A 72089-nucleotide genomic window follows, 5' to 3' on the forward strand; every position below is an offset into this window, starting at 1 on the left:
ATTTATAGAACCACTTGTGTGGGCTTCAAGCTAAAAAGCCCACTTAAGTGTATTTTGGCCCATATCTTATAATATGCCCAAAATCACTTAAGTATTTGGTACCTTACCATATTTCTTCTCCCACTTAAGTGCACCGTACCTTACGGTGTTCCTTAGTTACTCTATCTCTCATCAATCCGTCCTTTGTGTGTGACCCTATAGGTTTTCGCGGCGTTGGCAATTATATCAAATCACGCATTTAACATAATAAACAGTGAGCGGTATCTAGCAACACATCACTGCTACCCAAGTCACGAAAATATCATGTGATCTGACAAAACCTCCTATGATAATAATTATGTGTATAATTACCCCTTTGCCCTTATGTCTATATTGAACACAAGGTATAGACCTTGTCACCCTTGTCCAGTTCAATATTGGGCCCATAGACATTTATCGTGTTACGCAGGATGGGCAAATTCCATCTAGGACACTCATGTCCCTCAGCATGCGTTGTGGAGTACCCATCAACTGTCTTTATGGTTATCCAGTTACGGACAACGTTGGATCAGCAATAAAGCACTCGACTCTACATCTAGGATCCATAGTGGTTTCAGGTCGAAGAGTGGTATACACTATTATCACCATGAGAATAACTTATGACACTTTGCATAACTTTCTATATAGTATTCTCATAGCGGGTCAATCCGGTATAAATATTACTCCTAATATTCATACCTATGTTTAAGACTTGATAACTCTTTATCCATGATCCATGAGATGTGATCATCAGTCTACAAAGATAATAGTCTTAATGCTTTAATGTTATCCCACTTCACACTAAAGCTCGGCTACGGATACTTTAAGAATAATGTCCTTATGTTTAATGTGTTATCATGATTAAGTCACACTTAATACATTAAATGGACTATCTATTCCAGGGACTTTATTAATCAACCATAATAAAGAAAATGCCTTTAAATAATTCGATACAAGTACCAAAAGTATTGGCTTCTAGGGCTTACACCAACAATGGACCCTTCATGAATCAACATTATGTGATAGGCTAGCCATCTTATAACGAGATCTACGAATAGGTCTACTCTATAGGGAGTCTTCATGTTAGGCATGCAAGGAGTGACCCTTGTGGACTAACACTACACATCTTCTAATTTTAAACTATATGTTCTCTCTTCTTTTTCCAAAACTTGGGTGTAGAGTTTTACTCATGATAAAGACAAAGAAAAAAAGGAAAGTAAATAAGAAAACAAAGAATAAGAAAACAATTAAATAAAGGAAATATTTATTGCATGGTTAACTAAGTTAGGCTTGACTCTCTCTTGCATGGAGCATATTTCTCAGCAAAGTCTCTATCTATCGTACCTTGAAAAATATGATCCTTTGCGAAGTGCATCGCACGCTCACGGAAAAATGTTTGAACAGAGTCACCACCAAACTTTATTTAATCCAATGAAGGAAAATGGAAATATCGATAAAACCTTTGAAAAGAACATGGTCGTCGCAACCATATTTGTGTTCGGGAGTCGGTTACACAAGGGGAAGGTATTAACATCTCTCACGTCCGTTGCACTCAACGGGAACCTTTTAGTTAGATTTACGATTTGAATGTTAGCTTATATCATCTATTTTCTTTGAATTATTAAAAGATAAAAGAGAAAAAGAAAGGGGTTGCAAAAACGTTTTTTATTAATGTGCCTGACAAGATTGTGGGTCTTGCTCCTACGTATCTCCGGCTACGATGGAGAACTCATGGCATACGTAGTTATGGTTAGAAAAATGTTTGTTTGTTGGTCTATTTTAGCAAAATCTATTTTGTGTCAATCGACAGAAGAACATTGCTTGCTACCTAAAACAGGCGAGGGGCGGGCGTTTGCATCACGTTGAATTGATTTCTACATATCAACATTCACGGGAAAAAGTGACGTATCTTAACTCACATATGTGGATCAAGCGTTGTTTTGTATCGTCTCGAGATGAAATATCTTTCATTTTGAAAAAGGTTTTTGAGGATCGCATGGTGGCGAGAAAAAGAGTTTGATTGTTTGAATTTGTTTTAGGTGAATGACAACCGCTCGACGAGAACGAGACATAAGCCTCAGTGAAGCTAGGGGAAATATACCCGAACACATCGCACGCTCGAACATACAACAGAGTTGCTATCGAACTTTATTTATTCCCGAAGGAAAGGGAAAACATCGATAAAACCCAAGGGAAATAGAAAATGGATAAGGAAGTTAGTTATGCAAGTGGAGGGTATAAGCACCCCTCACATCCGTTGTACTCAACGAGAACCGTTTCGATTGTTCTTTGCTCAGATGGGTGTTACATCTAAAGATTACTTGCAAAAGGATAAGGAAAAAGAAAATAATAAATAAAGTGCTCAATGAGGATTAGGTCCCTCATGCCTCTGTATCCTTATAATGCAATAAGGAATTCAAAGCTCCGTAGTTTATAAAACTAATGGTGGGAGATGAAAGAAGAGTGATAAAGGTATGGTTTGAACCAAAGGATAGTGTGTCCTGAACCCATAGGGTATGTATATTTGAACCCAAAAGGAAAGCTAGCATATGGCCAAAAAAGAAAGGTATTTGCCTATATAAGGACTTACATGAACATGAAAGGAAGTGTATGTCTATACAAGACATGCAACTCTTGGATCAAATATGGGCATTGGTTATTGGCCCAAAAATATGTATGGAGCTCAAAGAAATAATGTATTTGGCTCAAAGAGAGAGTATACCACATGGGATGAATGAAGGTAAAAGATATTAAATAAAGTTAGTGGATAGTGAATAATGGAATATGAATGGTAGGATAGAGAGAAATAATCAGGGTAGGAGGAATTGAAAGATTAGGTAAAAATGACATAAGGTATAATTTGGAACCAAAGGATAAAGGTGTAGTTGGAATTTGTAAAGGGGATGAAATTGTTGGTGTAAGCCCTAGAGGCCAATACTTTTGGTACTTGTATCGAATAATAAAAAGGCATTTTCTTTATTATGGTTGATTAATAAAGTCCCTAGAATAGATAGTCCGTTTAATGTATTAAGTGTGACTTAATCATGAGAACACATTACACATAAGGGCACTATTCTTAAAGTATCCATAGTCGAGCTTTAGTGTGAAGTGGGATAACATTAAAGCATTAAGACTATTATCTTTGTAGACTGATGATCACATCTCATGGATCATGGATAAAGAGTTATCAAGTCTTAAACATAGGTATGAATATTAGGAGTAATATTTATACCGGATTGACCCGCTATGAGAATACTATATAGAATGTTATGCAAAGTGTCATAAGTTATTCTCATGGTGATAATGGTGTATACCACTCTTCGACCTGAAACCACTATGGATCCTAGATGTAGAGTCGAGTGCTTTATTGCTGATCCAACGTTGTCCGTAACTGGATAACCATAAAGACAGTTGATGGGTACTCCACGAAGCATGCTGAGGGACATGAGTGACCTAGATGGAATTTGCCCATCCTGCATAACAGGATAAATGTCTATGGGCCCAATATTGAACTGGACAAGGATGACACGGTCTATGCCTTGTGTTCAATATAGACATAAGGGCAAAAGGGTAATTATATACATAATTATTATCACAGATGGTTTTGTCAGATCACATGACATTTTCGTGTCTCGGGTAGCAGTGATGTGTTGCTAGATACCGCTCACTGTTTATTATGGTAAATGCGTGATTTAATATAATTGCCAACGTCACGAAAACCTACAGGGTCACACACAAAGGACGGATTGATGAGAGATAGAGTAACTAAGGAATACCGTAAGGTACGGTGCCCTTAAGTGAATTATAGAACATCGTAAGGTACGGTGTACTTGAGTAGAATACGAAATATGGTAAGGTACCATGGGCTTAAGTGATTTTGGGCATATTATAAGATATGGGCCAAAATACACTTAAGTGGGCCTTTTAGCTTGAAGCCCACACAAGTGGTTCTATAAATAGAACCCTTGTGCAGAAGCATTAATAGCGGTTGCATTATTTTCGTTTTTTCTCACTCTCTCTCTCACTCAAAGCCTTCATTCGTACCAGCTAGCACTGAGATTGAAGGAACCCGTTCGTGTGGACTGAGTAGAGACGTTGTCATCGTTCAACATTTGTGATCGCTTCGTGGATCTGCATCAAAAGTTTTGATCGTCACAAGAGATCTGCACCAAAGGTTTCAATCGTCGGAAGAGGTAAATATTCTATCACTGATCATGACCATTCGTAAGGATATCTAAAGGAGAAAATTTTAATTTCCGCTGCGTTTTGGACCGCAATTCTCCTTCAGTGGTATCAGAGCCACTTACGAAACCATGACTCGGATAGCTATTTATTTTCTGTATTAATATGATTAAAAGACAGAATGAATCAATTAATTAAACGGGTAATTAAATTTGGCATCATGAGTGTACGAGTTGGATGATTGATGTTGACTATGCTTCGGTACCAACATTAGTATGGTGAAGCAGCGATACATCGATCGTCCATAGGTTACGCAATTGAGACCGATCAGCTTATATATGATATAAGTAATCCTAATGCAAAGTACGGTATATGTGATATACCGTTTCTGTTTCGTTCATTCAAACACTAAGTGGTTGTTTTCCTTTGAGCGATCAATGGTCATTTGCTTCGAAATCCGACATTAGTATGGTGAAGCAATGACCTGTTGATCAATCATACTGAATCAATAATCGAGGTGTGTTTGACGGTCTGAAATTGGCGCATTAGGGTTGGTGACGGCGCAAGGGTTGTGCCGTCAAGGAGTTGTGAATTTAGGGTTTTTGGAACAGGTCTGTAGACTGTTTCAAAGTTCTGTTATTTTGGATGCGTAACGGTCGTAACAAGACGCGTGACGTTCGTAACAGACCCATGACGGTCGTAACAAGGACGTGACGGTCGTCACATGCTCACAGATCCAAAATTGTAGGCGTTTCTGTTTTGGCCCCGTGACGGTCGTAACATATGCCTGTGACGGTCGTAACATGCTTGTGACCTGTGACGGTCGTAACATGCTTGTGACGGTCGTCACACTCACAGGGTCAGAATTCTTGGGGTTTCTGTTTTGTGACTACGCAAGGGTTGTGTTCATGCAAAACAATGTCCATTTCAAATGAATTGTTCATTAAAATTTTGGACAGGGGTGCTGCCCCTCCAACCCCCGGCTAACTCTGCGTAGTGTGATCGGTCGCCGAAATTTAATTTGGTTTTAATTAATTAAAGGAATTAAAATTAATAATAATAATGTGTTTGTTATTATTGCCTTGTGGTGATCAGTTATGGCCTTAGTCTTCCTTCATTTTGTTTTGGGTTTTTAAATACGACCTGCGTGTCGTGCCTCTCCTTTTGATCTCTTAATGTAACTTCTTTTCTCATCTCAAACCCTCGTATCTAAAACGAGTTTCTTCTGTAATGTAATGAAGAAAGAAAAGAAGACAATGTTATGAAGAAAGAGAGGAATTCAATATCAAAGGAGGACAACCTTGAAGATCTTGCTTGGAGAAGCTTAGAGAAGAATTCAATATCAAAGGAGGATAACCTTGAAGATCTTGCTTGGAGAAGCTTAGATTGTTATTAGGTTAGCTTAGGTTCTCTCATTGGCTTGGGAGAACAATTGCGCTAGGGGCCATAACTGTTTCATTGTGTATGTATATTGATGCATGTGTATGTATGTTGATGCATGAGAATATGTGTTGATGCATGTGAGAGACGATTTGTATGATAAATAAGCAGGTGAGATCATAAAATTGCAATTCCCTCAAATTAAATATTAAGTTTATGCTTTCCAAGTTTTAACACTCATCAAGACTAGTAATGGATAATGTAGGTTTCGCCTACGCGAGGTGCATGATCTATATATTAGTAAGGTGCGATGGGATAATTGTAATATCCAACTGTTAAAACAATGGGTCAAACTTAACTAAACAAATTATGAGAATATTATATGTTTGCTTTCCAAGTTTTAGCACTCATCAAGACTGGTATCGAATAATGTAGGTTTCGCCTACGCGAGGTGCATGTTTTGTATTAGTCAAGGTGCGATGGGATAATTGTAATATCCAACTGCTAAAACGATGAGTCAAACTTAATTATAATTTTCTTATATATGTTTAGAAGCAAGAGTTGGGAATAATCCATATGATGGATTGGAATAAGGAGTTATTCACCCAACTGAAATTTTCGAGAGTTGTATGAGATACAACTGGAAGGAGTTCCTACCTAAATAACCTAGTTTTGTGTAATCCGCCTACGCGGACTTAGAACGAAGTGAAATATGGATCTCGACCCACTAGAAAATCTTCCAACGGGATTTTCCGAATCAAATGATGAGGGTCATTTGTTTTGAGTAAAATAGTGGGAGCATATTTTGATTAAAGGCCTAATTAAATATGTCAATGATACTTATATTTTCTTAATCCTTATGTAGATAACCATGACAACAAACACCTCTAACAACATCTTGCGATCAATCCTTGACAAGGAAAAATTGTCTGGGACAAATTTCCTGGATTGGCACCGAAACCTGAGGATTGTCCTCAAACATGATAAAAAGCTGTATGTCTTGGAGACACCTGTTCCTGAAGAGGAACCTCCTAGTTCTGCACCTAAGGCAGAAAGAGATGCTTATAAGAAGCATGTCGATGATGCCAATGAAACTGCTTGTCTCATGCTGGCTACCATGAACTCAGAATTGCAAAAGCAACATGAGAACATGTCAGCGTTCGATATGATCGAACACCTGAAGATGCTCTATCAAGAGCAAGCAAGGCATGAGAGGTTTGAAGTTTCAAAAGCCCTTTTTCAAAGCAAGTTAGCTGAGGGAGCCCCTGTAGGTCCCCATGTACTCAATATGATTGGGTATGTGGAAAACCTTGATAGATTGGGTTTTCCCCTCGAAAAGGAACTTGCGACTGATTTGATCTTGCAATCGTTGCCAGATAGTTTCAGTCAATTCGTCCTAAATTTCAATATGATTGATATGGATAAATCTCTTCCTGAACTGCTCGCCATGTTAAGAACTGCCGAGCAGAATCTGAAGTCAAAAGGGAAGTCCATTCTGATGATCGGAAATGGAAAGAGACAGAACAAAAGGCCCACCAAGCAGGGTGATAAAGGGAAAGGCAAGGAAGTTGTCAAACCCAGACCCACTGTTGCTGCTTTAAAGCCTAGTGGAGGCATAGCAAAAGAAGGCACCTGCTTCCATTGCGGTAAGACCGGACACTGGAAGAGGAACTGCCCAAAGTACCTGGAAGATAAGAAGAATGGAGTAGAGACTTCAACTTCAGGTAATTTTGTTATTAACTTATCTACTTCTGCATCATGGGTATTAGATATTGGATGCGGTTCTCACATTTGTACAAATGTGCAGGGGCTGAAAGGGAGTAGAGATTTGGCAAAAGGTGAAGTTGACCTACGAGTTGGCAATGGAGCAAAGGTTGCTACTTTAGCCGTAGGATCTTATGTATTGACTTTACCTAGTGGTTTTATAATTCAGTTAGAGAACTGTTATTATGTACCTGCAATTAGCAGGAATATTAATTCCATTTCTTGTTTGGACAAGTTTAGTTTTTCATTTATAATAAAGAACAATTGTTGCTCAATTTATTTGAATGATATATTCTATGCTACTGCACAAATGAGCAATGGACTATATGTCCTTGATCTCGAAATGCCTATTAATAACATTAATACTAAAAGGGTGAAACCTAACGAGTTAAAACCAACTAGGTAAGAATATTAAAACTCTTCGATCAGATCGAGGTGGTGAGTATTTAAGCCTAGAGTTTGACGACCATCTGAAAGAGTGTGGGATCCTATCCCAACTTACTCCTCCTGGAACACCCCAATGGAATGGTGTATCTGAGAGAAGAAATCGAACCCTGTTAGACATGGTCCGATCCATGATGAGTCACGCCGATCTTCCAAACTCCTTTTGGGGACATGCACTATTGACAGCAACTTTCACACTTAACCATGTTCCATCCAAAAAGGTTGAGAAGACACCATATGAGATATGGAGTGGTAAGAAACCACATATGTCTTACATAAAGATTTGGGGTTGCGAGATTTATGTGAAACGACAAATTTCAACTAAGCTTGAGCCCAAATTTGACAAATGCTTATTTGTGGGGTATCCTAAAGAAACAAGAGGGTATTCCTTCTACAATCCTTCTGAGGGCAAAATGTTTGTCGCTCAAACTGGAGTTTTCCTAGAAAAGGATTTTATTTCCAAAGGAACCAGTGGGAGGAAAGTAGAGCTTGAAGAAATTCAAGAATCACAAAGCATCGACACACCTATGGAGGAATTGGAGCAGGAAACACAAGTAGTTGTGTAAGAGCAACCTGCTCAAGTAGAACAAGACCAGCGTATGTCAGGCAGGATACGTCACCTACCTGAGATATATGGATCAAGGTGATGTATTACTCATGGATCAAGATGAGCCTGTGACCTACTCATGGAATCTTCGTTTTGATGAAATAGTAAAACAATATGGATTCATCAAGAACGAAGATGAGCCTTGTGTCTACAAGAAGGTTAGTGGGAGCATGATCGTATTCCTGGTATTATATGTAGATGACATATTACTCATTGGAAACGATATCCCTACCCTGCAACAAGTAAAGTCTTGGGTGGGGAAATACTTTTCTATGAAGGACCTAGGTGAAGCAGCCTATATATATTAGGAATCAGAATCTATAGAGATAGATCATAAAATGCTTGGCCTAAGTCAGAGTACATAGACAAGGTGCTGAAACGCTTTAATATGAATGATTCCAATGGTTATGTGTTTTGCTGAAATGGTGGCGTTGTGAGCTTGAAAAGTTCAAAGCAAGATACAGTTGCTGATTCTACAACCGAGGCCGAGTGTATTGCTGCCTCAAATGCAGAAAAGGGAGTTGTTTGGATCAAAAGTTCATTAGTGAACTTAGCATAGTCCCTAGCATTGTGGATCCCATTGGTCTCTATTATGATAACAATGGTGCTATCGCACAAGCTAAGAAGCCTAGATCTCACCGACGATCCAAACACATACTTAGGCGTTATCATCTCATTCGAGAGATAATAGATAGAGGAGATGTGAAAATATGTAATATACCTACACTTGACAATATAGTTGACCCACTGACAAAGCCTCTTGCGCAGCAGAAGCATGATGGCCATACTAGATCAATGGGCATACGGGGTATGCCTGATTGGCTCTAGTGCTAGTGGGAGATTGTTGGTGTAAGCCCTAGAGGCCAATACTTTTGGTACTTGTATCGAATAATAAAAATGTATTTTCTTTATTATGGTTGATTAATAAAGTCCCTAGAATAGATATTCCCTTTAATGTATTAAGTGTGACTTAATCATGAGAACACATTAAACATAAGGGCATTATTCTTAAAGTATCCGTAGTCGAGCTTTAGTGTGAAGTGGGATAACATTAAAGCATTAAGACTATTATGTTTGTAGACTGATGATCACATCTCATGGATCATGGATAAAGAGTTATCAAGTATTAAACATAGGTATGAATATTAGGAGTAATATTTATACCGGATTGACCCGCTATGAGAATACTATATAGAATGTTATGCAACGTGTCATAAGTTATTCTCAGGGTGATAATGGTGTATACCACTCTTCGACCTGAAACCACTATGGATCCTAGATGTAGAGTCGAGTGCTTTATTGCTGATCCAACGTTGTCTGTAACTGGATAACCATAAAGACAGTTGATGGGTACTCCACGAAGCATGCTGAGGGACATGAGTGACCTAGATGGAATTTGCCCATCCTGCATAACAGGATAAATGTCTATGGGCTCAATATTGAACTGGACAAGGATGACACGGTCTATGCCTTGTGTTCAATATAGACATAAGGGCAAAAGGGTAATTATACACATGATTATTATCACAGATGGTTTTGTCAGATCACATGACATTTTCGTGTCTTGGGTAGCAGTGATGTGTTGCTAGATACCGCTCACTGTTTATTATGTTAAATGCGTGATTTAATATAATTGCCAACGTCACGAAAACCTACAGGGTCACACACAAAGGACGGATTGATGAGAGATAGAGTAACTAAGGAATACCGTAAGGTACGGTGCCCTTAAGTGAATTATAGAACATCGTAAGGTACGGTGTACTTGAGTAGAATACGAAATATGGTAAGGTACCATGGGCTTAAGTGATTTTGGGCATATTATAAGATATGGGCCAAAATACACTTAAGTGGGTCTTTTAGCTTGAAGCTCATACAAGTGGTTCTATAAATAGAACCCTTGTGCAGAAGCATTAATAGCGGTTGCATTATTTTCGTTTTTTCTCACTCTCTCTCTCACTCAAAGCCTTCATTCGTACCAGCTAGCACTGAGATTGAAGGAACTCGTTCGTGTGGACTGAGTAGAGACGTTGTCATCGTTCAACGTTCGTGATCGCTTCGTGGATCTGCATCAAAAGTTTTGATCGTCACAAGAGATCTGCACCAAAGGTTTCAATCGTCGGAAGAGGTAAATATTCTATCACTGATCATGACCATTCGTAAGGATCTCTAAAGGAGAAAATTTTAATTTCCGCTGCGTTTTGGACCGCAATTCTCCTTCAGAAATTTGCACCACATAGGAAAGTAGGCATATTGGCCGAAAAGAAGAAGAAATAAAATGTTTGGCATCAAGATAAACAACTCTTTATGCAAATGTAGGCATTGTTTATTGGCCCAAAGGGTAAGTATGGAATCTTGAAGGAATATGGTATTTGGTTCAGAGAAAGACAATATGTCACTGAGATGGATGGTTATGATTGAAAATAGATTATGGATCACGAAAGATATGAATGGATCCCTAAGGAAGAAGATAGAATAATTATGATTGGCTCATCAAGGGTTCTAAGTCTTGTGCCTACGTATTCTCATTGTGCAATGAGAAAGTCAGAGTTTCGTAGTTCATGGAATTAATGCGGAACAAGGACAGAAATATTAATTTGATAATAAGTGATGAAAAGTATAACTTGCACCAAAATACAATGGTAGCATTGGAACCCATAAAGGTAAATGAACTTTGAACCAAAGAGTAAACATGCATATTGGCCAAAAAAGAAAGGAATGAAGTGTTTGGCATCAAGACAAACATATTTTGGTTCATAATATGGGCACTGGTTATTTGCCCAAAAAGGATATGTATATGACCCAAAGGAATATGGTGTTTGGTCCAAGGAAATATTATATCACTGTGGGGGAGCAGACTATCTGAAACCAAAATAAAATGGTATGTTGAATCCATGAAGGAATAAATTCTAAATAGAAGAGTAAATAGGCATATTGGCCAAAAAAGAAAGGAATGAAATGTTTGTTGACAATACAAAAAACTCTTGATTTAAAGGTGGGCATTAGTTATTGGCCCACAAAAGGATATGTATAGAATCCAAATGGATAAGGTATTTTATTCCAAGAAAGATAATTCAACATTGTTGAGAAATGAGAAGTGATATTCCAGGATATTGGACAAAGGGGCAAGGGAGACAATAAGAGTACCCTAAGGTAGAAGAATATCTTGGAGTTGATTGTAATTATGAAATTTATTTTACGAGTTTAACCATTAGTACTTAGAGGAAGTCGGGTGTCGAACCATCGGCTAAGTACGACCGACAATCAGAGTATTTGTGAGTTGAGAGGACAACTTCATCCTAACCACTCTTTAACTCTTAGAGTAACGATTTGGACTCATGTTTATAGATTAAGTGTTTTAAACAGAAGTCAAGCATCGAGGCCCCAAGCTATGTACGACCAACAACCCAAGTACTTGAATGTTGTGCACAAGTACGTACACCCCATTTTTCATCCAAGTTTTACTATGAAAATGATTTGATGAGTGGGAATCGATCAAGGATAGAATGAGATAAGAATAGAATGAATTGCATGAGAATCGGATAAAGATAGGATATGGAATGGAGAAAGAGATACTTGAAATTGGATCAAGCACTCGCGTTGCATTTGATTTGATTTAATTTGGAAAATACTTGACATTGGATCAAGTGTGTTTTTTATTCTTTTGAAAAAGATTTATTTATCATTTAATTTTATCTTTTTAATTAGCATGCAATGAAAGCGATAAAAGAAAGATGAATTTAGACTATTACACTTTCATGGGAGAGGGGGACATATAACCCACCATGAGGGGATGATATACCATACAATACAAAGATAGAAATGGGATCATACAAGTTACAAACCAAGTACCATGCATAAAACAATCAACTGGCATGGTACCCCTAAGTATTAACAAACAATACAAATGTAAATGGAAGGTAAAATACAATGGTGATGATAAAGGACATAGAGATCAAACTTAAAGTCAAATTATCTAAACAATCACACAAGGTAATGAAGTTAGAATGAGATCAAACAAGGTTAAACAAGTAATCCAAGTTCAACCCATAGACTCTTCATAGAAAATCAATAAGGAATGGACATTAATCACACGTGTATGATAAGAAAAGGTACCTAAACAAGTCAACCACGATAAATTGAAATGGCATTTTCAATTTCCACAAGATAACCCTAACCCAAATGAAAAAATTAAATGGATATTAAAGTGAGTACTGAATTCAATGATCAAAATTACCTAAACATGAATTAGGAATCAAATGGACCATTAAATTAAATGTACTCAACACGGACAATCATGCCAATAGTAAAAACTCTCAATTAAAATATGAGTAAAAAATTAACAAAAATTCTAGAGAAGATTAATCAGAAAAATGACCAAATTAAATCCTATTTTTCATGATAAAAACATTCTAATTATAATAGCATTCATGGCAAAAATAATAGCACAAAAAATATTATAAAAAATGTGTAAAAAGATCAAGAAAAGCACAAGAAATAAAGGGGTTCAGAAACTGAAACAAGGTTGTAATGCAATTTGGGCGCATGGGTCTTGTAAGCCAAAGCCCAATTAAAATGTAATGCAGCTTGGGGGGTGCACTGGCCAAAAACAAAGTGTATAGCAGTAATTTTGGTCCAAAGCCCATTACAAGGCCTAAAACAGAACTAACAATCAAAGGCCAAAAACGAAATGGATAAGGATATTAATGAGGTGAAGTGTGAGTCAATAGAGTTTGCATGGTCAGTTAAACGGGTATGATTAAATTGCCATGAATGCACGCGTGAGCACATGAATTGACGGTCAGATGAATAATGCACATGGGAAAAAATAATCAAAAGGGCAAACAGAACACAACGAGTAACCAACACATTCTCGCTCCTTCTCACTCAGTCATTATCTTTGTCGTGCCGGAGGCTCCCTCAGTGGCAGAGATTCCCCATAAATCCCAATTTTCAATGCCAATCTCTCTCTCTCAACCTCTACTTACCGAAGCCAAAAATTGTTTCCTCCAATTTCTACACACTCAACCAAATCGAGCAATTTTGGCCAAGAACACTAAATCCTATAACTTAAATTAAATCACAACCAAGCCTCAAATTGTTCCAAAACCAAAGGGTACCACTCTCCTACCTCTAAACAATCACTTGGTAACGAAAATTGGAAAGAAAAAGATGAAATTTAGAAGACCTTATCGGAGCAGATCGGAGATGAAGACGAAAACGGAAACTGGGTGTGCTGTAATCCTTTTCTATTCTGCTTCTTCTCTCTTCTTTGGTCTTCTTCTTATCTCTTCTTCATATGTTATTGCTATTCTTCTAGTGAGGATGATTGAGAGTGAATAGTAGTGATTGTTGAAAAATTTATGATTGCTCTGATTGCGTCAATTTTTGTGACTGGAATGAATAGGTGATGATTGTTCTGTGTGATTCTGTGTGTGATTGATTGTGTGAGTGATTAATCTTATGATTGTGTGATTCTATGATTGAGAGAGTATAAAGAGGGATTCAATGATAAAATGATTGGTTAAGTGATTGAGTGTGTGATTGTGTGAACTTTTCCACCTCCTTAATAATGAATGATGAAGATCATTTATAGGGAAAATGAGTCTTAATAGAGTTTCTTTAATTATGTTCAGTTCTGAATGTGCACGTTAGTTGAGTCAACTAACTCTGTTAGGCTTCAGAATTTGTACCCAAATTTAGTTTGCTATAACAGTTTGTTAGGGTATTTTGTTTGTTGTTATTATTTATTTTATTATGATAGTTGTTGAATGATTAGTTAGTTACAATTTTGTTAGATTTTAGTTAGTTAGTTGTTGTTATGGCATGATTTCTGTTAGGTTATGATTCAGTTAGTTGGTGGGATTAATGAGTGAATATATTAGTAACTGTTATAAGAATACTGTTATGTTATATGTTGAGTTGTTACGACTGAACTCTATTAAGTATTTTTCACCCTTGAATTTCCCTGCTGCTGTTATACCCTATTATTGTTATGCTTGATTATGAATTTTCGTGCCATTTTCGTGGACATATCTGCTATGGGCCTTCTCATTGTTGGGTTGCAACTTGTTGTGAATTCATGGTTGTTTATGTTGAGTTATGTGTTGGATATGAATGGCTTGCATTCCCTGATGTTTAACATGTTATGTTGCTGCTAAAGGTGAAATGTTATGATGTTTTGTTGTTTGAAATGTGTGGAAATATGAATGCATAGCCTGATGTTATATGATATATGAATGTTTGTTATTTCTAATGTGATGAATTTTTTATGTATGGACTGTTGTATGAGCTGCTATGAGGCTATGAATTTGTTGTCATGGATGTACATGAAGAATGGTTGTTAATGTGAATCAAATAATGCCATGCTTGTTTGGTAATGATGCTATGAATTTTGGGTCATGTGTGGTATGTTTTAATGGTGTTAATGATTCATCATTGCTTAGAATATTTTGCAGGGCTGAAACATGTGTGCTTGCATTGCATTGACCATGATTGAAGCTTGGCATGGAGGTTCATGATGGGAACTTAAAGAAATCCAAAGGTTACCTGTTCATGAAGAAATGTGCTTGGTTATGGAATCAAATGGAAAGAAATAAAGAGAATGAAGAATCAAGGGTCATTAGGGTTAGGGATGTGGAAATTAGGTTAGTTGACTCTTTAGTCAACTGGTTAACCAAAAAATCAACAATTGACCAAAAGTCAATTGTAGGTCAAACTTTGATTTTTTTTTGTAATTTTTATATGGAACTTTGTAAATAGTGATTATATTATAAAATAGACAATATTTTGAATGAGATGGTCTTTTATGATTCAAAGAAACAAAGCCTTATTTTCAAATTATCGTTTTTCCTCCCAAATCCATGTCTTGAATCATCTTTGAAATGTAACCTCTGAATGAATCATGGACATGAACAAATGAGTTAGGAATGAACAAATGAGTTAGGAATGGACATGAACAAATGAGTTAGGAATGACCAAATGAGTTAGGAATGAGAACTATGAAATTTAGGAAAATGGGTTTTGAATTAGGGCTATGAAAATGGACTAGGAATGAAAGCTAGAACAGTTGAATCAATAGACTATGGTGACACGTGAACCAATGGACTAATCATAAGTGTCGTGACTCAAGAACAAGTAGACTATGAATGCACCATGAATCAAAGGTTAATTGAATAAGATTTCATAATGAACTGTGAGCTAATATATCAAGAGTGCACTATGAAACATGAAATCAATGGACTAGGAGTGTATGATAGATCATGAGCCAATGAACTATGAAGCATGGATCAATGGACTTGAATTGCAAATAGAATGCATCATGACTTGAATGAAATCTTGAGTAAGACTTGAATGACATTGCCTTGGATCAACATGAATCATCAAGCAAGTATGCATGTAAACCAAATGGTTAACTTGTTGAATAATTCCCATGAACAATAGAAAACTTGATGATTGATGATGCATACCATAATGGTCAAGAACTATCTTCTAATTAAATTGGGTTTGAAACAAACACAAGGTGAAAAGTTAAGCCAACAAGGCACACTAAAACCATGGCTTCCTGATTAGGGTTTCATGGTGTACACAATCTAATCAAGGTCTTCAAACCAAGCATGCGGCTTCACAGATGAATTCCTGACACATGGGCCCGTGATTAGGGTTTACCCCCATGATGAACACATGAAGATCCATACCATATTTCTAGGGTTTTAATCGCAAAAAAAAAAACCCTAGCTTTTGCAATCCATAAGTTTTGAGATTGTGCTGGTCATTAACAAGTGTTAGCATAAATAAATGATGCATATAAAGGGGTATGAATGAATACAGATGAATCTTAAGTCAAAGGTTGGATGAAAATATAAAAAGGGGAGGGAAAATTTTGGGGTATGACAATTGACCCTGTTTAATCATCTTAAACTTGAATGCGCGAATTGTGAAAGCTTTTCAAGTATTCGAGGTAGAAGAGAATCAAATACAAGAATATCCAAAAGAAATACAATTAAAAATGATTATAAGGTAAGTGCATATGGAATGGAATGGTAGTTTGACTTTTATAGGTTCATCTGCTAGGGATTGGATTGAAACATTTTATGGGGAAATATATCAATTACAAAGGAGGAACGTGATATGCATGCCATATGTAATGTATGATTCATTTTTATGATGTATGAATGCTTATGTGGCCATATGGGTGACATCCACAAGGTAGAGTTCCTTGTGTAGGATAGACTTCAACTCGTCACTGACTATACCAAAGAAATTGTATTATGAGAATGCTTTGTGTTACCACCACTGCTGGGGATTTCCTATGATCCTGCTGGGGGAAAAGATGTATGATCTAACCAGGCATTCATCAATACGCTTCCAGGTATTAAGAAAATACTTTAGACTACCGCCCTCCCTTTAGGATTCTTCGGGTAATTAAAGCAATGCCTAAAGCTTTCTTTTTAATGTAGCTTTTATTATTCTCAAAGTTTTTATAACATTATGTGATTAAAATAAACCATTTATTTTGCAAACAAAATGCGGGAGAAGTAAAAAGCAATTGATGAAAAAGAAATGAATTTTATTGATTATGAATATCTGTACAAACAATATGTGTACAAGGGTGCAAAAATCCTTAAAGAGGAAATGGCATAAATTGAAAAATAAAGAAAATGGAAATGGGAAATATTTTTTGTATTTTTCCATTGATTACAATAGCGGTTGTTATCCACATTAAGACCTAGGTTCCAACACTTCGCTTTGGTTGACGATGATTGGATCGATATGTGGCTGTCTGAGATCTAGCTATAATGAGATAGACTCAAGGATTATAGCCAAATGCCTTTATCCCTAACTTATTTCCTGGATATTTTTTATTTATTTTCGTCCATCGGGATGCTCATTTTTGTCTAAGCCTCCCTTTCAGGGTTTTAACTTAGCGATCTTTATATTTTTTTAGTTGATCCCTAACTTTTGCATGGACATTTCATTTTTTGGTCCATCGGGATACCCCTTCTTGCCTAGATTGTCCTTGCGGACGTTAATCTAGCAGGCTTTTTATTCACTTTTTTTAGGCATAATGATTTTTGACTTTACCGGAATTCACCGACAATGGAAAATCTTCCCCATCCATAGTGGTGAGGATCATAGCTCAACCTGAGAAGGCCTTTTTGACAATAAAAGGTCCTTCATAATTGGGAGTACATTTTCCTTGTGGATCCGAGTGTATATCAAAATATCTCTTGAGTACGAGTTCCCCTTCATGATATACACGAGGGAGAAACTTTTTATCAAAAGCTCGGTTGAGGCGTCTCTTGTACAGCTGACCATGGCAAACAGACGTCAAATGATTCTCTTCAATTAGATTCAGCTGGTCATATCGAGATTGAACCCATTCGACTTCGTCAAGGTCAACTTCCATGATAACTCTAAGCGAAGGAATCTCAACCTCAATTGGCAAAACAACCTCCATCCCATACACCAATGAGAATGGCGTTGCCCTAGTGGAAGTGTGAACCGAAGTCATGTAGCCATGCAAAGCGAATGGTAGTATCCTATGCCAATCCTTGTAAGTTCTGACCATTTTTTGGACAATCTTTTTTATATTCTTGTTCGCTGCTTCTACGGTGTCGTTTATCTTGGGCCGATATGATGAAGAGCTATAATGCTCGATCTTAAATTCTTCGCATAACTCACTCATCATTTTATTATTGAGATTATTGGCATTATCAGTGATGATCTTGCTAGGAATACCGTAACGGCAGATTATCTCTTTCTTAATGAACCGGGTAGCCACTTGTCGAGTGACATTAGCATACAAAGCAGCTTCGACCCATTAGTAAAGTAATCAATGACAACTAGAATGAATCAATGACAGTTGGAAGCTTTCGGCTCTATCATCCCAATCATATCAATACCCCGTATAGAGAAGGGCCATGGAGAAGTCAAAACATTCAACGGAGTTGGTGGCACATAAATCTTGTCATCGTATATCTGACACTTGTGACATCTTCTAATTAAGTTGCAACAATCGACCTCCATTATTATCCAGTAATAACCAGATCGAAGGATCTTCTTGGCCATGGCAGGTCTTTTTGCATGTACACCCTCGCAGCCTTCATGTATGGGTTTTATGATTGTGCTCGCTTCGTGTCTATCCATGCATATGAGCAGCATAATATCATAATTCCTTTTATATAGCACATCACCATTCAAGAAAAACTTGAAGCAGAGTTTTCTAAGAGCTTTCTTATCAATAATGGATATACCCTCGGGATATTCCTGTTTTTCCAGATATGTATTTATGTCATAGAACCAAGGTCTATCATCAGAATCTTCCTCGAGTACTAGACAATGTGATGGTTCATCTAGGTGGTCAATATGGATAGAAGGTGTTTCATTCTAACATTTGACCTTAAACATGGATGCTAATGTACCTAGAGCATCTGCCAACTGATTTTCCTCCCTTGGAATATGATGAAAATAAATTTCATCAAAGTAGGGAATCAACTTTATAATATCCTCTTTGTAAGGAATCAATTTACTATCCCAAGTCTCCCAATCACCCTTAACCCGAATGATTACCATAGCAGAATCTCTGTACACTTCAAGAATTTTGATTCTTAAGTCAATGGTCGCCTCTATATTGGTAGTATGGGAAACCATGTATTGTCTCAAGTGTCGATCAGCCCAAGCCAAAGCATAATAAGTCTTCCTTAAGAGTGAGTATCTGCTTGTGTCATCATGTTGACCCAAAACAAATAATATATTGCATGTTCTTTTCTGCTTGTGTCATCATGTTGACCCAAAACACAACCCATAGATTCATCGAGTACCGAGATATACATAATAAGAGACCTACCTGGAACAGGTGGTATGAGGATTAGTGGTTCTTGCAAATACTTTTTATCTTATCAAATTCCACTTGACAATCATTATCCCACACAATCGACTGATTTTTTCTCAATAATTTGAAGATTGGTTCACAAGTAGTCGTTAAATGTGACATGAATCTGGAGATGTGATTAAGCCGACCAAGGAAACCTCATACTTCTTTTTCTATTTGGGAAGGTGGAATATCTTGGATAACTTGAACTTTATCGGGATCAATCTCAATGCCTTTCTGACTTAGTATGAAACCCAATAATTTACCAGATTGGACTCCAAAAGTGCACTTTGTTGGATTCAAACGCAACTTGAACTTTTAGAGCCTGGCAAATAATTTCCTCAAGTGTTCCAAATGATCATCTTCAGTTTTGGACTTGGCAATCATATCATCCACATAAACCTCAATCTCTTTGTGAATCATGTCGTGAAAGAGGGTTACCATGGCACGTTGATATGTTTCCCATGCACTCTTCAAGTCGAAAGGCATAACTTTATAGTAGTAAGTTCCCAAAGGAGTGATAAAATTTGTCTTCTCCATATCATCTCTAAATATCTTTATTTGATTATACCCTGAGAAACCGTCCATGAAGGAAAAGGTGAAGAACTGAGTTGTATTGTCAACCAAAACATCAATATGATGCAAAGGGAAATCATCCGTTGGACTCTCTTTATTGAGGTCTCTATAATCTACACACATTAAGACTTTCCCGTATTTCTTCAGAACATGAACAATATTGGCGGCCCATTGAGGATACTCAGAAATAACTAAAAAGCCAACATTAAACTGCTTCTTAATCTCTTCTCTGATTTTAAGTGCCATGCCAGGTCTGGTCCTTCTGATCTTCTGCTTGACTAGAGGACATTTAGGCTTGAGTGGTAAGTGATGTTCCACAATATTGGTGTCCAACCCTGGCACATCTTGATAAGACCAAGAAAATACGTCAACATATTCATGAAGTAACTTAACCAACTCGGAGTGTACATGCTCGGCAACAGATGCTCTGATCTTCACCTCTTTTATGTCTTCTACAGAACCCAAGTTAATGACTTCATCTGGATATTTATATGGATAAATCTCTTTCTCCTCGTGCTCAAGGATCCTTTCTAGATCAGCCGGTAATTCACAATCTTCCTCATCGTCATCTTCAGCTTGGCCGATTGGAAGTCCAGGCTTGCAGTAGATTCTTGTTGAGTTGTTATCAATGGATTTATTTGCTTTGCTTGTTATGAGCTTATTTTAGTATGATTTTTTTGAGAAAGTGGAAAAAGAAAAAGAAACTTTTTCCATTTCAAATATTTTTTGTGAAAATGTAAAAACAACTGAAAGGAAAGGAGCAAAATTTTGAATGCAAAACACTTTTTTTATTTAATCACATCATGCTTAAAACAAGGAAGCCCTTATAAGCTATCATCTTGTCTTGGGCGAAGGCAGAGGATTAAGAAAACAAAATGCATTATATTTTTTCTGAATATACTATAGGAATCACAGAGGTCGTCCAGTTGCTGAGCTTGAATCCCGGAGGGAATTTGCGTAGAAAACTGGGAGCTTCCTTTTTGCTGCAACTAGCATCTCCAACAACTATCACAGTGTGATTATTTTAGAAGCCTACACTGTTAAAATTGGCATGATTAAACTTCTTCTGCTTCCTCGAATTTGCCTTGCATGCTGATGGACTATCCAATACTAAATCTGTCATGCTTCTCAGGCACGTTGACAACCTGACCCCAACTAGATAAATGACCATTCTCAAGGGTTTCCCTGGTGCTTCTGATTGAAGATAAGATTGTTGTAGATGACTGATCATGGTTAAATGTAGAAGAACTAACATATTCAAATTCTAAATAGTGGAGCGGAATTTCAACAACCCCTTATTCTATCTCGACATATCTGAATGAAGATATCTCGCTAACCAACAGGTCCTCTTCGCCACAAACTATAACCAATTTGTCCTCAAACATGAATTTTAGCTTTTGATGCAGTGTAGAAGTCACTGCCCCCGCAACATGAATCCAAGGCCTATCCAACAAACATCTATAGACCGGATTGATGTCCATAACCTGTAAAGTGATGGTGAATTGATGAGGCCTCACACAAATAGGTAGATCAACCTCGCCAATGACTTGTCTTCTAGAGACATCAAATGCCTTAACATTCAACAGACTGGCCCTCATCTCGGGTCCTTTGACCTGCAACTGAATCAATGTAGCTTTTAGGATTAGATTAAGCGAGGAGCCGATCTAAACTAAGACTCGATATAGTAAGGTGTCTACGCACATGACCGAAATATGCAATGATTTATTATGGACATTTCCCTCTAGATGTAATTTAGCTTCATTAAATCCCAAGTATCTAGTGGTAGTGATATTGGCAACCACGTCATCAAATTGATCGATCGTTATATCTTGCATCACATGAGCAATATTTAGGAATTTCAATAGTGCTTTTCGGTGAGCCTCAGAACTCAACATCAAAGACAAAATTGAAACTTTGGAGAGAGTCTGACCCAGCTGGTCAACAATCTTGAAGTCACTATTCTTTATCAATTTGAGGAATTCTTGACCTTCCTCAGCAGTGATACTCTTCTTGCGAACTTCAACTTGTTCATCTTCATTCATCATCTCTTTACCTTTAGAAGTTACAAATTTTGCAGCTTTATCATAAGTAACCCTTGTCATAGCCAGAATATTCGTCATAAGCGGAGTAGTGGAAACGGATGCCCCTGCCTACGGAGGAGGAGTGGAAACGACCTTCTCTTTAAAAGGGACAACTGTAGGTGATGGGGACACCCTAGCAGTGTATTTTGGAGAAAATACACGACCATTACGAGTCATGCCTCCAATTCCATATATATTGACAATCTTAGTATCAGAAAATTGAATTTCCTTTCCACCTATGTACGTTGTTGTAGCATACCTCCAAGGAACTACCTTGGTGTCTTGATATGGAAGTGGACAAGGAACACAAATATGGATAGTTTGAATCCTTTTGGGAGGAGCTTCAATCTTCTTTTTTCTGTAGATGATAATTATCGACTCGATGAGAGAAATCTCTTCAACCACTTTTGACCTAGAGAACTGCATCATTCCCTAATTTATCAAATTATGAACACAACTATTCAAAATATCACAACTATCGGGATATGAGTCACAAACAACACAATTATAATGAATACCCTCAAGAAAGTTATGCTCCTTAAGCTTTTCCATAACCACTGTCATTGGAATCTTCACATTAATAACTTTTTTGACAGATTTTGTAATCTCTTCTTCAATAACTGTGATGACCGATGGCCCATTATGATTAGTCAGAGGAATTGTCTTTATATTAGGCTTTTCTTCTGAAAAAGATAGAATCTTATGATCGATAAGCTCTTGAATCTTGTTTTTGAGAGGCCAACAATCCTTAGTTTAATGGGATGATAAGGAGGGATAATCAATGGAATCTCCTTTGGTACGATATCCCCCACATGAACCAAATAAGGTACCAACTGAGCGTACGGTATCGGAAGCTTGTCCCATTGTGGATGTTTACCATAATTACCACTGCAATTTTGCCCCTAGACTTAACCCCTATTACCTTGAGCAATTTGCTGAGTTTGAGCAGGTTGGGCATGTTCAGGCTATTGATATTGATTATGTGGTTGGTACTGAAAAGGTGGTTATTGATATTAGACAGCAGCAATCTATGGATAGGGGTAGTATGGCATATGAGCCATAGGAGCCTAAAACTGAGGGTGGACACTTGCCATTACATCACTTGTCTCCCCTACCTTATTCTTCGGAAAGCCACTATAGGGCTTCTTAGCTACTGCTTGTTGAGGAACAATGCCTGCACTCTTTCCCGACTTAACCCCATTCTTGATTCTTTCTCTAATAGTCACGATATCTACGAAATTGGATGTGGAACTACCAATCATTTTTTCAAAATACAGACTCTGCAAGGTACCCATGAATATATCGATTTGTAAGAACAAAAATTGTTCTACAACAGATTCCTTGATTTTGATGATAACAAAGGATGAAACCAAAAATGGCACCCTAACGAAAAGTTTCAAAGTGTGCAGGGTTCTAAAGAAAGAAGGAAGAGATCTGATGATGTCATCAGATACAGAACCAGATCAAATACAAATTATCAGAAGATAAGAAGCATCTGAAGTAGAAACACGTTCAAGGAAGTCTAACTCTGAGCAAAACAGCAATGTATCAGAAGCATCTAAACAAGAAGTAAGCTCTAGAAGTTCTGATTCTGAACAACAGTATGTCAAACTCCAGAAACTCTCAGCGCTATCTGAAGAATCCATCAGAACTCAAAAGAGATCAACATCAGAAGCAAGACTCCAAGATTCTCAGATACACGAAGACTCTGATCATGGAATTGCTAATTATGAAAGAGTAACGTTAAAGTCAAGTAAAGGTTTGCAAATGTATTTCCTAATACAAAAAGAGACGTTAATCTCCAATTTCAATAAAGAAGATACTATATGTGGTAAGTAGTCATTTCAAGGAGAGAAAGTTATCCTGCAGAAGCTATTTAAGTGATGGCGTAAATTCATTTTAATATCCACCAGTTTCAACCACTACCTCACTTATCTATATAAAGGACTGCAAATCAACATTCAGTATACAACACATACAAGGAAAAATTATACTGAAACATCAACGCTCAAGAAAACACTCTTGCTCTCTAAATCTTCACGAAGCTGTTGCTTATAACGTGAATCACTTTGTTCTTACTATTGTAATACTTGCTTATCTTAGAAGCACTCTAGATTACATAAATCTTTTATCTATTGTTTGTTTATTTCCTCAAGTGACTCTGTGTAGTCTGTATACTTGAGAGGACTAAGAGATCTTTCTCTTAGACGTTGTTTGTAATCTTTCAAGATTAGTGGATTAAGTCCTTGTTGAAGGCGAAATCACCTCGGCCGGGTGGACTGGAGTAGCTTTGTGTTATAAGCGAACCAGTATAAAATCATTGTGTGGTTTTCATTTTGAAAAAGCGCTTATTTTTCCAAACAATTCAAACCCCCCCTTTCTTGTTTTTCTCACCTTCAATTGGTATCAGAGCTCCGGCTCTGTTATTGATTTTCTAATCAAACACTTAACAGTGTAGAGAGATCCAGAAAGAGAAAAACTATGGCCCACACAAATGAAAAGGATAGTTATAATGCTAAGCCTCCTGTCTTTGATGGAGAGAAATTCGATTACTGGAAAGATAGAATTGAAAGTTTCTTTCTAGGCTATGATGCTGAACTCTGGGACATTGTCACAGATGGATACAAACCTCCTGTCACAGAGGATGGAGCTGAAGTTCCCAGAAGTAAGATGTCAGATGATCAGAAACGAGTTTTCAAGAATCATCACAAGGCCAGAACCATACTCCTAAATGCTATATCTTACAACGAGTATGAAAAGATCACCAACAGAGAAACAGCCAAAGACATACTTGACTCTCTAAGGATGACTCATGAAGGAAACTCTCAAGTCAAAGAGACAAAGGCTCTGGCGCTTATCCAGAAATATGAAGCCTTCAAAATGGAGGATGATGAAGCCATAGAGGCAATGTTCTCTAGATTCCAAACTCTGATTGCAGGTCTCAAGGTTCTAGACAAAGGATACACAACTGCAGACCATGTCAAAAAGATAGTCAGAAGTCTGCCAAAGAAATGGAGACCTATGGTTACTGCTCTGAAGTTGTCAAAGGATCTGAACAATATTAGCCTTGAAGAACTTGTCAGTTCTCTCAGAAGCCATGAGATAGAACTAGAGGAAGATGAGCCTCAGAAAAGGAACAAGTCTGTAGCATTAAAGTCCAGACCTGAAAGACGCAAACTTGACAGAACCAAAGCTCTCCAGGCAGAAACTGAAGATGCTGACAACTCTGAACCAGAAGACTCTGATGATGAAGAAGAATTGTCCCTACTAACCAGAAGAGTTAAGCAACTCTGGAAAAAGAGGAACAACAACTTCAGAAGACCAAGACCCAGAGGGGATCGATCAGAATCAACTTCAAAAGGTAAATCTAACAAAGATATTACCTGTTATGAATGTAAAGAAACAGGTCATTACAGGAATGAATGCCCCAAGCTAAAGAAACACAACCCTAGAATCCAAATGGATAAGGTATTTTATTCCAAGAAAGATAATTCAACATTGTTGAGAAATGAGAAGTGATATTCCAGGATATTGGACAAAGGGGCAAGGGAGACAATAAGAGTACCCTAAGGTAGAAGAATATCTTGGAGTTGATTGTAATTATGAAATTTATTTTACGAGTTTAACCATTAGTACTTAGAGGAAGTCGGGTGTCGAACCATCGGCTAAGTACGACCGACAATCAGAGTATTTGTGAGTTGAGAGGACAACTTCATCCTAACCACTCTTTAACTCTTAGAGTAACGATTTGGACTCATGTTTATAGATTAAGTGTTTTAAACAGAAGTCAAGCATCGAGGCCCCAAGCTATGTACGACCAACAACCCAAGTACTTGAATGTTGTGCACAAGTACGTACACCCCATTTTTCATCCAAGTTTTACTATGAAAATGATTTGATGAGTGGGAATCGATCAAGGATAGAATGAGATAAGAATAGAATGAATTGCATGAGAATCGGATAAAGATAGGATATGGAATGGAGAAAGAGATACTTGAAATTGGATCAAGCACTCGCGTTGCATTTGATTTGATTTAATTTGGAAAATACTTGACATTGGATCAAGTGTGTTTTTTATTCTTTTGAAAAAGATTTATTTATCATTTAATTTTATCTTTTTAATTAGCATGCAATGAAAGCGATAAAAGAAAGATGAATTTAGACTATTACACTTTCATGGGAGAGGGGGACATATAACCCACCATGAGGGGATGATATACCATACAATACAAAGATAGAAATGGGATCATACAAGTTACAAACCAAGTACCATGCATAAAACAATCAACTGGCATGGTACCCCTAAGTATTAACAAACAATACAAATGTAAATGGAAGGTAAAATACAATGGTGATGATAAAGGACATAGAGATCAAACTTAAAGTCAAATTATCTAAACAATCACACAAGGTAATGAAGTTAGAATGAGATCAAACAAGGTTAAACAAGTAATCCAAGTTCAACCCATAGACTCTTCATAGAAAATCAATAAGGAATGGACATTAATCACACGTGTATGATAAGAAAAGGTACCTAAACAAGTCAACCACGATAAATTGAAATGGCATTTTCAATTTCCACAAGATAACCCTAACCCAAATGAAAAAATTAAATGGATATTAAAGTGAGTACTGAATTCAATGATCAAAATTACCTAAACATGAATTAGGAATCAAATGGACCATTAAATTAAATGTACTCAACACGGACAATCATGCCAATAGTAAAAACTCTCAATTAAAATATGAGTAAAAAATTAACAAAAATTCTAGAGAAGATTAATCAGAAAAATGACCAAATTAAATCCTATTTTTCATGATAAAAACATTCTAATTATAATAGCATTCATGGCAAAAATAATAGCACAAAAAATATTATAAAAAATGTGTAAAAAGATCAAGAAAAGCACAAGAAATAAAGGGGTTCAGAAACTGAAACAAGGTTGTAATGCAATTTGGGCGCATGGGTCTTGTAAGCCAAAGCCCAATTAAAATGTAATGCAGCTTGGGGGGTGCACTGGCCAAAAACAAAGTGTATAGCAGTAATTTTGGTCCAAAGCCCATTACAAGGCCTAAAACAGAACTAACAATCAAAGGCCAAAAACGAAATGGATAAGGATATTAATGAGGTGAAGTGTGAGTCAATAGAGTTTGCATGGTCAGTTAAACGGGTATGATTAAATTGCCATGAATGCACGCGTGAGCACATGAATTGACGGTCAGATGAATAATGCACATGGGAAAAAATAATCAAAAGGGCAAACAGAACACAACGAGTAACCAACACATTCTCGCTCCTTCTCACTCAGTCATTATCTTTGTCGTGCCGGAGGCTCCCTCAGTGGCAGAGATTCCCCATAAATCCCAATTTTCAATGCCAATCTCTCTCTCTCAACCTCTACTTACCGAAGCCAAAAATTGTTTCCTCCAATTTCTACACACTCAACCAAATCGAGCAATTTTGGCCAAGAACACTAAATCCTATAACTTAAATTAAATCACAACCAAGCCTCAAATTGTTCCAAAACCAAAGGGTACCACTCTCCTACCTCTAAACAATCACTTGGTAACGAAAATTGGAAAGAAAAAGATGAAATTTAGAAGACCTTATCGGAGCAGATCGGAGATGAAGACGAAAACGGAAACTGGGTGTGCTGTAATCCTTTTCTATTCTGCTTCTTCTCTCTTCTTTGGTCTTCTTCTTATCTCTTCTTCATATGTTATTGCTATTCTTCTAGTGAGGATGATTGAGAGTGAATAGTAGTGATTGTTGAAAAATTTATGATTGCTCTGATTGCGTCAATTTTTGTGACTGGAATGAATAGGTGATGATTGTTCTGTGTGATTCTGTGTGTGATTGATTGTGTGAGTGATTAATCTTATGATTGTGTGATTCTATGATTGAGAGAGTATAAAGAGGGATTCAATGATAAAATGATTGGTTAAGTGATTGAGTGTGTGATTGTGTGAACTTTTCCACCTCCTTAATAATGAATGATGAAGATCATTTATAGGGAAAATGAGTCTTAATAGAGTTTCTTTAATTATGTTCAGTTCTGAATGTGCACGTTAGTTGAGTCAACTAACTCTGTTAGGCTTCAGAATTTGTACCCAAATTTAGTTTGCTATAACAGTTTGTTAGGGTATTTTGTTTGTTGTTATTATTTATTTTATTATGATAGTTGTTGAATGATTAGTTAGTTACAATTTTGTTAGATTTTAGTTAGTTAGTTGTTGTTATGGCATGATTTCTGTTAGGTTATGATTCAGTTAGTTGGTGGGATTAATGAGTGAATATATTAGTAACTGTTATAAGAATACTGTTATGTTATATGTTGAGTTGTTACGACTGAACTCTATTAAGTATTTTTCACCCTTGAATTTCCCTGCTGCTGTTATACCCTATTATTGTTATGCTTGATTATGAATTTTCGTGCCATTTTCGTGGACATATCTGCTATGGGCCTTCTCATTGTTGGGTTGCAACTTGTTGTGAATTCATGGTTGTTTATGTTGAGTTATGTGTTGGATATGAATGGCTTGCATTCCCTGATGTTTAACATGTTATGTTGCTGCTAAAGGTGAAATGTTATGATGTTTTGTTGTTTGAAATGTGTGGAAATATGAATGCATAGCCTGATGTTATATGATATATGAATGTTTGTTATTTCTAATGTGATGAATTTTTTATGTATGGACTGTTGTATGAGCTGCTATGAGGCTATGAATTTGTTGTCATGGATGTACATGAAGAATGGTTGTTAATGTGAATCAAATAATGCCATGCTTGTTTGGTAATGATGCTATGAATTTTGGGTCATGTGTGGTATGTTTTAATGGTGTTAATGATTCATCATTGCTTAGAATATTTTGCAGGGCTGAAACATGTGTGCTTGCATTGCATTGACCATGATTGAAGCTTGGCATGGAGGTTCATGATGGGAACTTAAAGAAATCCAAAGGTTACCTGTTCATGAAGAAATGTGCTTGGTTATGGAATCAAATGGAAAGAAATAAAGAGAATGAAGAATCAAGGGTCATTAGGGTTAGGGATGTGGAAATTAGGTTAGTTGACTCTTTAGTCAACTGGTTAACCAAAAAATCAACAATTGACCAAAAGTCAATTGTAGGTCAAACTTTGATTTTTTTTTGTAATTTTTATATGGAACTTTGTAAATAGTGATTATATTATAAAATAGACAATATTTTGAATGAGATGGTCTTTTATGATTCAAAGAAACAAAGCCTTATTTTCAAATTATCGTTTTTCCTCCCAAATCCATGTCTTGAATCATCTTTGAAATGTAACCTCTGAATGAATCATGGACATGAACAAATGAGTTAGGAATGAACAAATGAGTTAGGAATGGACATGAACAAATGAGTTAGGAATGACCAAATGAGTTAGGAATGAGAACTATGAAATTTAGGAAAATGGGTTTTGAATTAGGGCTATGAAAATGGACTAGGAATGAAAGCTAGAACAGTTGAATCAATAGACTATGGTGACACGTGAACCAATGGACTAATCATAAGTGTCGTGACTCAAGAACAAGTAGACTATGAATGCACCATGAATCAAAGGTTAATTGAATAAGATTTCATAATGAACTGTGAGCTAATATATCAAGAGTGCACTATGAAACATGAAATCAATGGACTAGGAGTGTATGATAGATCATGAGCCAATGAACTATGAAGCATGGATCAATGGACTTGAATTGCAAATAGAATGCATCATGACTTGAATGAAATCTTGAGTAAGACTTGAATGACATTGCCTTGGATCAACATGAATCATCAAGCAAGTATGCATGTAAACCAAATGGTTAACTTGTTGAATAATTCCCATGAACAATAGAAAACTTGATGATTGATGATGCATACCATAATGGTCAAGAACTATCTTCTAATTAAATTGGGTTTGAAACAAACACAAGGTGAAAAGTTAAGCCAACAAGGCACACTAAAACCATGGCTTCCTGATTAGGGTTTCATGGTGTACACAATCTAATCAAGGTCTTCAAACCAAGCATGCGGCTTCACAGATGAATTCCTGACACATGGGCCCGTGATTAGGGTTTACCCCCATGATGAACACATGAAGATCCATACCATATTTCTAGGGTTTTAATCGCAAAAAAAAAACCCTAGCTTTTGCAATCCATAAGTTTTGAGATTGTGCTGGTCATTAACAAGTGTTAGCATAAATAAATGATGCATATAAAGGGGTATGAATGAATACAGATGAATCTTAAGTCAAAGGTTGGATGAAAATATAAAAAGGGGAGGGAAAATTTTGGGGTATGACAATTGACCCTGTTTAATCATCTTAAACTTGAATGCGCGAATTGTGAAAGCTTTTCAAGTATTCGAGGTAGAAGAGAATCAAATACAAGAATATCCAAAAGAAATACAATTAAAAATGATTATAAGGTAAGTGCATATGGAATGGAATGGTAGTTTGACTTTTATAGGTTCATCTGCTAGGGATTGGATTGAAACATTTTATGGGGAAATATATCAATTACAAAGGAGGAACGTGATATGCATGCCATATGTAATGTATGATTCATTTTTATGATGTATGAATGCTTATGTGGCCATATGGGTGACATCCACAAGGTAGAGTTCCTTGTGTAGGATAGACTTCAACTCGTCACTGACTATACCAAAGAAATTGTATTATGAGAATGCTTTGTGTTACCACCACTGCTGGGGATTTCCTATGATCCTGCTGGGGGAAAAGATGTATGATCTAACCAGGCATTCATCAATACGCTTCCAGGTATTAAGAAAATACTTTAGACTACCGCCCTCCCTTTAGGATTCTTCGGGTAATTAAAGCAATGCCTAAAGCTTTCTTTTTAATGTAGCTTTTATTATTCTCAAAGTTTTTATAACATTATGTGATTAAAATAAACCATTTATTTTGCAAACAAAATGCGGGAGAAGTAAAAAGCAATTGATGAAAAAGAAATGAATTTTATTGATTATGAATATCTGTACAAACAATATGTGTACAAGGGTGCAAAAATCCTTAAAGAGGAAATGGCATAAATTGAAAAATAAAGAAAATGGAAATGGGAAATATTTTTTGTATTTTTCCATTGATTACAATAGCGGTTGTTATCCACATTAAGACCTAGGTTCCAACACTTCGCTTTGGTTGACGATGATTGGATCGATATGTGGCTGTCTGAGATCTAGCTATAATGAGATAGACTCAAGGATTATAGCCAAATGCCTTTATCCCTAACTTATTTCCTGGATATTTTTTATTTATTTTCGTCCATCGGGATGCTCATTTTTGTCTAAGCCTCCCTTTCAGGGTTTTAACTTAGCGATCTTTATATTTTTTTAGTTGATCCCTAACTTTTGCATGGACATTTCATTTTTTGGTCCATCGGGATACCCCTTCTTGCCTAGATTGTCCTTGCGGACGTTAATCTAGCAGGCTTTTTATTCACTTTTTTTAGGCATAATGATTTTTGACTTTACCGGAATTCACCGACAATGGAAAATCTTCCCCATCCATAGTGGTGAGGATCATAGCTCAACCTGAGAAGGCCTTTTTGACAATAAAAGGTCCTTCATAATTGGGAGTACATTTTCCTTGTGGATCCGAGTGTATATCAAAATATCTCTTGAGTACGAGTTCCCCTTCATGATATACACGAGGGAGAAACTTTTTATCAAAAGCTCGGTTGAGGCGTCTCTTGTACAGCTGACCATGGCAAACAGACGTCAAATGATTCTCTTCAATTAGATTCAGCTGGTCATATCGAGATTGAACCCATTCGACTTCGTCAAGGTCAACTTCCATGATAACTCTAAGCGAAGGAATCTCAACCTCAATTGGCAAAACAACCTCCATCCCATACACCAATGAGAATGGCGTTGCCCTAGTGGAAGTGTGAACCGAAGTCATGTAGCCATGCAAAGCGAATGGTAGTATCCTATGCCAATCCTTGTAAGTTCTGACCATTTTTTGGACAATCTTTTTTATATTCTTGTTCGCTGCTTCTACGGTGTCGTTTATCTTGGGCCGATATGATGAAGAGCTATAATGCTCGATCTTAAATTCTTCGCATAACTCACTCATCATTTTATTATTGAGATTATTGGCATTATCAGTGATGATCTTGCTAGGAATACCGTAACGGCAGATTATCTCTTTCTTAATGAACCGGGTAGCCACTTGTCGAGTGACATTAGCATACAAAGCAGCTTCGACCCATTAGTAAAGTAATCAATGACAACTAGAATGAATCAATGACAGTTGGAAGCTTTCGGCTCTATCATCCCAATCATATCAATACCCCGTATAGAGAAGGGCCATGGAGAAGTCAAAACATTCAACGGAGTTGGTGGCACATAAATCTTGTCATCGTATATCTGACACTTGTGACATCTTCTAATTAAGTTGCAACAATCGACCTCCATTATTATCCAGTAATAACCAGATCGAAGGATCTTCTTGGCCATGGCAGGTCTTTTTGCATGTACACCCTCGCAGCCTTCATGTATGGGTTTTATGATTGTGCTCGCTTCGTGTCTATCCATGCATATGAGCAGCATAATATCATAATTCCTTTTATATAGCACATCACCATTCAAGAAAAACTTGAAGCAGAGTTTTCTAAGAGCTTTCTTATCAATAATGGATATACCCTCGGGATATTCCTGTTTTTCCAGATATGTATTTATGTCATAGAACCAAGGTCTATCATCAGAATCTTCCTCGAGTACTAGACAATGTGATGGTTCATCTAGGTGGTCAATATGGATAGAAGGTGTTTCATTCTAACATTTGACCTTAAACATGGATGCTAATGTACCTAGAGCATCTGCCAACTGATTTTCCTCCCTTGGAATATGATGAAAATAAATTTCATCAAAGTAGGGAATCAACTTTATAATATCCTCTTTGTAAGGAATCAATTTACTATCCCAAGTCTCCCAATCACCCTTAACCCGAATGATTACCATAGCAGAATCTCTGTACACTTCAAGAATTTTGATTCTTAAGTCAATGGTCGCCTCTATATTGGTAGTATGGGAAACCATGTATTGTCTCAAGTGTCGATCAGCCCAAGCCAAAGCATAATAAGTCTTCCTTAAGAGTGAGTATCTGCTTGTGTCATCATGTTGACCCAAAACAAATAATATATTGCATGTTCTTTTCTGCTTGTGTCATCATGTTGACCCAAAACACAACCCATAGATTCATCGAGTACCGAGATATACATAATAAGAGACCTACCTGGAACAGGTGGTATGAGGATTAGTGGTTCTTGCAAATACTTTTTATCTTATCAAATTCCACTTGACAATCATTATCCCACACAATCGACTGATTTTTTCTCAATAATTTGAAGATTGGTTCACAAGTAGTCGTTAAATGTGACATGAATCTGGAGATGTGATTAAGCCGACCAAGGAAACCTCATACTTCTTTTTCTATTTGGGAAGGTGGAATATCTTGGATAACTTGAACTTTATCGGGATCAATCTCAATGCCTTTCTGACTTAGTATGAAACCCAATAATTTACCAGATTGGACTCCAAAAGTGCACTTTGTTGGATTCAAACGCAACTTGAACTTTTAGAGCCTGGCAAATAATTTCCTCAAGTGTTCCAAATGATCATCTTCAGTTTTGGACTTGGCAATCATATCATCCACATAAACCTCAATCTCTTTGTGAATCATGTCGTGAAAGAGGGTTACCATGGCACGTTGATATGTTTCCCATGCACTCTTCAAGTCGAAAGGCATAACTTTATAGTAGTAAGTTCCCAAAGGAGTGATAAAATTTGTCTTCTCCATATCATCTCTAAATATCTTTATTTGATTATACCCTGAGAAACCGTCCATGAAGGAAAAGGTGAAGAACTGAGTTGTATTGTCAACCAAAACATCAATATGATGCAAAGGGAAATCATCCGTTGGACTCTCTTTATTGAGGTCTCTATAATCTACACACATTAAGACTTTCCCGTATTTCTTCAGAACATGAACAATATTGGCGGCCCATTGAGGATACTCAGAAATAACTAAAAAGCCAACATTAAACTGCTTCTTAATCTCTTCTCTGATTTTAAGTGCCATGCCAGGTCTGGTCCTTCTGATCTTCTGCTTGACTAGAGGACATTTAGGCTTGAGTGGTAAGTGATGTTCCACAATATTGGTGTCCAACCCTGGCACATCTTGATAAGACCAAGAAAATACGTCAACATATTCATGAAGTAACTTAACCAACTCGGAGTGTACATGCTCGGCAACAGATGCTCTGATCTTCACCTCTTTTATGTCTTCTACAGAACCCAAGTTAATGACTTCATCTGGATATTTATATGGATAAATCTCTTTCTCCTCGTGCTCAAGGATCCTTTCTAGATCAGCCGGTAATTCACAATCTTCCTCATCGTCATCTTCAGCTTGGCCGATTGGAAGTCCAGGCTTGCAGTAGATTCTTGTTGAGTTGTTATCAATGGATTTATTTGCTTTGCTTGTTATGAGCTTATTTTAGTATGATTTTTTTGAGAAAGTGGAAAAAGAAAAAGAAACTTTTTCCATTTCAAATATTTTTTGTGAAAATGTAAAAACAACTGAAAGGAAAGGAGCAAAATTTTGAATGCAAAACACTTTTTTTATTTAATCACATCATGCTTAAAACAAGGAAGCCCTTATAAGCTATCATCTTGTCTTGGGCGAAGGCAGAGGATTAAGAAAACAAAATGCATTATATTTTTTCTGAATATACTATAGGAATCACAGAGGTCGTCCAGTTGCTGAGCTTGAATCCCGGAGGGAATTTGCGTAGAAAACTGGGAGCTTCCTTTTTGCTGCAACTAGCATCTCCAACAACTATCACAGTGTGATTATTTTAGAAGCCTACACTGTTAAAATTGGCATGATTAAACTTCTTCTGCTTCCTCGAATTTGCCTTGCATGCTGATGGACTATCCAATACTAAATCTGTCATGCTTCTCAGGCACGTTGACAACCTGACCCCAACTAGATAAATGACCATTCTCAAGGGTTTCCCTGGTGCTTCTGATTGAAGATAAGATTGTTGTAGATGACTGATCATGGTTAAATGTAGAAGAACTAACATATTCAAATTCTAAATAGTGGAGCGGAATTTCAACAACCCCTTATTCTATCTCGACATATCTGAATGAAGATATCTCGCTAACCAACAGGTCCTCTTCGCCACAAACTATAACCAATTTGTCCTCAAACATGAATTTTAGCTTTTGATGCAGTGTAGAAGTCACTGCCCCCGCAACATGAATCCAAGGCCTATCCAACAAACATCTATAGACCGGATTGATGTCCATAACCTGTAAAGTGATGGTGAATTGATGAGGCCTCACACAAATAGGTAGATCAACCTCGCCAATGACTTGTCTTCTAGAGACATCAAATGCCTTAACATTCAACAGACTGGCCCTCATCTCGGGTCCTTTGACCTGCAACTGAATCAATGTAGCTTTTAGGATTAGATTAAGCGAGGAGCCGATCTAAACTAAGACTCGATATAGTAAGGTGTCTACGCACATGACCGAAATATGCAATGATTTATTATGGACATTTCCCTCTAGATGTAATTTAGCTTCATTAAATCCCAAGTATCTAGTGGTAGTGATATTGGCAACCACGTCATCAAATTGATCGATCGTTATATCTTGCATCACATGAGCAATATTTAGGAATTTCAATAGTGCTTTTCGGTGAGCCTCAGAACTCAACATCAAAGACAAAATTGAAACTTTGGAGAGAGTCTGACCCAGCTGGTCAACAATCTTGAAGTCACTATTCTTTATCAATTTGAGGAATTCTTGACCTTCCTCAGCAGTGATACTCTTCTTGCGAACTTCAACTTGTTCATCTTCATTCATCATCTCTTTACCTTTAGAAGTTACAAATTTTGCAGCTTTATCATAAGTAACCCTTGTCATAGCCAGAATATTCGTCATAAGCGGAGTAGTGGAAACGGATGCCCCTGCCTACGGAGGAGGAGTGGAAACGACCTTCTCTTTAAAAGGGACAACTGTAGGTGATGGGGACACCCTAGCAGTGTATTTTGGAGAAAATACACGACCATTACGAGTCATGCCTCCAATTCCATATATATTGACAATCTTAGTATCAGAAAATTGAATTTCCTTTCCACCTATGTACGTTGTTGTAGCATACCTCCAAGGAACTACCTTGGTGTCTTGATATGGAAGTGGACAAGGAACACAAATATGGATAGTTTGAATCCTTTTGGGAGGAGCTTCAATCTTCTTTTTTCTGTAGATGATAATTATCGACTCGATGAGAGAAATCTCTTCAACCACTTTTGACCTAGAGAACTGCATCATTCCCTAATTTATCAAATTATGAACACAACTATTCAAAATATCACAACTATCGGGATATGAGTCACAAACAACACAATTATAATGAATACCCTCAAGAAAGTTATGCTCCTTAAGCTTTTCCATAACCACTGTCATTGGAATCTTCACATTAATAACTTTTTTGACAGATTTTGTAATCTCTTCTTCAATAACTGTGATGACCGATGGCCCATTATGATTAGTCAGAGGAATTGTCTTTATATTAGGCTTTTCTTCTGAAAAAGATAGAATCTTATGATCGATAAGCTCTTGAATCTTGTTTTTGAGAGGCCAACAATCCTTAGTTTAATGGGATGATAAGGAGGGATAATCAATGGAATCTCCTTTGGTACGATATCCCCCACATGAACCAAATAAGGTACCAACTGAGCGTACGGTATCGGAAGCTTGTCCCATTGTGGATGTTTACCATAATTACCACTGCAATTTTGCCCCTAGACTTAACCCCTATTACCTTGAGCAATTTGCTGAGTTTGAGCAGGTTGGGCATGTTCAGGCTATTGATATTGATTATGTGGTTGGTACTGAAAAGGTGGTTATTGATATTAGACAGCAGCAATCTATGGATAGGGGTAGTATGGCATATGAGCCATAGGAGCCTAAAACTGAGGGTGGACACTTGCCATTACATCACTTGTCTCCCCTACCTTATTCTTCGGAAAGCCACTATAGGGCTTCTTAGCTACTGCTTGTTGAGGAACAATGCCTGCACTCTTTCCCGACTTAACCCCATTCTTGATTCTTTCTCTAATAGTCACGATATCTACGAAATTGGATGTGGAACTACCAATCATTTTTTCAAAATACAGACTCTGCAAGGTACCCATGAATATATCGATTTGTAAGAACAAAAATTGTTCTACAACAGATTCCTTGATTTTGATGATAACAAAGGATGAAACCAAAAATGGCACCCTAACGAAAAGTTTCAAAGTGTGCAGGGTTCTAAAGAAAGAAGGAAGAGATCTGATGATGTCATCAGATACAGAACCAGATCAAATACAAATTATCAGAAGATAAGAAGCATCTGAAGTAGAAACACGTTCAAGGAAGTCTAACTCTGAGCAAAACAGCAATGTATCAGAAGCATCTAAACAAGAAGTAAGCTCTAGAAGTTCTGATTCTGAACAACAGTATGTCAAACTCCAGAAACTCTCAGCGTTATCTGAAGAATCCATCAGAACTCAAAAGAGATCAACATCAGAAGCAAGACTCCAAGATTCTCAGATACACGAAGACTCTGATCATGGAATTGCTAATTATGAAAGAGTAACGTTAAAGTCAAGTAAAGGTTTGCAAATGTATTTCCTAATACAAAAAGAGACGTTAATCTCCAATTTCAATAAAGAAGATACTATATGTGGTAAGTAGTCATTTCAAGGAGAGAAAGTTATCCTGCAGAAGCTATTTAAGTGATGGCGTAAATTCATTTTAATATCCACCAGTTTCAACCACTACCTCACTTATCTATATAAAGGACTGCAAATCAACATTCAGTATACAACACATACAAGGAAAAATTATACTGAAACATCAACGCTCAAGAAAACACTCTTGCTCTCTAAATCTTCACGAAGCTGTTGCTTATAACGTGAATCACTTTGTTCTTACTATTGTAATACTTGCTTATCTTAGAAGCACTCTAGATTACATAAATCTTTTATCTATTGTTTGTTTATTTCCTCAAGTGACTCTGTGTAGTCTGTATACTTGAGAGGACTAAGAGATCTTTCTCTTAGACGTTGTTTGTAATCTTTCAAGATTAGTGGATTAAGTCCTTGTTGAAGGCGAAATCACCTCGGCCGGGTGGACTGGAGTAGCTTTGTGTTATAAGCGAACCAGTATAAAATCATTGTGTGGTTTTCATTTTGAAAAAGCGCTTATTTTTCCAAACAATTCAAACCCCCCCTTTCTTGTTTTTCTCACCTTCAATTGGTATCAGAGCTCCGGCTCTGTTATTGATTTTCTAATCAAACACTTAACAGTGTAGAGAGATCCAGAAAGAGAAAAACTATGGCCCACACAAATGAAAAGGATAGTTATAATGCTAAGCCTCCTGTCTTTGATGGAGAGAAATTCGATTACTGGAAAGATAGAATTGAAAGTTTCTTTCTAGGCTATGATGCTGAACTCTGGGACATTGTCACAGATGGATACAAACCTCCTGTCACAGAGGATGGAGCTGAAGTTCCCAGAAGTAAGATGTCAGATGATCAGAAACGAGTTTTCAAGAATCATCACAAGGCCAGAACCATACTCCTAAATGCTATATCTTACAACGAGTATGAAAAGATCACCAACAGAGAAACAGCCAAAGACATACTTGACTCTCTAAGGATGACTCATGAAGGAAACTCTCAAGTCAAAGAGACAAAGGCTCTGGCGCTTATCCAGAAATATGAAGCCTTCAAAATGGAGGATGATGAAGCCATAGAGGCAATGTTCTCTAGATTCCAAACTCTGATTGCAGGTCTCAAGGTTCTAGACAAAGGATACACAACTGCAGACCATGTCAAAAAGATAGTCAGAAGTCTGCCAAAGAAATGGAGACCTATGGTTACTGCTCTGAAGTTGTCAAAGGATCTGAACAATATTAGCCTTGAAGAACTTGTCAGTTCTCTCAGAAGCCATGAGATAGAACTAGAGGAAGATGAGCCTCAGAAAAGGAACAAGTCTGTAGCATTAAAGTCCAGACCTGAAAGACGCAAACTTGACAGAACCAAAGCTCTCCAGGCAGAAACTGAAGATGCTGACAACTCTGAACCAGAAGACTCTGATGATGAAGAAGAATTGTCCCTACTAACCAGAAGAGTTAAGCAACTCTGGAAAAAGAGGAACAACAACTTCAGAAGACCAAGACCCAGAGGGGATCGATCAGAATCAACTTCAAAAGGTAAATCTAACAAAGATATTACCTGTTATGAATGTAAAGAAACAGGTCATTACAGGAATGAATGCCCCAAGCTAAAGAAACACAACCCTAGAAAAGAAAGCTTCAAGAAAAATACCTTCAGGACAAAGAAAGGACTGATGGCTACCTGGGATGATAGTGAATCTGGATCATCAGAATCTGACTCTGATGAACAGGCCAATGTGGCACTTATGGCTACCACATCCAGGAGTAGCTCAGATGAAGAATCTGAAGAGGTATTTTCTGAACTTTCTCGATCTGATCTAGAATCTTGTTTGTCAGAAACTCTTAGCTCATATCAGAAATTAAAACAAAAGTTTAAAAACATTAAAGGCTGTCTTAAAGCAAAATTTGAAGAATGTGGCAAGCTTGAGATGACAATTCTAGCACAAGAAGATACAATCAGATTGTTAACATTAGAAAGAGATGGAGCAAAAAGAAAAATCTTAGAATTAGAAGAAGCGTTATCTCAAACTCCACAAACTTCAAATGCAATAATTTATAAATACGAAGAAGCCTTTCAAGAATTTCTGAAAAATGGAATAGGTAGGAGTATTATGGCATCCATGATTTATGGAGTCAGTCAGAACAATAAAAAGGGAATTGGGTATGATCCTAAGGAAGTTAAAACTTCTTCTAGTGACCAACTTAAATCTCCATTTTCATATCACTATACACACACACAAGAACAAAAATTTGAAAATGCTAGAAAACCCAAAGTTATGAGAAACTCTGGGAAGACTAATCAAAGAGGACCCAAGAGATTCTGTGTACCAAAAGATAAGATTGTGTATGTTGCAGATATCCTATGCAGCAAAGTTCAGACACCAGTCATGGTACCTGGACTCTGGATGCTCGCGACACATGACGGGAAGAAAGTCTATGTTCCAAAGCCTGGAACTTAAAGATGCTGGATTCGTAGGTTTCGGAGGAGATCAGAAAGGAAGGATCAGAGGCTCCGGAACTATTGGTAATGGTACTCTTCCCTCTATATCTGATGTTCTTTACGTAGAAGGATTAATGCATAACTTGTTATCCATAAGTCAATTAAGTGATAACGGTTATGATGTAATCTTTAATCAAAAAACATGTAAAGCCATTAATCAGAACGATGGCTCTGCCCTTTTCACAGGAAAGAGGAAAAACAACATTTATAAAATTAATCTTTCTGATTTAAAAGAACAAAATGTTAAATGTTTGATGTCTGTTCATAAAGAGCAATGGGTATGGCATAGACGCTTGGGCCACATTAGCATGAGGAAACTTTCTCAGCTAAACAAACTTGAGTTAGTCAGAGGCCTACCTAAACTGAAGTTTTCTTCAGATGCTCTGTGTGAAGCATGTCAGAAAGGAAAATTTTCTAAAACATCCTTTAAAAAGAAAAATGTTGTTTCTACCTCTAAGCCTCTGGAACTTCTCCACATTGACTTATTTGGTCCTGTGAAAACAGCATCAGTCAATGGAAAGAAGTATGGACTAGTCATTGTTGATGATTACAGTCGCTGGACATGGGTGAAATTCCTAAAGCACAAGAGTGAGTCTCACTCTGTATTCACTAGTTTCTGCTCCAAAGTGCAAAAAGAATTTGATGCTAAAATTGTTAGAGTCAGAAGTGATCATGGTGGAGAATTTGAAAACAAAGATTTTGAAGAATTATTTGACTCTAATGGAATATCCCATGATTTCTCCTGCCCTAGAACTCCACAACAAAATGGAGTTGTAGAGAGGAAGAATAGGACACTCCAAGAGATGGCTAGAACCATGATCAATGAAACTAATGTGGCAAAGCACTTTTGGGCAGAAGCTGTAAATACAGCGTGTTACATTCAGAATAGAATCTCTATAAGACCCATTCTGGAAAAGACTCCCTATGAACTGTGTAAAGGAAGAAAACCAAACATTTCATATTTTCATCCTTTTGGATGTTCTTGCTTTATTTTAAACACTAAAGAATATCTGAACAAGTTTGATTCCAAAGCACAGAAAGCTATTATGTTAGGATACTCAGAACGCTCTAAAGGCTACAGAGTATACAACACAGAAACCAAAATTGTGGAAGAATCAATTCATGTCAGATTTGATGATAAGCTTGACCCTGAAAAGTCAAAGCTAGTTGAAGATTTTGTAGATTTAGAAATCACCCTTGCAGGTTCTGATAAAGCTCCAGAAGCAACTGTCACTCAGAACTCTGAAGAAATTAAAACCCCAGAAATCCCAAAGAAAGTTAAAAGTCGTATCAACGTATCTGAAGATTTGATTCTGGGAAACAAGGACGAACCTGTCAGAACCAGATCTACCTTCAGAACCTCTGAAGATACTCCTCTGGGACTAGTGTCTCTGATTGAGCCTACGTCCTGTGATGAAGCACTTCAAGATAACGACTGGGTTTCAGCCATGCAAGAAGAATTAGATCAATTCACAAAGAATGATGTTTGGGATCTTGTTCCAAAGCCCAGAGGCACTCACGTTATTGGAACCAGATGGGTATTCAGAAACAAGCTGAATGAGAAAGGAAAAGTCGTCAGAAACAAAGCTCGACTGGTAGCTCAAGGTTATAGTCAACAAGAAGGTATTGATTATAATGAAACTTTTGCTCCAGTCGCAAGGTTAGAATCTATTCGTCTTCTTGTATCTTTTGCTATTAACCATTCTATTAAATTATATCAAATGGATGTCAAGAGTGCATTCCTTAATGGTTATATATCAGAAGAAGTGTATGTCAACCAACCTCCAGGTTTTGAAAATCCAAACTTTCCAGAACATGTTTTTAAACTTAAAAAATCTTTATATGGACTTAAACAAGCTCCCAGAGCTTGGTATGAACGTTTAAGCAATTTTCTTCTGGAACACAATTTTATCAGAGGGAAAGTTGACTCCACACTTTTCTGTAAGAACCTTAACAATGATCTCATGATATGCCAGATATACGTTGATGACACTATTTTTGGTTCAGTTAACGCCTCTGTTTGTCAAGAATTCTCTAAGTTAATGCAGGCAGAATTTGAAATGAGTCTAATGCAAGAACTAAAGTTCTTTCTGGGAATTCAAATTAACCAAACTTCAGAAGTTACATATGTTCATCAAAGCAAATATATTAAAGATGTTCTGAAGAAATTTGACATGGCTAACTGCAACTCTGCAAAAACTCCAATGCATCCAACATGCATTCTTGAAAAAGAAGAAGTAAGCTCAAAGGTTTGTCAGAAGCTCTATCGAGGTATGATAGGCTCTCTTCTCTATCTGACTGCTACTCGTCTTGATATTCTCTTTAGTGTCTGTCTCTGTGCCAGATTCCAATCAGATCCTAGAGAATCTCATTTAACAGCAGTTAAGAGAATTCTTAAGTATCTGAAAGGAACTCCTAACCTGGGCCTGATGTATAAGAAAACATCAGAGTATAGACTTTCTGGTTACTGTGATGCAGATTATGCAGGAGATAGACTAGAACGAAAAAGCACATCTGGAAATTGCCAGCTTCTGGGAAACAATCTAATCTCCTGGGCTAGCAAAAGACAATCAACTATCGCTCTATCAACTGCAGAAGGAGAATATATCTCAGCATCACTGTGCACAACTCAGATGCTCTGGATGAAGCATCAGTTAGAAGATCTGCAAATTTTTAAGAGTAACATTCCTATCTTCTGTGATAATACTGCCGCCATTTGTCTAAGTAAGAATCCCATTCTACATTCCAGAGCTAAACACATTGAAATAAAACATCATTTTATCAGAGACTATGTTCAGAAAGGGATAGTAACATTGAAGTTCATTGATACAGATCATCAATGGGCAGATATCTTTACTAAGCCTCTAGCTGAAGATAGATTTCTTTTTATCTTAGAAAATCTGAACATTCAAAATTGTCCAGAATGAAGTGTGGCTCTGAAAATGTAAAATGAGACTCTGACATAAACAAATGTGTTTCTGCCTCTGACTCTGATACTTCTACCAAGTTAAGAAGATATCTGAGTTAGAAATCTCCAGGAACCAATCCTTTGGTATTCCTGAAGATCAGATACATCAACACGTGGAGCACTTAGCGTCCAACCCTAGAACTTCTAGACAGATGTCCAGAAGAAAATCAAAGGGAAACGTTTGAGATCTCCTCGAGCAGTGTGCATATTGTTGGGATTAGACATTCATTAATTAGCCTTAATCATTTCTCCCCCAAGCGTGCTTATTTGAGCTTTGTGCTAACGCAATATTATGTGTCGTTTTGCATGTGTTTTAACTTAGGGTATTTAAACACTTTTCTCACTTTTCACACACTTATCACTCTCACTCACTCTCAAACCCTCTCTAAAACCCTAAACCTCTCTAAAGCATTTCTGCAAACTCTTCATCTTCTTCTTCAACCATGGACGCTTAACAACAAGAAGTTTTCAACTTTTCTCAACAAATGGAATCAAGCTCAACTGCTCAAACTTCAAGCATTCCAACTCCAACTGTTACAGGAGTCTCCATCACCCCAGTTTACAAAGAACCCCATATCCTTGATCGTTTACCTCACATCAACCTAGCAACTCCCTTTGAGGGATTGGATGTGTTATGTGAAACACTGGTGGACTTTGACAACTTGAGAAGAAATGGAGTTGATCTCACTGAAGAACTTCGTCAACAAGGTTGGGGAAACTACTTCCAAAGGCTCTATGGCCCTGTTTACCCACTTCTCATCAAGGAGTTCTGGAGATTTGCAGATGCTGATGACCATTTCATCGTCTCCTATGTTTTGGGGGTAAAGATAGTAATTACTGAAGAGTCAATTGCTTCTTTGTTGAACATGGAGAAAGATGGAGGAAAAAGGATTTACAACATCAACCCTAGATCAAGGCGCGTTGCTGAAGTAATCAATCCAACCATCTTCAAACCCAACACTGAAGGAAATCCTTCAAAGAACAAAGAGCTGCATCAGAACCTCAGAGTGTGGCTCAAGATCATTCTGGGAACTATTCACCACCGCCCAGCCTCAAACTCCTCTGATTACATCAATGCAGATCAGAAGTGCATTCTGTATTGCATTCACAAGGGTGTGAAGATCTGCCTTCCTGCACTACTCTTCAGATACCTAAGAGACTCTGTCAGGGAGACCAGAAACAACATGAAGCCCAGATCCTACATCCCTCTGGGAAGATTGTTATCTGATGTTTTCATCGAGAATGGGCTGGTAGATCATCTGGAGAAGGCCAAGCTGATGCAAGATCTGGCAATAGATACTGGGAAGCCTCTAAACGCCAGAAATCTCAAGAGTATGGGAATAATAAAGAAGATTCAAGTCAGACCCACGCTGGACACATCCTGGGATTCCTTGAAAGATCAGAGGAAGCTGCCTCATGGTCTTGCTAGGTTCTACAAGAATGAACCCAGAGATGCGGTTGCTATCTATCTTAATCGTCTGCTGGATGAAGGTGTTGACATCTCTGACTTCAGCCTCGACGATTGTCTAGATTCAGAAGAAGACTTCGTCAGGTACAAGAGAGGTCTCTCTGAGAAGAAGATAACATCACAGGCAAAGAAGGCAAGACTTGGAGAATCTTCTGGAAGCAGATCTCCAGCTCCTCTGCAAATTTCTACTGGTACGTCTGTTCCTCCTATTTCCTCTGAACCTCTGATGGTTTCCTCTACTCCTTCCTCTAATCCTCTCCCAACACCACCCATTTATACAACCTCTGAAATCCCACCTTCTACAACTAGAACCTCACAACCTTCACCAATTTTAAATATCGCCCATACATTCATACCTCCTTCTGAACCTGAACAAATGAACCAAAGCACTTCCTCTTCATCATCTTCAGAACCAGAATCACCCCCATACCTTCAAATCTCCTCTGACCAAGAATACTCTGACCCTGACTCCCCAACCTTAGCCCAAATTCAGGCTCAAAACCTTGCTTCACAACAACAAACACAAACACAATCTGAAGCAACTTCACCTCCACCAGAACAAACAACCAACATTACTTCTGAAGACCAACCCTCTGAAACTCAACCTTCTGACCTCCACACCTCTGATATCACCCCTCCAAACACCTCTGCTGAACCTGAACCTGAAGCTGAAACTGAACCATTAGACTTAAACCCTCTTTACGCTTCACCCCAAAGATCTGAACCTCAACCTGAATCAGAAACTGAACCAGAACCTCTAACTCTAAATCTCAGCCCTCCAACATCGCCACCTCATACCTCTGAACCTGACCTTTCTATACCTACCCTTGAGGAAGCCATCATGCTGGTTGCAGGGGCTTCAGTACAAAAGGTCAAGTCTCTGACCACTAACTCTGAAGTCAGTGATGATCCTGACTCTGTAAGGACACACTGGAACAGAGTCATTGGCTGGATGACCTCTGAGGCTTTTAGACTGAAGCACATCTCTGAACAAGTCAGAAATGGCTACATCAGAGATGCTGAGGCAAGACTCCAGGAAAGACTTGCACGAGAAGCTGAAGCCAGAAGGCTAGAGGAAGAGAGACTAGCAAGAGAAGCTGAAGAGGAAGCTAGAAGACTGGAAGAAGAAAGAGCAAAGGAAGCTGAAATCCTAAGGATAAAGGAAGCTGAAGCTAAGGCTCTGGCGGATGCAGAAGCACAAGCTGCTGCTGAAGCACAGCAGGCTCTGACTCTGGGGGAGTCCTCTTCTGTTATCCCTATGGTTCTCCAGACGCTGAAAGAACTTAAGCAAGATCAGAATGAACTCCGTGCCAGAATGGATAAGCAAGACACTGTCAACGACAACATTCAGAACATGCTGGCTATGTTGCTTCAGAGAATGCCTCCGCCTCCGAACCCCTAGGCACTTAGGATATTTTTTTTTGCTTGCCTGTTGTTTTGTTTGCTTTCTCTGATTCTGATGTTTTCCTGTTCTTGTTGCCTTTGTGCTTTTATCTGAATACAATGTTTTTCTCTTGAATTCCTTATTTTTTTTTTGCTATGTCTTTTTGATTCTGACAAAAAGGGGGATAAGTCATTAATAGCTCTGATGAAAATATTGTCTAAATACCTTAAGCATTCTGCAACATATTTTTCTTAAAAATAATTTTATCTAACCTGGACTTAAGAAATTGCAGAAGGTATCAAGAAACCTCTTTACTTAGAAGCTCTGGTAAGAACTTCTGAACTCCCTAGCACTATCTCAGGGGGAGCTCTTATCTATCTGATCTGATATTATTCATGTTTCATCTGCTAATTAAGATTGTTTTGTCATCATCAAAAAGGGGGAGATTGTAAGAACAAAAATTGTTCTACAACAGATTCCTTGATTTTGATGATAACAAAGGATGAAACCAAAAATGGCACCCTAACGAAAAGTTTCTAAGTGTGCAGGGTTCTAAAGAAAGAAGGAAGAGATCTGATGATGTCATCAGATACAGAACCAGATCAGATACAAATTATCAGAAGATAAGAAGCATCTGAAGTAGAAACACGTTCAAGGAAGTCTAACTCTGAGCAAAACAGCAAAGTATCAGAAGCATCTAAACAAGAAGTAAGCTCTAGAAGTTCTGATTCTGAACAACAGTATGTCAAACTCCAGAAACTCTCAGCGCTATCTGAAGAATCCATCAGAACTCAAAAGAGATCAACATCAGAAGCAAGACTCCAAGATTCTCAGATACACGAAGACTCTGATCATGGAATTGCTAATTATGAAAGAGTAACGTTAAAGTCAAGTAAAGGTTTGCAAATGGATTTCCTAATACAAAAAGAGACGTTAATCTCCAATTTCAATAAAGAAGATACTATATATGGTAAGTAGTCATTTCAAGGAGAGAAAGTTATCCTGCAGAAGCTATTTAAGTGATGGCGTAAATTCATTTTAATATCCACCAATTTCAACCACTACCTCACTTATCTATATAAAGGACTGCAAATCAACATTCAGTATACAACACATACAAGGAAAAATTATACTGAAACATCAACGCTCAAGAAAACACTCTTGCTCTCTAAATCTTCACGAAGCTGTTGCTTATAACGTGAATCACTTTGTTCTTACTATTGTAATACTTGCTTATCTTAGAAGCACTCTAGATTACATAAATCTTTTATCTATTGTTTGTTTATTTCCTCAAGTGACTCTGTGTAGTCTGTATACTTGAGAGGACTAAGAGATCTTTCTCTTAGACGTTGTTTGTAATCTTTCAAGATTAGTGGATTAAGTCCTTGTTGAAGGCGAAATCACCTCGGCCGGGTGGACTGGAGTAGCTTTGTGTTATAAGCGAACCAGTATAAAATCATTGTATGGTTTTCATTTTGAAAAAGCGCTTATTTTTCCAAACAATTCAAACCCCCCCCCCCTTTCTTGTTTTTCTCACCTTCACGATTAGTTCATTATCAAATAGTGTCGGTCGGACTCGAGAAGCTAACTCACGCCACCTCTACGTGTATTCTTTAAATCTTTCACTAGACTTCTGAGATTGGTTATGCAATTACAACCTAGTAGCCGCCATATCCAGGTTGTATTCATATTATTTTAGGAAGGCTTCAGACAAATTTCTCCATGACCAGATCTTAGTACGTACTAAGCTTATATACCAGTCTAAGGAAGCCCCGGACAGGATATATTGGAAGCAATGTACAAGCAAATCATCATTGTCTATGTAGGATGCCTTTTTCCTATAGTACATCATCACATGACTCCGAGGGTAGCTTAAGCCTTTGTACTTTGGTAAGTCTAGTACCTTGAACTTTTGGGGAAGCATTACATTAAGAACCAAACACAGATCTTTGGCATCCATACCAAAAGCCGAAAAACCTTTTATAGCCCTAATCCTCTCATTCAGCAATTGATAGTCGGTTGGCCTTGCCGGACTAGCTCCAAGGATACCCTGACTAGTGGGTCGAGGATAAGTCTGATGAACAACTTGAGTGGGCGTCTGAACATGCACAAACTGAGGAGCGTATTGATGATACATATGAGGTGGATATGTGAAGCCAGGAGGAATTATCTGAGCAGTTAGGTTCATAACATGAGGGAATTTCCCAACAACTTGAGCATTGGGAGCAAAAGATTCCCCTGATTCCGCATACTAGAGTGCAGGATTGACTAGCATATATGGCATCCCAACAGTAGATTCCCCAGGATTGGCAGTAGGTATCCCGGAGTAGGTATTCTGAGCAGATTGGTACGGATTATGGACCACGGGTTAAACGGTCTAAGAAGGAATCTGGAAATGGAGGCGTGGGCCTTGGTATTCAGTGTCATTGTTGTCAGGAGTTTTAGTATTGAACGACCTAGAAGTATGATGAATCTGATCTTGAGGAGCGTCAGGGTTACCAGCATCGACCATTTGAGGAGATTGAAGTGTGGGCATGCCCTAGGGAAAAGCAGAATTCCCAACAACATAAGGGACAACGAAGGGTTGATACGGATTGAAGGCACATTCGTTAGTGAACTAAGAAGCATAGTTGGGAGGTAACCCCCAATGATAGGCAGCAGCATGCGCATTAGGACCAGCTTGAGAAGATGGATGGCTCACAATTGGTTGAATCATAGTCTTAATTGGGGTCTCAACATTAGTAGAAGCATCAATAACAACGGTGGTCACAACAGTAGCATTGGTGACGATAGCAACAATAGCGAGATTAGCAGAGGTAGTAGTATTTTGTGCTTGAAGGTACTCAATTATGGCTTCCATGTTGCATTGGAAGAGATCCATTTTACCTTGGAATTGAGCCAAGGTTTCTTTGACAACAACATTCTCGTATTTGATATCAGCCATGATTTTGGATTTGTTAGCTCTAGTATAGTATGTATTACGAGTCATCGTCGTTTCTGCCGAAGAAAGATAATTGTGTAAGCATTTTATTTTCTATAGAGGTTATGAGTGCATGAATGAATGAGATGCATGCAAAAAAAGAAGAAATATTTTTTCATACTTCCAGGGAATTCCAAGATTTTAGGATGTCGAACACAAACTAAAACTTTTGGACTCCCCAAGAGTACACATGTTAAAACTGATTTTGTTATGATGTCATGAAATGCAACATCATAAATCCAAATGTCCCATTTGAATAATTTGTCCAAACTTCTCAACACAAGTTCAGAGGTCTGACGTATCAAGGTATGAAGAGGCTTGGTTTCCTGCATATAACCCACATTCCCTTACAAGGTAGGTTCTAAAACTTTATGAAGATTCTTAAAGTCACGGATACTGAGGCGAAAATATCCTCATCATCACAAAAAAAATTGTAAGTCAAAAATACCCTCGGGAACATCTACTCTAAGTGAGACCAAGTCTCAACTTCAAAAGCCACGGGTTACTAAAGCTCCTTAGAGTCATGGATCCCTTTTGGAATAATGGTTGTCAGGGAAAAATGACTTACGTTCCAATGAAACTCCAAAAAGAATCTACTCTAAGTGGGGTCCCCGTACCTTCCCCCAAGACAACTATGTATGACGGGTCAATACGAAGCTCCCTCCTATCTTGGGTAAGCTTTATAAGCATGTGTATTGGGCTTCTCACTCAATAGTATCATGAACCCATCCACAAGATAAACATAACAGATATATCCAAGACAATAATATACAAAAACAATAAAGCATGTTATAATAATATAAAGCAAGTAACAATAGAAAAGATAAACATCCAAACAAACAAAGGAAACAAACAAAACTAGGCTCGACTCCTATTTGCAAAAGCAAGGATTCCCCAACAGAGTCGCCAGCTGAAGCTAGCCTGCTGGGAGACCCAACAAGCTAACCAACAAGTTATCCCAGCTGCAAGATATTCCCCAGCAGAGTCGTCAGCTGAAGCTAGCGAAAATATACCTGAACGCATCGCACACTCGAAGATACAACAGAGTCACCATCGAAATTTACTTATTCCCAAAGGAAAGGGAAAACATTGATAAAAACTATGGGAAAGAGAAAACGGGTAAGGAAGTCGGTTATGCATGGGGAAGGTATTAGCACCCCTCACATCCGTTGTACTCAACGGGAACTGTTTTGATTGTTCTTTGCTCAGAGGGATGTTATATCTAAAGATTACTCGCAAAAGGATAAGGGAAAATAAAATAATAGATAAAGTGCTCGGTGAGGATTAGGGCCCTCATGCCTATGTATCCTTATAGTGCAATAAGGAATTTAGAGCTCCTTAGTTTATAGAACTAATGATGGGAGATGAAAGAAGAGTGATAAAGATATGGTTTAAACCAAAGGATAATATGGTCTAAACCCATAAGGTAGGTATATTTGAACCCAAGAGGAAAGTTGGCATATGGCCAAAAAAGAAGGGTATTTGTCTATATAAGGACTTACAAGAACATGTAAGAAAGTGTATGTCTATACAAGAAACACAACTCTTGGATCAGATATGGGCATTGGTTATTGGCCCAAAAATATGTATGGAGCTCAAAGAAATAGTGTATTTGGCTCAAAGAGAGAATATATCACATTGGGTGAATGAAGGTAGAAGATATTGAATAAAGGTAGTGGATAGTGAATAATGGAATATGAATGGTAGGATAAAGAGAAATAATCAGGGTAAAAGGAATTGAAAGATTGGGTAAAAATGACAGTAGGTATAATTTGGAACCAAAGGATAAAGGTGTTGTTGGAATCCGTAAAGGGAATAAAATTTGCACCATAGAGGAAAGTAAGCATATTGGCTGGAAAAAAGAAGAAATAAATGTTTGGCATCAAGAGAAAGAACTCTTGGTGCAAATGTGGGCATTGGTTATTGTCCCAAAGGGTAAGTATGGAATCTAGAAGGAATATGGTATTTGGTTCAAAGAAAGACAATATGTCACTGAGATGGATGGTTATGATTGAAAATAGATGATGGATCACGAAATATATGAATGGATCCCTAAGGCAGGAGAAAGAATAATTATTATTGTGATCGCCAAGGGTTCGAAGCCTTGTTCCTAGTATTCTCATCGTGCAATGAGAAAGCCAGGGCTCCATAGTTCGTGGAACTAATGCGGAATAAGGACGGAAGGATTGATTCTATAAGAAGTGATGAAAAGTTAACTTGCACCAAAAGACAATGGTAGCATAGTGAAGCTAGTAGAAATATACCTGAATGCATCACACGCTCGAACATACAACATAGTCGCCATTGAACTTTATTTATTCCCAAAAGAAAGGGAAACCATCAATAAAACCCGGGGAAAGAGAAAACTGGGTAAGGAAATCGGTTATGCAAGGGGAATGTATTAGCACCCCTAACATCCATGGTACTCCATAGGAACCATTTTGATTGTTCTTAGCTCGAATGAGTGTTATATCTAAGGATTACTCGCAAAAGAATAAGGGAAAGGAAAAATAATAGATAGAGTGGTCGGTGAGGATTTGGGCCCTCATGCCTGGGTATCCTTATAGTTCAATAAGGAATTCAGATCCCGTAGTTCATAGAACTAATGATAGGAGATGAAAAGAAGTTGCGATAACAAATATGGTCTAAACTAAAGGATTACATTATTTGAACTCCAACAAGGGGTGAAATATGAACCCAAGAGTAAAACTGGTATGAACCAACAAGTGAGGGGCCTACGACATGGTATCACTGTAATAGAATAATCGAAAAGAAAGAGAATTAGGTATTTGGTTTCACACCACAAACAACTCTTGGTTCACAAGGAGATACAAGATAGAGCTCAAAAAGATGGTGTATTTGGCTCAAAGATATGGTATATCACATGAAGTGAATGAGGATAGAAATTCTCCATTCTCATTCCTTCTCTATTTCTTAAGGCTCGTGCCACACACTCTGAATTATGACCGATAAGTGTTTATACATTTGTTGTGCTTGAGAAGTAGTCCACTTTGCTGGCTATGCTTGACTGATGTTGACTTCCAGTCTTGATCTTGTATTTGAACCTTGAGGTGTTGAGCTCTTGAGATTCAGTATACCCACAATAGCTTGAGCATAATGAACTTTTCCATATCAAGTGATCAAGGGTCTTTTGATCACTTGAATAGGCTTGGGGCTTACAACACAATGCCAAGGATTTGGTTGACCAAAGCAACCTTTGGTCAACACTAAATCAGTGGATTAAATAATACTAGTTGAACTATGTACAATAATACACCTATTGAATTAAGCAACCAAGTAAAATCAGATATTTCTAAGTAAAGCCCTAAGTTAGGGGAACATGTATTTAAAATCAAGATTCTAAGTCCTAAGGGCAAAATGGTCATTGCACAAAAATGAATTAATTAGGAGAATGGTTTCTAACAATCAATATTTAATTTAAAAATTAAATCAGGCATAATCATCTAATTATGATAATCCTAATTAGTCTAATTATTATTATATGGCCTAACTAAAATTTAAGATCAATTAAATTCTAAAATATTTAATTAAGACTTAAATTTCTACTTAATCTAACATGAATATTTTAATTAAACTAAAAAATATAATTAGAAATATTAAACATGATTAATCCTAACTAACCTAAAGTTATTATTCCTAACATCTAATTAGTCAAATTACCTTGAATTAACTCATAAGTCTAAAACTTAATTAAGCTAAATAACTTGACAAAACAATCAAAAGGATAAAATGGGCTCTGAAATGATGAAACAGAGGCCCAGGTGGATGATATTGAAAGGAATGTTGGGCTTGAAGAGGCCCATAACCTTCTAAAGATTAATTCCGGAAAGGGGTGAGGTCTGGTGATTGGAGGGTGTAGGAAGCCCAAACCCAGATCCAAGCTTCACACATGCGGGGAATGAATCACGTATCTCCCATGTAAGCTGAAAAACAGAGAAAAATGCTTATGGTAGAAAAAAAGCTTCAATATCTAGTTACGACATCGCGTCCTCAACCTCATAGCGTCTCAACCACGTTTAGTCTTCGACCTTCAACGTGTTTCAACTTCACGCTTCACCTTCGATTTTCAACGTGTTCAGATGATTCAAGCTTCCACTGATCTGAATTCAATCAACGGAATATAGAAAAAAGCGAACTCACCGGTTTCGACGCGGTGACGACAATAGATATGAATTCCCTCTTCTATTTCGATATGCTTTCCCTTCTTCTTCTTCAATCCCTATGTGTTCTGATTGTTGTTGATTCGTTGCAGAGATTGCGGTTGTAGAGCGAGAATGGTTGTGGTATGAAATTCTGATGTAGAGTTGGAGAGAGAAGGTTGTAGAGTGGTAATGCGGGATGAAGAACAGATATTAAAGAATGAAGAATCTATGGAGAGTGAAGAATCCAAGGATTTGTAGATTGATGTTTGTGACGATTTTCTGAAACAGAATAAGGTAGCTCTTTATAACATTCAAGGTTATTTAGAAATTCATCACGAAATTCACTATAAATTAATCAGTTTGTTAGAAATGAAAATTGTCAGTTAGAAATTTGTTAGGAAAATCAAATTCAGTTTGGTGAAATTCAAGTGAATTTGGTTTTAATTGGAACTTTTAGGTTGCGCTTCATTAGTTACAAAGGAAATGAAAATCGTTGCTGAAATTTGTTAAGTTGTCAACTGGTTAGTTAGTTCCAATATGGTTAAGATTAACACTTGTGTTGTAATTTATTAAATACAAGTGTGTTCCAAAATGACAAATGGTGGAAGTGAGTTAATGCTAATAAATGCATGAGATAAAGTCCCACATTGGAAGATTTACTCACTTTGTAAGTCCTTATAAAGAGTTAATATCATTAACTCAACAAAAGGACAAAAGAGGATAAAGTGCCACATGAACACATATGGTGGTCCCAAGCATTATGCCACTTGTCCCAACCTTACAACCACTCGCCGGTTTCGCCACCGGCGACACCGGCTCCGACTCCGGGACCGGGTCCGTGGGCGTAGGGCGCTAGTGGCAGCTTGTAGATGGCACTTAGGCATGTCGCATCGGAGCAATCGAGGATTGCAACTCTTCATGAGATTTGAATTTTGATTAGTGCCTACGATTTGAATTTTGAATTCGGAGATTGTAACTCTTCATGAGATGTTGCAAAGGCGAAACCATGCAACTGTTGGTGAAATATGCTGCAGGCCAACCATTATGATTATTGGAAAAGGACATTGCTTCACCAAGGGTCGCTACCTTGTGAAACAATATCAACATGGCTTATAAAAGCATAAATCCGGATTCAGAATACAACACACAAAATCCTAAAATCCTCTAAATAATTCCAGACGCTCTTCGCTGCATTCGGGTTTTCGCCGGTCTTGCGCAAACTCAATAAGGCTGAATTATCCTGGGTATTCCTGCATCAGAACTCTAAGACAATCGAGAGTGCTTGAAATACTATAAGGAAAGTGTTGCGTTCACGATTCAAGCCTGGATCCCTTTAATCTTTCCGAAATTTCTAACAGTCTTATAGTAGCTCAAATCATGGCCACCGACGCTTCTGTTTCAAGCATCAAACTGATGAACCAGGACCTTGTTAAGTTAGATCGTTTCGATGGAAGAAACTATACCCGCTGGCAAGACAAAATGACATTTCTCCTGACCGCCCTGAAAATTCAATATGTCTTGGATCCTGATCTGGAGGCAATTCCAGAACCAATTGAGAATGACACTGATGAAGTAAAAAAGGAGAGAAAGAAACGAAAAGAAGATGAATTGCTTTGTCGTGGACACATCTTGAACATATTATCTGATCGTCTTTATGATCTCTACACCAATACTGCATCCGCAAAGGAAATCTGGAACGCACTCGAATTCAAATTCAAGGCCGAAGAAGAAGGTACAAAAAAGTTTTTAATATCTAAATACTTTGATTTTAAGATGTTGGATTCCAAGCCGATTCTTGCACAAGTACACGAGTTACAGGTTCTCGTGAATAAAATAAAAACCGTGAAAATTGACATTCCTGAAGCATTCCAAGTCGGTGCAATAATAGCAAAATTGCCACCTTCGTGGAAAGGATACAGAAAGAAATTGTTGCATAGTTCTGAGGACTTTTCTTTGGAGAAACTTTAGAAACACCTTCGTATCGAGGAGGAAACGAAGGATCGAGAAAAAACTGAGTCTGCTGGATTTGCTAAAGCAAATGTTGTTGCCGCTAAAGGAAAGAAAAAATATGATGGCATGAAAAACCATCTCGGCCCAAGGAAAGAACACAACAAGTTCAAAAATTCTGGCGGACCAAAAGGTACTAAAAATGGTTGTTATGTATGTGGCAAACCTGGACATTATGCTTGAGATTGCAGGCACAATAAGTCCAAAAATGAGGTCAATGTTGTTCATGTTGATGACGACATAATCGCTACGGTAAGCGAAATTATGGCAATGAAAGGCAAAATGCAAGGATGGTGGTATGACACATGTGCAACTGTGCATGTATCTTATGATAAAACAGCATTCAAAACCTATACCAAAGTCAATGATGGACAAGAAGTGTAAATGGGAAATTAAGTGCGATTTAAATTCGTTGGAACAAGATCCGTCGAACTCAACTTCACTTCCGGAAAGAAAGTCACTCTTGTTAATGTGCTTCATGTTCCTGATATGAATAGAAACCTTGTTAGTGGGGACTTATTGGGAAAACCGGGTATTAAATCTGTATATGAATCGGGCAAACTAATATTGACCCGTAATGGTATATTTGTAGGAAAAGGATATTCCGCTGAAGGAATGATCAAACTTTGCACTACCGACAATATTATTAATGAAATTTCTAATTCTGCTTATATGCTTGAATCTATTTCCTTATGGCACTCTAGATTGGCACATATTGGTATTAGTACTATGAATAGACTAATTAAATCCGGTTTGATATCATGCAACATTCATGATTTCGGAAAATGTGAAATATGTGTTAAATCAAAAATGATAAAGAAACCTTTCAAAAGTGTTGAAAGAAAAACAAACGTGATAGATCTTGTGCACTCTGATTTGTGTGAATTTAATGGTATGTTGACCCGTGGGGGAAACCGTTATTTTATAACGTTTATCGATGATTGCTCTAGGTTCACACATGTATATCCCTTAAAGCATAAAGATGATGCTTTTAATGCCTTTAAGACATATAAAGCAGAAGTAGAAAATCAATTAAGTACAACTATAAAAGTACTTAGGAGCGATATAGGCGGAGAATATTTCTCAGCAGAATTTGATGCATATTGTGAAGAATATGGCATCATACACGAATGTTCTGCGCCCCGCACACCACAATAAAATGGCATGGCCGAAAGAAAAAATAGAACATATCAAGAGATGATAAATGCTATGTTAATGCATTCAGAATTACCATTTAATTTATGGGGTGAAGCACTATTGTCCGCATGTCACATAATGAACAGGATTCCTTTAAAAATAACTGGTATTTCTCCATATGAGAAATGGAAAGGAAGACCACCAAGTATTGGTTATTTCAGAGTGTGGGGGTGTGTAGCTTATTACAAGAACATGGATCCCAAAAGGACAAAATTGGGTCCTCGAGGAATCAGATGTGCCTTCATAGGATATGCACCAAATAGCAAAGTATACAGACTTCTAAATCTAGAGTCTAATGTAATTGTTGAATCCAAAGATGTAGAATTCTTTGAAAATCTCATCACAAAGGATAAGGGACCTGAGAATCCCACAATTGAAGAATCTCGTGACAAAGATTCGACACGAATTGTTGAAACACAATCAGAACCAAGGAGAAGCAAAAGGGCACGAAAAACTAAGGATCTAGGACCAGATGAAATCAATTCCCAACTCATTTCTCTTTATTTAGTTGAAGGAAATAGCAAGAATGATGTTCATAAAATTCCTATTATTCTTCAAGTAGAAGATGATCCTAAAACATATAAGGAAGTAGTGGCTTCTAGGGACGCTTCTTTTTGGAAAGATGCTATCCAAGATGAAATGGATTCAATTATGTCAAATCATACTTGGGAACTAGTTGATCTTCCGAAGGGATCAAGGCCCATTGGATGCAAGTGGGTGTTTATAAAAAAGTATCATAGTGATGGTACATTAAACACCTACAAGGCTAGACTAGTAGCAAAAGGATTTAGACAAAAGGAAAGTGTCGATTATTTTGACACATATGCACCGGTAGTAAAAACTACGACAATTAGAATCCTGTTTGCACTAGCTTCCTTGAATAACCTTATTGTTCAATCAAAGGGATGTTAAAACAGCATTCTTAAACGAAGATCTCGATGAGGAGATCTACATGGAGCAACCAGAAGGCTTCATGCTTCCTGGAAACGAACAAAAGGTATGCAAACTTGTTAAGTCTTTATACGGTTTAAAACAGGCATCAAAAATTTGACACCGCCATAATTTCAAATGGGTTTATTCCAAACTCTTGTGACAAATGCTTGTACACAAAGGTGCGCGGAAGTGTTGTGATATTTCTATGTCTATATGTTGATGACATGTTGATTATCAACAATGAAATGAATGGAATATTAGAAACAAAGAAATTTTTGACTTCCACATTCAAGATGAAAGATCTTGGACTAGTTGACACTATATTAGGGATCAAAGTAAAATGAAATAGTGGGGGTTATAAACTTAATCAAACACATATATTGAGAAAATGTTGGAAAATTTCAAACACCTAAACTTTAAGGAAGTAAACACTCCATTCGATCCTAGTGTCAAACTTCAAAAGAACAATGGGAGAACCGTGGCACAACTGGAATATGCAAGTGCAATTGGATGTCTAATGTACTTAATGTAATGCACCAGACCTGACATAGCTTTTGCAGTTAGTAAGTAGCGGTGTATTCGTCGCTATATGATCTATCGATTAAATCATAAGCTAAGAGATACGTGAAATTTTCGAGTCGCCACCGCACTTTTATTTATCCAAAGGATTGGCTAAAAAGCGAACAAAAGCCTAAGAAGTTTTACACGTAGAAAACTAATAAAAAGATCAGAGATTCTGGGTAAGGGGTAAATTACGCAATGGGAAGGTGTTAGGCACCCACTACGTCCTAGGTACTCCTAGGGAGCCCTTTTCACACTTGTTGTAAAAGATTGTTATTTGTTATGACATAAAGATTGTGCAAACATGATTGGGATGATGAGAAAAGAATATACAATTTTTATTTTTGGGTTATTGGGTTCGAACGGATGAACCCGTTGCCTACGTACCTTCCATCAAAGGTAAGGATCAGAACGCCGTAGTTCGGCTAAAAGATTTCCAAAAGTTGGTTAGGTTCAATTTTAAACACAAACCCTAAGTCTTACGTTATCCACGGGAGAAAACTCAACCTTATACAAACAACAACGTCCACCATGTGAGAACAGCTTCAACTTGCCAGGGAGGGGTTAACCCTATAATAGGCAAGGAAGACTTACAATTCAATCACTAAAGACAGAAGGTGAGATTAACATCAACCACTAAGATAAATCAAACCTATAGCTCATGTATGAAAGCATTAATAATGGACAAAGCCAAAACAAGTGAATGAGTGGAATTACTGATTATGATTATGAAAATGGAGTCAAAGTATGATTAAGATCAATTCAAATAAGTATTATGAAAATGGAGTTTGAAAAAAGGTCAAGGACTTGAGTCCAGGTTTTTAGTTAGAAAACATGAAGATGTTTGCACAACACTTATGTCAAGTTTGAAAGATAAAGTGTGAAAAGGTTTAGGACATAATGAATGATGAATGGATGAGGATGGATAGTAAAACTTCTTAGAAGGTTCACTTCTTGAAATCATATAACAGACGATTCAAGTGTGTCCTTTTGGAATAGCAATGGATAATAATAAACAAACAAAGCAAAGGCGGATATCGGATGCCAATCAATGGTCTTATACCAATCTCCTAAAACAAAATGGGATATCAGATGCCACTCAATGGTCTTACACTAATCTCCACAGGCAAAGAAATAAAAAGCGGATACCGGATACCAATAAATGGATTTACACCAGTCTCCTAAAACAGAACAGGATATCAGATGCCACTCAATGGACTTACACTAATCTCCACAGAAGAAAACAAGAATGAGACATGGAAGTCAACTGCCAATTTATCTGGACTTAGGTTAACTTCACAGTATGGTCCTAGGAAATCCAATGCCACATCACAGGGACTTACAATAGATCCTCACATACAAGAACAAAAGCAACAACATGATCACAGGAATGCAAATGCCAACTTACAGGGACTTATAATTGCAACCTCACATACAAACAGATGAACAAACTATGATCACAGGAAAGCAGATGCCAACTTACAGGGACTTATAACCGCAACCTCACATACAAATCAAACAGATCAAATTATGATCACAGGATAACAGATGCCAACTTACAGGGACTTATAACTGTATCCTCACATACAAATCAAACAGATCAAATTATGATCACAGGAAAGCAGATGCCAACTTACAGAGACTTATAACTGCAACCTCACATACAAATTAAACAGATCAAATTATGATCACAGGATAACAGATGCCAACTTACAGGGACTTATAACTGTATCCTCACATACAAACAGATAACAGAAATCAAATCATGATCACAGGACAACAGATGCCAACTTACAGGGACTTATAACTGTATCCTCACATACATACAGATAAACGGAAGATATGAGTGACCAATGAGGTCTTACACTCTATCCTTCCATATCACAGGAGCAAATGCCAAAGCAATGGACTTACAATTGTCCTCAATGGGCAAACAACAATGATAGCATCACAAAAGCAAATGAGATGATCATGCACTAATGGCAATTGATGATGATGATAAATGCATAGCATACAGGCAAGCAAGTGCATATGACGCAAATCAAACAATCAATGAATATCAAACAGCACACTCTATAGCCAAAACAATGGGGGCTCACACAAGAGGGTTTGACTTTAAAAGTCCACTGTAATAGGTGAAGGTCGCTCTTAACCTGGCCATTGAGGGGCTCAGGTGAAGCAGATGAAAAGGAAATGAGGGGTGTGCCTCATTGCTTCTATCTCAAATCAGAGAGAGCATCAAAGAAAGTGTGGGAGTTCAGAAAGTAGGAACTCTCTCCACATTATTGACTCGATTAGATCTTGGGTATTTATCTCAATGCTCAACCATGTAATGGGAGCAAAGAGAGGACACACTGAATAGTGGGGGATAGATTGCTTATCCCTACCTTCCACCAATTGCCTTACTTGAAGGACTTTTCCTGCTTAGGACAAATATAAACAAACACAGGCATTGCCTCTTAAGGAGGACTTCAGACAGTTTGCCCGGTCAAATAACAGACCGGGTCTCCAGACTACATGAAGAAGAAGTAATTATACCTCAAAGCAAATGCTAAAAAGCAAAGCAAGCAAGCAAGTTCAAAGAACTTAGGCAACTAAAGTACCTGAAAAAGTCAAACTCATTAGTAAACAAGTCAACAGTCAAAATCAAAGGAAATAAACCAAAAGTCACACAGTGGGACCAATTGTGCAAGGCACAAAGACTCAAGCCTATGAGTCAACCTACAAAACAAGTGTTAGCACATGATAAACAAATCAACTCAATCAAAATTGAATGATCCTTGAGGCGTTGGTGCTTAACCTGAAACAGACAGCTCAATTGTAAGCTTACAAGACCACTAGGACTAGCCTAGGGTCAAAGATGAAAGAAAAAGTCAAGGCAGCAAGGAAAAGTCAACCCAAACCAAGACTAAATATTCAAGAAGCATTCTCAATTGGATTCATAATCATATCATGCATCATGGTCATTTCATATGCAAAAGGATGCAAAGCATGGCAAGAGAAGCATACAAAAGTCAACAGCAAAGACTTCATTCAAAAGTCAACTCAAACATTTTCAAAAATCATGAAATAAATCACACTCAATCCTAACATCTAACATGGAACACATGTAAAATTTCATGGCATTTGGATGAGAGGAAGGCAGTCAAATAAAATCATGAAGTCAAACCAAATTCAAGTAAGCATAATGAAAGTCAACAAGCATAAGTCAACTTCAAAAAATCATATCAATTTGAAAACAGAAGAGAAATGAATGAGATTAACACCAATGCAAAGCTTGAGATGTCTAGTTATCACATATGAAATTTCATGGTCATACAATAAGATTTGAGAATTTCACAAAAGATTTGGCAAGGCATAGCACAAAAAGTCAACAAATGACCAAGTATGGAAGAAAAATCTCAATCAAATGGAAAACAGCAAGATTAATTCCAAGAAAATTCATACATCAATTAGACATACAGGGGATCATTCATGCAAAATTTCAAGTGATTTGGATAAGAGGAAGCATGTGAACAAAAATTGTGAAAATGCATGATTATGGTATAGCACCAAATGCAACACACAACTTCAGAAAATCATAACTCTCAATCCACCAATGATAAATGCACAAACCTTATATGGAAATGAAGGTCAAGGTGTCTAGTTTCACCACAGAAAATTTCAAAGGCATTGGATATAACATGAGAATTTCACAATTGAAATGGCACAATGTATCACTTTTGCATGCATGTCAAGAAAATATTTATCATTTAAAATCCAGACCATGAAAAATTAATTAAACTTCACCATAAAATTCTAGACACATTCATGAGTTTAATGCAAAAAATCTCACAATTTTTGGAGTTGAAATGAATTTAAAATGAATTGTGGAAGTTGATGAATAATTGAACAAAGTATGAACAAGATGACATGATATAAGGAGTCAAACAAAGTCAACCGATGGCACAGATGTAATTATGGATTTCACTAATTGAAACGCACAGCTTTGGCAAACAAAATGAAATGTTCTCATTGGCTGGAACCAATGGAACAGTGCTCATGCGCCAATGAGCTCAAAATTCTGGTTTTCTACATAAACCCTTAGGGTTTCCTAACAGCATGGCAAAGGCATTTCATACAAGTTCAAAACAGCAGCAGTATTCATTCACCATTCAAAGTTCATCATCATCAAACTATCAAAACAACAACAGCACTAATCGAACAGGACCATGACATACCAACCTCATGCATTATCAACCAACACAGCATAAGCATATTCATGAGAGAATTATGGGCGTGGTTATGTTTAACAGCAGCAGGATGTGTGCATTCGTTATCAACATCCACACCAAAACAAACAACAGCAAACAACTGACATGGCATTGGCAATGTTTACACATCAAACAATCAATAGCATACTACATGGCATGGAAATAACTGTCAGGGTATTCAATCCACCTTCATGGTTCAAAATCGACATGAGCAAATGAAAATCAAACCAACAAATCCCATACAGTATGGCAGGTATCATGTTCTCATAGCAAGCAAACCAACAATATATAGCACAAAACATATGGTTCTTCTTCTGGGGAATTTTCGAGGATTTCAAACAGCATGGCAAACTTCATCAGGGCAGCACATGTTTATCACAACAGCACACACATATGTGACAAGTAGCAAACAAAACATATGAGCTGGATTTCTGGAAGAAAGAATAAGGGTTGCAAAACAGCAGCAGGCATACATTCATGTTCATTAACAAATAAAACTCAAACAGCCCCATGGACACCACATGATAATACACCCATGATGTTTATGCAACATATAACACACAGCAACCAAAACATATGCTGGATTTCTGGAAACAGTATGAGGGTTTGGCTTATGCAGCAACACAATTAACATCATCATTCAAACAACAAGAAAACAGCAACAATCAACAACATTCAACACATCCAGCAACAATAATCTAACAGGCCCTGCAACAACTATCATCATAGAACATCAACCAACATTGGAACAAGCATGCTCATGGGAAGTTTCAAACAAGTTTAGCCAACATCCAAACAGAACCAAACAACAGCAACATTGGAAATGTTCATACAGCAAGCAGAGTTTATGGTTTGGCATGGACAGCAGCAATGTACATATTAAGCATCATCAAGCTAACAACAAAACCAAACACAACAGGTGGAATCCCTGGGCAGTTCATCATAACAGCAAGCAATATCATCTTCATGTTCATCATTCGCATCAAACAGGTTTTTGAGCAAAATCACTCAATGGCAAGGCATATGTACACTCATGATAATACACTCAATATGCTCAGCAACATACAACACACAGCAACCAAAATGTATGAGTTGGACTTCTGGAAACAGCATGAGGGTTTCAACAGCATATCACCATCACCAACAACTAAATCGTGAAAATTGGAAGAGCTCAGAACATGAAATTAGGCATGGCAAACGACATAATAAACATCCAGCATGCTCATTCTACAGTTCATTTGCACTAAAACACACTAGGTATCATGAATCAAGCAAAACATCCATGAACACAAAAAACTTTGAACTCAAATATCTCACAGCACAAGCAAGCATAATACACGATTCAAAGCACACAGTACTCAACAACACAAGGGCTACACATGGCATAGCAAGAATTTGAGAAAAGAGTTGGTCGAAACTTTACTTGCTTTTGAAGAAAATGAGACACAGTTGGTATTCTGGTGATATAGCTTGAAACAGGTGAAGACAATGCTGTAGAATGATGAATGCTTGAAGAAGATCAGTGCAAACTTGCTTGGTTTCACTCTAAACCCAAGCTGCCATTGAAGGACTCCTTTGAAAACAGAACAGGATAAAAACTGTGCAGAGGATGCTTTGTGCTCGAAAGGAGTTTCAAAGAATGTCCAGATGAAGAATCAATCCCAGTTGTTCAAGGGTTTTTTGTGTTTTAAGCAGAAAATGCCAAATGCAAAAAAAAGGAGAATGAGAGAGTATCAAGGTTCTTGGTCTGTGGCTGCAGTGTCTAGGGTTGTGAGAATGACAGAACAATGCCCTTATATTGTATGTTTATGGTTACTAATCCATGTGCTAATCAAACTCACCTTAATGAAACCCTTTTGCATATTTGCTAATTTTGAAAATGTGGAAAATGGAGGGTGCAGGCTGGCTCGAGTTGGGCTTCAAATAGGCTGCACAGACCAATACTTCTGCTGTTTGTTATTGTACATGAAAAGGCTGTACTTTATTTTGCTCTTTGAAACCAATTTGCAAAAATGCCAAGTTGGTGCATAAGTGGAAATGGAGGTATGTTTGCTGCTTGAGTGGGCTCTAAACAGGCTGTAAACAGACTGCAATTTTGCTGTTTTTGGTTGTACAGAAAATGCTGTATGTGTTTTGTTTGTGTACTTCCTTTTTTGCAACAAATGCCAAATTTGCATTTTGATTCAAAATGATGGGAAAATGGTGGTATGATGATGGTTTTGGAATTGGAACAAGTCACAAATGTGATATGGAACATTTCCCAATTGACCAAATCAAGAAAAAGTCAAAAACTCAAAAAGTCAAAGTTTGGTCAAACTTTGAATTTGAATGCAAAAGGTCCAAAAATGCCATTTTGAATGGTGAGGTTTTAGGTCATGAAATTTATATTTTTGGAAAGAGGATGAAAAATGTGATGTGTAGGAAAAAACCCCACCAAATTTGGCCTTATGGTTTGAGAGATATGGCTTGTTGAAGTTCAAAATTTGGTGAAAATGATTTGATCATATCTTGACAACCACACATGGGATTTTGATGTTCTTGGACTTTTTGAAAATGGGAAGACAAGATCTTCAACTTTCATGTTGGGCAAAAATTCATTTGAAGCTTGTATCATGATATAAGTTTAAGATCAAGAAGTTTCCATTTTTGGCAGTTGAAATTACAGGTCCACTTTCTATTTCTGGAAAATTTCTGATTTCACTTGATTTTCTTCCATGATGAGGTTTGACATGATAGATGAGGCTTATACAAGCATGAATGAACTCCTTCAAATCAATTCTATCCATCAAATCACTGATTAAATCCACAGTTGACCAAGTTTGACTTTGCTAGGGTTTTGGACTGACTGAACTTCTTCTGATGATTTCCAAACCCTAATTCCTTGAGAACTTGACTTCAAATGAGGTCCCAAGATGTATGAACCTTTGATTAATGATCATGGTGCCCAAAGTCTGCAAGAATGGCCACCATCCATTGCTTTGACTGACTGTGACTGACTTTGACCTAATTGCTGATGATTGCTTCAACTGCAAGCAACAAGGTTAGACTGACAATATTTTTGTACTTTTTGAATGATAAACATATGAAAGCAAAGATATACAAATGCAAAGTATGCTTGGTGATCAAGAAACAACCTACAAGGCAAACCAACCCACCAGGAGGGGAGCTAGGGCATGCAATGATCCTTGAGGTTATGATATGAATGATATGGGCCATGAGGGATCTTAGGGCCCAAAATTGGGGTCTTACAGATGCCCCTATTTAAGGTCATTCTAGCCGGAGAAGTGAAGTTTAGAAATCTTCATCTCGACGCGGTAGAATGGACTTAAATAACAGTAATGAGACAAATTTTGGTCCCTAAGAGACCTCATGATGCAGATGTATGCATGCAAAAGACACAAATTCTGTGGGGAATATGATTCACACAGAAGAAAGGACGATCCATCGGAGTAGTACACTCACCAGGGACAGAGACTTTGACAAGACTCTATGGGGATAATAAAAGAAAAAGAAATATGTGAACAAGACACGACTCCGAACTGGGGAATATAAGACTGACATAACGTGATCAAAACACGACTCTGATTAAGAAAACAGAAAACAGACTGGAGAAATCACTGGGGAGTGAAGAACTCACACTGGGGAAAGGAGTTCCAAATAGAAAATAAATCCATTGGAGAGGCACAAGCTGACTCCTGAGGAAAAGCAACACAAAGTTCCACTGGGGAAGTAACAAAGAAATGAGATGTTACCAGGCATAAGGGTAACAAACTCAGGAAAATCTGACTCCACAGGGGGACCGAGGTCATACTAGGGAGCAGAATGGAGGGAACACCAAGGATACCGGTTACTGGGTATATAATAGGTGACCGACCAAAGCGTGAATTGGATTTCACTTCCAAAACACTCATCATCCTGAAGAGAGCTAGAAAAGCAAACTTGTTTATAGGATGGACCTTCAATTCCACAAGGAAAATGAATCTTACTCTGAGAGGAAAACAATCAAAAGATCGACTCAAGAGCGAACGAGATATAATATCCATTACCGTCAGAACGTGGATAGAATACTCAGATGAGACATATTATTCATTACCGGCAGACCGTGAATAATATACTCGAAAGGAAAATTATCCTGAACCGGTTACTGGGTTGTTTATAGGATAAAATCTGAAGACGTGAATTGGTTTTCACTTCCAAAACACTCATCATCCGAAAGGAGGGCTTGAAAAAGCAAATCGACTTACAGGATGGGCATTCGAATCCACAACGGGAAAACGAATCTTACTCAACTGGGGACACAAACCCAAAGAGTGCATGAGATACAATATCCATTACCGGCAGACCGTGGATAAGAATACTCGCATGAGATATATTATCTATTACCGTCAGAACGTAGATAATAAACTCGCATGGTAAGAAACACCAGAGATACCGGTTACTGGGCATATAATAGGTGATCTACCGAAAACGTGAATTGGTTTTCACTTCCAAAACACTCATCATCCAAAACACAAACTGGTTAAAGGATGGCTATTCGATTCTACAAAGAATACGAATCTTGCTCAGTTGGGGAAAATCAACAAAGGATTCCAACTAAAGAGCGCATGAGATATATTATTCATTACCGGCAGACCGTGAATAATACACTCGAAAGGAAAAGACACCAGAGATACTGGTTACTGGGTATATAATAGGTGACTATCCAAAAAGAGAGAGACAATCGATACCAAGCATACGGGTAAACGAAAGACAACTCAAAGGGATAAATTGCAAGCATCCGGCAATTATCCAACAACAAAGAAATATTCGACTCCGCAAAGGGAAAAAGCGAATCTTACTCGACTGGGGAAACGCAAAAGGCTTCGACTGAAGAGTGCATGAGACATATTATTCATTACCGACAGACCGTGAATAATATACTCGCATGGAAGACTATCCACAACCGGTTACTGGGTTTATAAAGGATAAATCAACCGAACAGAAAGGCATCGGGATACCAAATTAGGTATATAATGATAACCAATCAAAAGGAGCAACAGACATTACCAACAAAAGGGTAAATGAAAGGCGAACTGCTGAGGATAAATTGCAAGCATCCGGCAATTATCGACAGGGACTAACTGGGGATGCACTGGTGTACAACCAATGATCCGGGGAACAAATCACTAGCATACGGTGAAAAGACCCACTGGGGATAAAATTGCTAGCATACGGCAATTATCCACAAAAGACTTGCTGAGAATATAAGTGCTGATCTGAGCAACTTATCCAAGCAAAGGAAAATCAACATCAAAGACTTAGATGGAGATAACCACAAAATTAGGGTTTACATCTACCGAATACGGGGTAGAAGACCAACAACTCCGCGTGGGGATAGAACAAATCACAAATCCGCACGGGAAACCAAAATAGGGTTTATAACAAACCACAAACTGCTGAAGAGCAGGAAAATAGGATTTACAACTACCGGGTAGTAGGTAGAAAACCAAAAACTCTGGCTGGAGAATAAAAGGGTGTATAACCACAAATTCTGTTAAGAAAGCCAGGAAAGATAGGACTTACAACTACCGGTTACTGGGTAGAGGCCCAAAAACATTCCGCTGGGGAACAACCCACTGGGAAACACAAGACATCTGACAAATAGCCAATTCGGGAACGATCCGAAAAGACAGACTGAATAAAGACACGTCCTAATGAGGATATAACTCAAATAGGAAAATCCATCCCAATATATGTGTTGGGAGGAAACGGAAGAAACCGTCATCCACGAGGATAATCTCAGTGGGGAACTGCAGAAGGAAAGACAAACATTTTCTGCTTATGGGGTTGACTCTATATGGAGAGATTTTAAACACCCACCATCTGCTTGGGGAGATCTGTAAAGAAGATCTGTATCACCATAGCAGGAGACACGACAAACAAAAGATATATGGCAAGAAATGCAACATGAATATCTGAATGTTTAATGAATATGCATGAATATGCGTGATTTATGTTTGACGAATGCTGACAAAACAGACAATTCTAACACAAACAGGTTCAGGAACCAAACGTTCGGTATTATACTTCCAGGGGAAAAACCAACTGGAGAGCCAATCTGCGGAGATCTATATGCTGAAGAGCAAAGATCTGCAGGTACTGCTGAAGAAGCAGAGAATCATAGATATCAGGAAACAACCCAATCAGGGTACAGAAAGTCACAACGGGCAGAACAGCCACCAAGACAAATCTGTAGGGGAACAAGAGAAATCCCAAAGTATCTGCAGGGGATCCCAGTGTCAACTGAGAAACAAAAAGGGTGCATTGCACAAGCACAAACTGCTGTAGAAGCAAATCCACATAACTCCGCTGGGGAACAACCCGCTGAGGGAGAATGATATCATCCAAATAGAATCTGACTGCATAAGCAACTCTATTGGGGAAAACTGTCGGCTACTCTCTTGGGAACAAACCACTGAGGGAGGACAGATCAAACAAGTATATCCTGCAATAAACCACTCCACTTGGGGAGAATATACATAGCAAACTGATCACAACAAGTAGATTCTGCAATAAAAGCCACTCTACTGGGGATCACAAAAGGTCAGGAAATTAATCCGTTCACTGGAGGCTAAAGCCATCGTCCGACCATACTCGGGATTGAAGGAGTATTCAACTGGCAAAAATCGCCACAACAAGCACTCTGCAGACTAAGCTGAGGAAAAGATGATTGAAAATACTGGGGTGTCAACCCAAACAACCACTGAGTAGGAAAATAAATCCTGCTCTGCTGGAGAGAAATAACTCTGATGGAGAGACAGCAACAATTCCACAGACGACTTCGCCGGGGAAAAGGTAAAGTACCGGGTATCAAACCACTGACTTACCAAGTCTTCAAAAAGACAACAATCGTGCTGAGGAAACAGACAAATCCTGCTGGCACACTGCATGAGAAAAAGCGGTAACAACTCCACTTGCAAACCTGGTGGGGATATTAATAACAGCTCTACTTGTGACTCCGAGGGGAGTACTAATCAATCAGTTATACTCATGACTGTGCTGAGGAGACAAATAAAGTCTGGGGGATACAACCCACTGGAGAAAGTGACGGGGCACCAGGATGACAAACCATCAGCCGCCGAAACTTCTACAAGAAAACACCCATGCTAGGGGAAAACTGCTGCTGGAGAAAAACAAAGTCTTCAACAACACTCTGCTTGTGACTGTACTGGGGAACAGCCCCAACAACAACTCTGTCTGAGGAACAACCTCCACAAAGATCTGAAGAAAGAAAATACCACCAAACCAGGAATATGAGCAATGTCTTACCTGTTGGAAATCATGCCACCCTCGGGAGAGCACTGAGATGTTCTTGAGTATCCTTTCAATCTTGTGAATGTTCACTTTGTATAAAACAAATTTTTTGAAAAATTGATTTTAAAACAATGACATTTTATCAATTTAAAACATGCAAAACATTTGTTGAATTGAAACAAATAAGAGTGCAAATAATTGGATAAAAAGCTCAAATTGATTTGATGGAATGGTGGTCTGCAAATGGCAAGACTCCATAGATCTGTACAAATTTGAAATCAGTGATATATATTGGAAGAGGGCTACATTGAACATAATGATCCTTTCTCTACCAATTTGAATCTCGATGTATCCGAAGCTTCAGTTGACGACGAATCGAGAATCTTCTGACGAAATGACGACTGATGAACCAGAAAGTCTTGTCAGGATGCAGTTACTTGCCAAATCCCTAATTTTTGCCTAGATTGCCCCAAAATGAGGTACTCAATCTAGCGGGATGCAAATATATCTTTTTTTTTTTTTTTTTTTAGTCTCTAATTTTTGCCTGGATTACCCTTGCGGGTTCTCCACCGAGACGCTCATTTTTGCCTAAGCCGCCCTTTCGGGTTTTCAACTTAGCGAGCTATTCTGTTTTTTTTCATTCTTTTTTCATTTGCATATACTTTTTTTCTAGGCAAAGTATCTCTTAACTGCATCTGAATTCACGGGACGAGTGAAATCCTCCCCATCCATTGTTGTAAGCATCAAAGCACCGCCTGAAAAGGCTCTCTTAACAACATATGGACCCTCGTAGTTTGGAGTCCACTTGCCCCTGGAATCGGGCGCGAAAGACAAAACTTTCTTGAGCACAAGGTCACCTTCTCGGAACACACGAGGCTTGACCTTCTTGTCGAATGCTTTCTTCATTCTCTGCTGATACAACTGACCATGGCACATGGCAGTTAATCTCTTTTCTTCAATCAAATTCAACTGGTCATAACGACTCTGAACCCATTCAGCATCAGTCAACTTGGCTTCCATCAAGACTCGCATTGATGGGATCTCCACCTCTACTGGGAGAACGGCTTCCATACCATAAACAAGAGAGAAAGGGGTTGCCCCTGTTGAAGTGCGTACAGACGTACGGTATCCATGCAAAGCAAATGGCAGCATCTCATGCCAATCCTTGTAGGTGACAGTCATCTTCTGGATAATTCTCTTGATATTCTTGTTAGCAGCTTCAACAGCCCCATTCATCTTAGGTCTGTAAGGAGAGGAATTATGGTGTGCAATCTTAAATTCAGCGCACAGCTCATCCATCATCTTGTTGTTCAGATTGGATCCATTATCAGTAATGATCCTCTCTGGCACACCATAACGGCAAATCAACTGGTTCTTGATAAACTTCACAACCACCTGTCTGGTTACATTCGCGTACGAAGCGGCTTCAACCCATTTGGTGAAGTAATCAATTGCTACGAGAATAAAACGATGTCCGTTGGACGCTTTCGGCTCAATCATGCCGATCATGTCGATTCCCCACATAGAGAAAGGCCATGGTGATGAAATCACATTTAGGAGTGTCGGAGGAATATGAATCTTATCCGCATAAATTTGACACTTGTGACATCTCTTCACATACTTGCAACAGTCAGACTCCATTGTCAGCCAATAGTAGCCTGCTCTCAACATCTTCTTAGCCATGGCATGTCCATTGGAATGAGTACCAAATGAACCCTCATGGACCTCAGTCATCAATAGGTTTGCTTCGTGTCTATCCACGCATCTGAGCAAAACCATATCAAAATTTCTCTTGTACAGCATTTCCCCACTGAGGTAGAAACTGCCTGACAACCTTCTCAAAGTTTTCCTATCTTTCACAGATGCCCCAGGCGGGTAAACCTGGTTCTGGAGGAAATTCTTGATATCAAAATACCAAGGCTTGTCATCTTTCACTTCTTCAATTGCAAATATGTGAGCGGGTCTATCCAAGCGCATCACAGTAATATTGGGAACATCATTCCACCATCTGACAACTATCATGGAAGCAAGGGTAGCAAGGGCATCTGCCATCCGATTATCCTCTCGAGGAATATGATAAAATTCAACTTCTGTGAAGAAAGTTGAGATTCTCCTTGCATAATCTCTGTATGGGATGAGACCTGGTTGATTTGTCTCCCATTCACCTTTGATCTGATTGACAACCAAAGCCGAATCACCATAGACGTCAAGATATTTGATTCTCAAATCAATGCATTCTTCAAGTCCCATAATACAGGCTTCATACTCCGCCATATTGTTCGTGCATTTGAAAGTTAGCCTTGCTGTAAATGGAATGTGCGATCCCTGGGGATTAACAATTACTGCCCCAATTCCATTTCCATATTGATTAACAGCGCCATCAAACACCATCGTCCATCTGGAACCAGGTTCTGGACCTTCATCAAGTGTAGGCTCATCACAATCTTTCATCTTCAAATACAGAATTTCCTCATCCGGGAAGTCATACTGAACAGACTGATGATCTTCAATTGGCTGGTGCGCTAAATGGTCAGCCAAGATACTACCTTTGATAGCTTTCTGAGCTCGATACTCGATATCATACTCAGACAACAGCATCTGCCAACGGGCAATCCTCCCAGTTAAAGCAGGCTTCTCGAAGATATACTTAATTGGATCCATTCTGGATATCAACCAAGTTGTATGATT

The 72089-nt window shown here is 37.8% G+C and overlaps 1 protein-coding gene and 1 long non-coding RNA gene across 5 annotated transcripts; both read left to right on the top strand.

Moving 5' to 3' along the window:
• Positions 1-13091: 13091 nt before the first annotated feature.
• LOC127085275 (uncharacterized) lies at positions 13092-29137 on the top strand. Of its 4 annotated transcripts, none has more exons than XR_007789058.1 (2): positions 13092-14768; positions 28787-29137. It is a non-coding gene; the product is annotated as an uncharacterized LOC127085275 (long non-coding RNA). The 4 variants fall into 4 exon arrangements; XR_007789061.1 differs by having other exon boundaries at positions 28799-29137; XR_007789059.1 differs by lacking the exon at positions 28787-29137 and adding an exon at positions 14839-15189.
• A 25397-nt stretch (positions 29138-54534) lies between these two features.
• Positions 54535-55125, top strand: LOC127081211 (uncharacterized). The gene has a single exon (XM_051021494.1). It carries the CDS (start codon positions 54535-54537, stop codon positions 55123-55125), a length of 591 nt encoding a protein of 196 aa, XP_050877451.1.
• The last annotated feature ends 16964 nt before the right edge of the window (positions 55126-72089 follow it).

This window comes from Lathyrus oleraceus, chromosome 5 (assembly GCF_024323335.1).
Source record: "Lathyrus oleraceus cultivar Zhongwan6 chromosome 5, CAAS_Psat_ZW6_1.0, whole genome shotgun sequence".
Taxonomy (NCBI): domain Eukaryota; kingdom Viridiplantae; phylum Streptophyta; class Magnoliopsida; order Fabales; family Fabaceae; genus Lathyrus; species Lathyrus oleraceus.

What these genes read in the sequence shown, in the direction of transcription:
- LOC127081211 (XM_051021494.1), top strand. Translation starts at nt 54,535, where the DNA reads ATGGCCACCGACGCTTCTGTTTCAAGCATCAAACTGATGAACCAGGAC.